Source organism: Homarus americanus, unplaced genomic scaffold (assembly GCF_018991925.1).
Source record: "Homarus americanus isolate GMGI-L3 unplaced genomic scaffold, GMGI_Hamer_2.0 scaffold25827, whole genome shotgun sequence".
Lineage (NCBI taxonomy): Eukaryota > Metazoa > Arthropoda > Malacostraca > Decapoda > Nephropidae > Homarus > Homarus americanus.
Window position 1 is genome coordinate 5991064 of NW_024738300.1, and position 72089 is coordinate 6063152.

The window sequence follows — 72089 nt, forward strand, 5'->3', positions numbered from 1 at the left end:
TCAAATTGATTGGACGGAAGAGGTAACTTTGGAAGATTAGTCTCCTCCCCCGATTCTAGAGCAAAAATGACTGTAGACCACACTGGATCGAGTCGTTGTTCATCCCTTATTTGCGAGTGGGAAAACGATGATAGAGGCATCACTGGTGCTATGTTTCTGGACAAAGCGTCTGCGACCACATTCGCTCATCCCGGTAAATACTTGAACTCGGGTTCAAACTCTTGAATGGTCAGACACCAGCGTGATAGTCTACCAGAAAGATTTTTACCGTGGAACAGCTCTGTCACTGCCACGTGATCTGTATAGGCGGTTATTTTATAACCAAAAATTATGTCTTTAAACTTCTTCAGTGCCCAAACAACAGTTAATGTTTCTAGATGCGTTACTGACTAACGTGTTTCGGCATCATCAAGTTTATGACTTGCAAAAGCAATCGCTCTATATTTTCCTTGTGCGTCCAGCTGCATAAGTACATTGCCGATTCCCTGTATTGAGGCGTCGGTACACAGAGTAAATTCTTGAGAATAGTCAGGAAATGCTAAAACATGGGCATTGGTAAGTGTTGTCCTCAATGCACTAAAACTATCTTCTTGCTCAGCATTCCATAAAAAAGTTGAATTCTTCTTAAGTAGCTTAGTCAAGGGTGAAGCTAAAGTCGCAAAAGAACGATGATATCCAGATAACCCAAGAAAACTACGTGCTTTATCAACAGTTGTTGGACGTGGGAACTGGGCAACATCCTTAACTTTGCCATCAACTGTATGAATGTCATCACCGTCAACTACATGACCAAGGATCTGGATTCTGAATTTTAAAAATTCACATTTAGAAAGTTTGACTTTGAGTCGTGCTGTAGAAAGTTTTTGGAAAACTTTACAGAGTTTAGCAATATGCGTATCTACATCCTTGCTGACTACGATGAAATCATCTAAGTAGACACATGCTGTGGTCCCTATCAACCCTGAAAGCAAGGTGTTGATCATCCATTGAAAAGTCAGTGGAGGATTTCTGAGACCGAAAGTCATCTGCAGAAATTCAAAATGACCCAAAGGAGTACTAAAAGCAGTAATCTCTCGTGATTTTTCATCCAGAGGTATTTGCCAATAACCGCTAAGCAAATCAAGGTTGCTAAATACAGCATTATCCTTGCCTAAGGATTGTAAAATATCACTCAAGACAGGCATTGGGTACCTATCTGGGATAGTATTTTCATTGACGTGCCTAAAATCAATTACTGGGCGCCAACCTCCATCCTTCTTAAGGACTAAAAGTAGTGGACTATTGAAAGGGAATTTTGAATGTGTGATAACCTCTTGATCCAACATATCCTGAACCATGTCCTGGACTGCAGCGCGCTGGCGATGTGGTAGTCGGTAAGCTGGTATGTAAATTGGGTTTGTGCCTTGTTTTAGGGGTATGTGATGTGAGGTTAAATTTGTGTGACTTAGCTGTTCTCCTAGAAAAGCTACAATGTTTCGGTAGTCGGCAAGTAACTCTTGGAGCCTAGTCTTGCCTTGAGGGTGATCAATCACCTTAACAGGTGGTGTTATTTGATCTATCCTCTCCTGTTTGGTTTGTTTCATTGAAGGTGAAACACTACCAATTGGGAATTGCGTAGGCTGTTGGGCAACATGGTTATGATAAACTAGAAAATCACACATATCACATCCTTCTTACAATATTCGTAATGTTAAACCACCAGGACGAATCGTGCTCAATGTAGATTCGCACAATAAGCCTTTAACCTTGCATGTTTCCGTAATACAGACTACATTCGTCCCCGTGTACACGTCAGGTAAAACAACAGTGGCTCTGGTCATTTCCTCATTCTGAAAATGGAGAGTACCCGTTAAACCCGCAGATACGATCGTCCAGCTATTGCTGCTATAGTAACGCTAGAGAAGTGAGTTTGTGGGGTCTTGGACTCGCTTTGACTCAGAATCCATCATCCTCGCAGTAGGAGCGTTGGACAACACATTCACCCTTGCGGAGAGCAATGGTACAGACGTGTGCATAGCACTGTAGGAAATACCATTAACAGTGATAGTATGTTTGCTTGACTGAACATCTATCAAATTAGTTTTAAGAGTTGGAAGACCCATTAAACCGTCAGCTTGTAAATTAAAGTCTGGGACCAAATAAAAATCTGCAGAAAAGGATATACCACGTCTAGAAAAACTTAGAGGTAATGTTACCATTCCTGTTATGTCCAGCTGAGTACCGGAAACTCCTGAGAGATCGGTGTCAGTAGGAAATATAAAAAATTCTCGGTGAGGGGATCTACGTTGTAACTCTTGATAGGATGCCAAAGAAAGTAGGTTTGCACAAGCACCCGTACAATGTCTAACGCTAACTTGACTGACCCAACCCTCGCCGGAATTGATAACACTTCCGCTTTGGTTAGCGGTGCTATTAACGAGACTGTAACAGAAGCGTTGTCGCGTGCTGGTAGTGGTGTAAATACCCAATGTCGGTCTTGGACTGACGTTGGTCTTCCCCCAACTTCTTGTGAAAGCGACTACGCGACTTACCGTGGTGGGATACCTGGGGTAACTCCATCCCTATTTCTCTACATCGTCAGACTGCAAGACAATCCTCCGTAGTATGGGTGGGAGAATCATGGTATAAACACCACACGTCAGCTGTCTGGTCTGAAGCAGACTTGGTTTGAGCAGCTGTTGCATAAGTCTTAGTTGGGCCTAGTCGCTGTGGTGGTTGAGGGGTTGGTTTGTTTTTAGGCTTAGCACCACTTCGTTGGAGTTGGTAACAAAAGTTAACTGTATGACCATTTTTCTTGCAATGTGAGCATACTAAATGTTGCTCTTTGATTCTGAGTTCTTGGGAACTCGATTCTGAATTGACGCTACAGGTGTTACTGTCCTTGCTAGGGGAGTAGGTGATGATTTAATATCGATCTTGGCTGAATAATCCAAAATTTCGTCATGTGTCTTTGCATGAATATATGCCGGGTCACGGATTGTTAGAATGAAACCAAGGAACTCCATTAATTGTGCAAAACCGTCTAGAGACATATTATTGTGCTCGTCCACCCAGGGTGAACCACCCAAATTGGTTAATATATCTTGACAGACCTCTCCAGCAAGGGAAACACTTCTCATCGTGTCTTCTGCACGTAGCGTCCGTAGCAGATGATCAACCCACCTAAACATCCAGTTTAGGTGACCCTGCTCTGTGCCTAATTCAAATAGACCAATTAAAGTCTTCTTAAACTTCGCATAGGTAGGATGTGCAAGACCACTATCATCCAAATGTTGGCTAGCATAGCTTCCTTCTTTGATGTGACCGCGCACAAACGCCTTGCGTTCATCCGCACCTGTTATTGGATTTTTTTTTCATTACATCTTCACATGACCTTAAAAATGTGTTATACGATAGTCATCCTCTGCCGTAAACTCGCGAATACGATCACTGCGTGGCAATACTTGAACAATGTGGGTTGGCTAGATAACATGCTGGTATTAGATGTAGCCATGGTTAGTGAGTTGCTAGACAACTTAGATCTAACTGAAAGATGCGTGAATGCAGGAGAGAAAGTAAAAATCTCTGACACACTGTGAGATTCTGTAGACTGAGAGGTATCCTACCCGTAATCAGGTGTTGTATTGTATGTATTACCTGACCTTAGGGTTCCACGACATAAATCGTCATGTGATTGACCACTTAAGTGTTCACTACTCTCAACAGAAATGTCTCACAGTAAGGGCTCTTGCGTTTCTTGCGAATCTATTAATTCTATGTTCAGTATTGACACTAGTACCAGTGGCTTGTACAGTGTCAGACTTGAGTGTGTCGTCAGAATTATCTGAAACGTTATCATAAATCTCCTTCAAATCGGTAATATCTGAACTCATTATATTAAAAAAATCATCCATCAGTGTTATATAGAAATGAAAAGTCAGTCTACACAAAAACCATGTCTAGTCATTTGCAGTAAATGTTCGAAAAATATCGTAATAATTGGCAAGAAAAAAATTATTACTGGTTCTAGAGAACTTCAGTGTATTTATATAAATCAAATAATAATAAGTAAGACACTTATAAATTAAACAGTATACAAACATGATGAATAACGTGTGATGATGTGCTGTAGCATATGTTAATGTGTGTTTAATAAAGTGTGACCTTGTCCAACCTATTACTGTTGGCTTGATTGTATAATTCTGAGAATTTCTTGAAAATCTGGCCTTTAATCCCGTAGACTTCAGCAGCTAGGATGACAGTCAGCTGGTCGAGATTAACGGTCAGGGTTGTTGGTGTGTAGTTTAAAGATGACGTCCTTGAAGAAGTCGTGATGGCGTCTGGTGTTGACGAGAGTAACCTCGGTCAACCGCTAGAGGGGTGATAAATGGCGATCCTAATGAGCTTGGAGTTCACTAGTGTCGTCAGGCGATCCTGTGAGGTCACATAGGTTAATGCACCTTGGAGCTGGTAGACCTCTTGGAGTTGATTGAGTATGACAGGTCAAATAGTTGGCCTGTACCAGATGTAGCTGGTTCTAAAAATAATTTACAACACTCTGTTTGTGCAAACCACAGAAACACTTACTTAAACAACTTGGGATGTCTAACAGGTATTTCTCTCAACTGTGCCTTGACAACAGAGTTATACTGTAGCTGTATGGGTTCCTTGAGAAGGGAAAAAATGAACAGACAGCATCTCCACAACACTTGAGAGTTAGGGACAGTGGGGTGTCTGAGACGTTGGAGTCTTTGTAGTGATGGACACTCCACATGGCAGGCTAAAGGAATGACCCAAACTTTCGGTTGGCGGATTATCAGGGGTTAAGAAGGTACCTAGGTGAGGTCACCTGGGAACAGTCACGTCAGTCACCAGTAGGAAGGGGTGAGGTCATAGACGACACAACAATTGATCATGACTATAATATATTCACTAGTATACTACATAAAGCACAAGAACAAAATATACCATACAGAAAAATTAGGTCAAATAAGAATGAGCCAAGGTGGTTGACCAGAAAACTTAAACATGACATAGGAATAAAGAAAGGAATATATAAGAAATAAAAGGGAGGGGAGGAGCAGCTCAGAAATAGGTATAATGAACTATCTAGGAATGTTAAGAAAAATGTAAGGAAAGCAAAGAGAAAGTATTAAATCAAAATAGCAAGAGAATCCAAGGCGAATCCCAAGGGATTTTTCCAGGTATATAGAACAAAGGTCAAGGACAAAGTTGGGCCTGTAAAGTCAGGGAGGGGAGTGAAGGTTCCAAGTGTTCCCTGAAGAATGCAGTGATGGGTAGGGAAACACCAAGTAACACTGAAGTCCGTTTATTAAAGGATAGGAGAAATACAAGTGGTGACTAGCGTGTGCCATGCATGGCCCACGAAGTCGGACTGAGACTGCCATGCCATATGGCAGCCTCGGGGCAATGTTGCCACATAACACGTGCAGTGTTGCCACGTAATTATATATATAAATGCTACTCGGCACAGTAGCTTATTTACAGGGTTGCTACTTGGCACAGTAGCTTAGATACATAACCTACATCTCCCTCCCCCCTCACGCTCATAGTCTTTGTCTTGAGCGGACTTCTTAGTCCTAAGTCGTTCCGAGCGTCGAGGTGCACTGTGGGGCGGATCCTCGTGATGTGTAGGGGCTCGTGAGGTGTAGGGACTCGTCCTCGGTCAGGGGGCCAGCAGCAGGGGGTCGGACTGGCCGGACGAAGCGGCGGTTCCTCCACCAGACGCGGCCGCTCGGCATCCTGACCTTGTAGACCCGCAACCAGCCGACGCCCATCACTATGGCCACCTTGTCCCAACGTGTCGTCGTCGGGTCCTGGACGCGGACAAGGGCACCAATCTCCAGTGGCTGAAGAGGGCGGGTACTGTGGTCATACCGAGCCTTGGCGTCCTGGGCACGTGTAGCGGCGCGGAGGTCCCAGCTTTCGGCTCTGGTCTGCCAGTCCTTCGCAAAGGCCTTGGCGTGTGCAGGAATGCAAGAGCGGAGAGGGTGACCATACAGGATCTGGGCAGGGGAGCGTCCTGTGTGGGTGGGAGTGGACTCGGGTTCTGGGCAGCTCTGTGGGGCAGCGCCAGGCGAGTCGCTCGTTGATTCACGCACCCTGCTGGCGGTGTACCGAGCAGCTGGGATCTGCTCAGGAAAGTCTCTGGGCACCACGCCTAACTCCTTGCAGTGCTCCCACGACAACAAGGGTGTAGTGAGAGTAGGCTGCACGTCGATCCATCCGTGACACGACCTGTCGCCGTAGGTGATCTCTGCTTGAAAGGAGCCCACAGCGTCCGGCATCTGGGAACCGTCCGCATTGTAGTTCTACAGCTGCGGCGGTGGTCCCAGGTCGCGTTTGGTGAGGCCCAGTTTCTGGAGGGGCTTCAGACCTATCACCGTAGTATCAGCGCCGGTGTCCGGTATCACCTCGATGTGACCCGACACATCACCGTGTGTGACGGCGACGCGGATGGTAGGGGAAGGGGTAGCCCTGGGGCGTGTGGTCGAGTCCACCCTTCTGATGTGACTCAGCTGCTGCTTGGGGCTGCGTGGGCCATCTGAAGGAGGCTGCGTGCGAACCACCCCGAGGGAAGTGCGCTGCTTTCCTCCTCGTCTCGGGCTTTTGGGTTTGGGTTGGCGGCAGCACTTGTCGTAGTGTCCATAGCGACCACAGGCCTGACACTTGTGGCCTCGCGCAGGGCACCTGTCTGTGTTAGACCAGTGGCCCTTACGGTCACATCCACGTCACAGTGCTTCGGCGGCCGTGCATGTCTTGGGGCCATGCTGCTTTCCACAGCTGCCACAGGAAGCACTAGGCGGAGGCGTGGAAGAACGTGCGGCAGCCTTCACGTTGTTGGCCGCCTTCTTACACTTCTTGTATTGTGAGATAGCTCTCACAGCAGGTGGGGCCTGTAAGGCAAAGGTGGCGGACTTGGTGGCCTCGTATGACCGACATTCAGTCACTACCACCTGGAGTGTGGAGGAAGCGTCCTGGGGGATGAGTAGCTGCACCAACTCTTCTTGCCTGACACCTGTCAAGATCCCGTGCTTGATCCAGGCTTCCTCACATTCCCGGCTGTGCGCCTTGCAGACGTCGATCTCCTCCGACAAACTCTTCAAGCATACAAAAAAGTCGTCAAAGGATTCATTCTCCGCCTGCTTGCAGCTGGTGAAGGCGCGGCGACGCAAGGCCTCGTTATTCCGACCTTTAACGTGCTCCTGTAAAAGGTCGAGCACATCGGTCACTGAAGAGGTAGAATCGGGAGGCACTTGCAACGTGTGCTCCAAAATTCTCTGGGTCTCCAGCGACAAACACATCCGCAGTTGGATGAGCTGTTTGTTTGGAGGCAAGCTGTTAAGGTCCACCATCGTGGAGTAATCTTTCCAACGCCGCCTCCACTCACGAAAAAGCTGAAACGTGACGTCTGGTGAGAGGGCGGGTGGGGGTTGAACAGATGCCTTGGGAGCTGTTGGAGTAACAAGAGTACCTGGAGGACGCTGGTGTGGTGGAGGAGGGATGGTACTGGCGCCTTGGTGTGCGAGTGTGGGAGGGTGGGTTAGCGCCAGGGTCGCCACTATTTGCATCAAAGCGCGCCTTTTCCTCCTCTCTTCGTGTCTCCTCCCTTTGAAGTTCCATCTCTCTGCGTCTCTGGTCCCTGTGATCCATCCACCTCAGAATTGTTGCAATGTCCTTCGCTGTAGGTGAAGGATGAGGGACGGTGGGCGCAGAAGTCCATCTGTGCCCGGTAGAGGAGAAGATGGTGGGGAGTCGTGTCTCCGATGTTGTCCCTTCTTACCGCCCATCTTACTATGCTTGAACTGCGCTATTTAGTATATAAAGTGGCGCCTCATCAGCTCGAACCACATATATATGACGTAAACAGCGCAGAAATAATGCATAGAGTCCACTGTTCTGTCCGTGAGTGTGCGCGTGTGTGTGTGTGTCTCAGAGAGCAGAGCGTGGTGGCTCGTGGAGGCAAGACCGTCAGTGTCTCCCCGGATGTCACGCGAGAAGGGTGTACGCCTGCGTGCTCCGTGGGTACCACAAAAAAGAGGCCAATGCTCAACTCTCAGCTCTAGACACACTGATACACTGACACTAACACTGCCACCGTCACTAAAACGCACTGTAACGGAGGAACGCTGCACGTCACAGCGAAACACAACACAACACAACATAGCACACACTAAGAGTCACGTGCACATCGCCGGCAGTCGCACATCGCCGGCTAACTGTCCATTGTTCACACACTTGTAAGTCCACAGATCCTACTCACTGTGCCATGAAGGTTCCAAGTGTTCCCTGAAGAATGCAGTGATGGGTAGGGAAACACCGGGTAACACTGAAGTCCGTTTATTAAAGGAGAGGAGATATACAAGTGGTGACTAGCGTGTGCCATGCACAGCCCACGAAGTCAGACTGAGACTGCCTTGCCATATGGCAGCCTCGGGGCAATGTTGCCACATAACACGTGCAGTGTTGCCATGAAATTTTATATATAAATACTACTCGGCACAGTAGCTTATTTACAAGGTTGCTACTTGGCACAGTAGCATAGATACATAACCTACAGGGAGAAGTGATAAATGGCAGTGAGGAAATAAGCAAAGCATTGAACAGCTACTTCTTATAAGTTTTCACAGAAGAAATTTGAGATGAAATTCCAGAGGTGGAACTGATATGTAAGGGAAAGGAAGAAGAGAAATTAAAGAATATCACTATAAGAAAAGAGGATGTTCTTAAGAAGATAAATAAACTAAAGAAGACAAAATCCCCAGGGCCGGATGAAATTTTCCCTCGAGTCTTGAAAGAGTGTAGGGAATAGATTAGCGGACCCCTCGTAAACTTATTTACAAAATCACTAGACACCGGTGTTGTGCCAGACTTGTGGAAACAGGCAAATGTAGTACCCATATTCTAAAAGGGAGACAGAGCATCAGCGTCAAATTACCGGCCGATCAGTTTGACGTCAGTAGTGGGGAAATTTCTTGAATCAATTATAGCAGATAATATCCTATGGCATTTAGAGAAAAGCAAATTAATCTACGACTCTCAAACATGGGTTTACAACGGGAAAATCTTGTCTCACAAATCTGCTGACTTTTTAGGAAAGACTTCGAGGTAGTAGATAATGACGAAAATTACGATGTTATTTACTTAGACTTTAGCAAAGCATTTGACAGAGTACCGCATCAGAGGCTTCTAAAACTAAGGCTCATGGTATCGAGGGGAAAGTTTTAAATTGGATAAAATCATGGTTCACCGATAGAACGCAGAGGGTCAGCGTAGATGGTGTTAAATCTGAGTGGGGTCGTGTAACCAGTGGGGTTCCCCAGGGGTCAGTACTAGGCCCACTCTTGTTCATAATCTACATAAACAATCTAGATACTGGGATCAGCAGTGACATAAGCAAGTTTGCGGATGACACCAAAATAGGGCGGCAAATTAATTCAGAGCAGGATGCAAATGCATTACAGGAGGATCTAAATAAACTGCAGGGGTGGTCTGAAAAATGGAAAATGAAATTCAACACCAGCAAGTGCAGCGTACTTAATATTGGAAGAACAAATAATGTCAATGTATACACTATACAGCCTTAACAACATTAACCTAGAGAAGTCGACTTGTGAAAGAGACCTAGGGGTACTTGTAAGCCCGGACCTGCGGCCTAAAAAACAGTGCGTTAATGTTCGAAATAAGGCAAACAGAGAAATTGGATTTTATATCTAGAAGTGTAAGTAACAAGAGTGCAGAGGTCTTATTGCAACTACGTCTTGAGCTAGTCAGGCCGCACCTCGATTATGCGGTTCAGTTCTGATGTCCTTATTATAGAATGGATATAAATTCACTAGAGTCGGTGCAGCGAAGAATGACGAAAATGATTCCGGGACTTAGAAACCTTCCATGTTAAAAGTTAAAGAAACTAAACTTGCATTCCCTAGAAAGATGAAGAGTGCGGGGAGATATGATAGAAGTATTCAAGTGGGTGAAGGGAACCAATAAAGGTGATATAGATAAAGTTCTTATAATATCCGAGCAGGATAGGACTCGGAACAACGGATTTAAGTTGGATAAGTTTAGGTTTAGGAGGGAGATAGGAAGAAACTGGTTCACAAATAGGGTGGTGGACGAGTGGAACAAGCTTAGCAACTTTGTAGTAAGTGCTGGAATGCTGGAAAGTTTCGAAAGGAGGCTGGATAGATTCATGGATGATAGGGAGTGGTAGTAACTCTCGACAATAGCTGCTATGCACAGGCCAACCGGCCTATTGCAGACTCCTTAGTTTCTTATGTTCTTATGTACTGGGTCACGTCCACTTGAGATGGGGGATTCAGTCATAGGCCTTTTTATCGATACAGGGTGTTGCCACCCTACCCTGAATTGTCGTTAACTCACTTATTACACGTTATTGAGAAAAAAAATGTATGTCGACCTGGGATGACAGTTAAATATATCACTTGACATATAACGTTGCTCACGAGAATATATACTGTATATAGTCTGTTGCCTTGGAGAATGCATTACCTGGTAGTACCACCAGCATGGGTTACAGACGTCAGTTCAAAATAAAAGTTAGTTACACTGCTTCTCACCGTTTAGTTTAATGGATCTATCGTTTTGTTGCCACCTTTATATATATATATATATATATATATATATATAGTTAGTATATATATATATATATATGTTGTTATATATATATATATATATATATATATATATATATATGTATATACAGTTGTTGCTACATAAGCAAGCATATAAGGATAAGCAAGCATATGGCAAGCATATGCATACATACATACATACAAGGTGTGCTTTGGGCAGAGTTCCCCAATCCTGGCTTATGGCAACAAGTTGAGGGGTTGAAAGTTACAAACCCAATATGGTTCTTTTACTCATTTATTTGTAAAACAATATTGGTCACAATGTATTAGTAGATGCACCCGTAATTCACACTCAAGCTGTGAGTGTTAGTTATGATGGGGGTTCAGCTGGACTGAGTTTAGGATTCACCCGCCGGATTCTCGTGGAGGCTCAAGTCAAGGCTGGTGCCTGTGAGGGATGCTCTGAAGGAGAGACTGGGCTGACCCTACACTTCCTCAAGGTCGGTGTACTGATAGGAGGAATTTCCCTCAAATGAACATCACATGGCACCTCACAGCTTATGGAAAATTATAGGGTGATTGATTTGTTACGAAGTTGGGATTTAGGAATATAGTTAAAAGTCTACCCGGATCCCAACAGGCAACAAATAAATAAAACAAAGACAATCGGACTATAAAAGGTAGACAAAAGATGGCTTTTTGTTTCGTATAATAAAGTACCATAAATTCCTTTAACAAAATATTCAGCTTATAATTGACCCTTAACCATACTTAACCTAAAACAATATTTAACATTGGCTTAACAGTATATACATATTTATACAACCTACAACAATTTGAAGCAAGTGGACGGGGAGGCAATATAGATAACAAATATTTAAGTGCGAGCTGAGATGGCTGACGAGTAAGGCTGAGTATTGAAGAAGATGGTAGGTAGTCACTGTGTCAGAGGTTTCCAGGATAGGTGGTGATCCTAGTGTGTGGTCACTTCCCATAGACTGAACTGAACTCTCTCGATCTGGAGCTGATGAGAAGACTTGGAAGAGGTGACGCTAACAAATCCAGGATATGGAGAAGGGAAACCCTGAGTGGTAACTACAAGACTAGTCATACACGGGTTTCGTAACAGATGGCGTTGCTCTCGTGGTGCTGCAGGTACATCATGACAATAGAAGGCGTGGTTCGTACTGATTATATAAACTAAAATGTATTAACCTCAAATTTATATAACTGTTACGCTACTAGACAGAGCTAATATAAGTATCATTTTGCCAATGTAACTATACTTTCTTTAATAATAAAAACTCAAATACTATTTACAACTTTGCCCCAGACACAGTGAGGTAGTAAAAGGAAAATTACTCAAATACATTGGTTCTATGTTTATGGAAATAATATATCTGCATTAAATTTTCCATGGTATATACGAGTATGTTCGCTTGAACTCCCTTTATGCTATGCAAGTTAATCAATGTAGGTGCGCATGATGCTTAGAGTTACTAGCATATATATATATATATATATATATATATATATATATATATATATATATATATATATATATATATATATAAAACAACGAAGTCTGTCTGTCTTGTTTGTTTATTTGTTTGTGTAAGTCTGCACGAGAATCTCGGAAACTACTTTTACCGATCTGTGTGATGATGGATGGTGTTATATGTAGTGATGATGGATGGTGTTATATGCAGTGATGATGGATGATGATATATGTAGTGATGTGATGGATATTGTTATATGTAGTGATGATGGTGGTGTTATATGTAGTGATGATGGATGGTGATATATGTAGTGATGATGGATGGTGTTATATGTAGTGATGGGTGGAGTATATGTAGTGATGATTAGATAATAAAATAATAACAGTTTAATGCTAAAAAATATACTTATTAAAAAATTGCTGTAGTGAAAAATATGGTGGAACTTACATACACCGTTAATGAACTATTGATGGAAGAAGAAGTTTGGGGACTGAACAGTGAGACAGTTTCACAAGTAACTGCTACATTCCCGGTAACAGTCACCTCAACAGATATACGGTTGGTAAATGTATAGTGATATGTTCTCCCCATTACTGTGTTACATACTGTTACTTTGTTACTAAAAAGCAATTCGTTACAAAACTCATACAAACATGAACTGTGTCAATACTCGTGGTGGTGGTGGCTATGTTTATAGTGGTTCCTTTTGTTTTATTTGGAGATTCTGCAGGTTCCAGTACGTGTTCATCATATCAATATACCCAAACCTGGATCAAGGGGCCCATTTAACCCAGGAACAATGAGGTGGATGTTATGCACTTGTGCCAATCTGGCGATGCGATGAAAGGAAGCACTTGTGCAATGCTCCAGAACAGATTCCAGCCTGCTACCCGTTGGAGAGAAGTTCAAAGAGAGCCAGTTTGTTTGATGGAACTATTTTCAAAATGCAAAATCGACTACAAAACTGAACGAAAGAAATACTTCCCATAGAGAAAGCTGTATGACATATTTAGTCACGACAACCCATTTACAACTGAAGGGATAGCTGCACAATCCGATCACCATGTCTATATCCTAGATGATTCTGTACCACAGATACTGAACATTGATGCTACTAGTCAGAAGCTCACGCAAATACCATGTGTCACAGTGAATCATACGTCAGCCTATGGGCATCAATGTAGATAGAGATTAACAAAAATAACATGTTGGAAACAAGAAAAACCACTTGTGAAAACTGCGAGACATATTGTGATGTGAAGGAGACCAAAGATCTGTATTGGACAGTAGGGTGGTTCAAAACAGGGTTTAAAAATGAAACAATGAAAATTAGATTAGGCACCCGCAAAATGTTATATTTGACATAATAATACAATGTAAATTCGCATGACATTAGAATACCTATTATTAGAGTGTACAATGAAGATATTTCACAATAATACACACGCATAGCAAAGTCAGATCTGATGGGAGGACAAACAGACAGATTATTTGTCTGTTTCTAGGGGCAAGGCTCAAGTAAATACTAGACCAATGCAGACCTCTCTTTGGTGTAGGAAATTGCTTCCTCTGGTCTGCCACGACCCGGGAGGAGGTATTGTTTTTGTTCCTCATCAGCAGTAATGCCGAGCTTGCTTATACTTGTCATGAGTGCAACTCCTCTTCTGCCAGATCATTAACAACTTTTCAGGTGCATGAGGACTTCATTGGGCCCTTCTGAATGCATAATCTGCTTCCAGTCCTCTGGGGTCTTTAGAAGGAAACTATTATCTAGCCCCCAAAATTCGAAAGAATGCCTTTGGATCGTCCAAGTTAAAGAAAGAACTGACCTTTTTCTCTTGAATGGCAGATATGTCTCGACATCCTCATCATTGGATCCATCTCATCTGCTGTACGGAGCATCCTCTGTGCCATATCGCCCTTATTCCAGAGTGATTGATCCTGAGTCATCGAATAGTGCCAAAAGAACAAGGCGCTCACTGAAGTACCAGAGATGGCCTTGAAATTTTTGAGAGTCACTGCTGAAATCTTTTGATGGATACTGTGGTATGATGGAGCTCTTCAACAGCCAGAGGTCTTGTGCAGGGAGCGAACTGGGGCACAGGAGCGAGATACCAAGCCTTAAGATATACCTTGATGATGAAATCACAAACCGCTTTTAGAATCTGTCTCCTCCCGGAGTCAGCTTGAACTGCTTCCGAACATCCAGAGTTTCATAGGAATATGCTTTAGCCATCCACCTAGCGCGATGGAGGCCTTACTGCCAAGTTCGAAACTGATACCAATGAGGAGGAACCTCACCAAGGAAGATGATCGATAGCTCCAGGAGCGTTAGTCGTCCCCGCCGGTGAATTTCGTTGTTCTTGTCGCAAACTTGATGACCCTGGGTTCGCAAATTTCTAGTAACCAGGATCTGACATGTGTCCATCACCGCAAAGGATGCTTTTGTCAATTAAACCCCATTTCGGAAACGTTTAAACATTAGAACATGAACCTGTCGATATACCCACGACTGCCGTGAAAGCTGCTTCCAAAACAATTTTAAGTATGTGATGTCGACAGGCAATATGTAAGAGTTCCTTCTCCATTTTCTGCTCGAACAAAAGTACAGGCTCCATTCATTCCACCTGTATTTGTGGATGTCGTGTCAAAACACTTCGGCCCCAACAACATTATTGTTTTTCACCGACCATTCTTCAATAGCCTTATTGACAATATTCGCCATAGACTTTCCGGTGCGAGACAGTAGTTTCGGGATGCCGAGTTGGGTGGCATTGCTTCCTGAAACCAGGTGGATTGGGGAGATGGTCTACGACATCCTGCCTGTGCATGTCAGTCATCACTTTTGCCATCCCAATGGATGACAAGTGGCGCCATAGGAGAACTTCTGATGATGGCTGAGATGTTCTCACGGTGCTGGATTCGAAGATTGGCGAATTGAGAATCACTGATAGTTAAATTCGAGACTCTGGCTCACATTCCGAGCCGTAGCTGCCAGGATATATGAGCTTCGTCAGAGACTTCGGTCCGATCGAGGGCTGCACAGACCTGTTGGTTGACTACTACCTGAGAAGTTGTAAACACCTTAAAACATCCCAGGAAGATCAGCAATAGATCCAAGTTGCAAGTCTCCAGCAACAGGATGCAATGGACAATGAAACCATCGTTTTCTTACATCCAATGAAGATACCAACTAAGACAGAAATCGCACCTGTGGATGGTATAGTGTTGTAGAAACTGATAAAGAAGCCTCCAGTGAAAGATTTGCGGATGCTTCAATAATAGTCTGGTGTCTCTAACGAGAGACTGTGTGAGATCATTCTTGTGCTTGATACCCGCAAGGCTGGATTCTCTGAAGAGTACCACAAGAGAGAAAGGAGACAAGGAAAGGACCCAGTCTAGTATCAACAAGAGATGACACAAACATCAAACACATCCCTATGAGCTTCTTCTGCTCTCTATGACAAAACAACAAAAGGCTGATCTCACCGTATATCTAGCAGCAAAACTATAGAATGCACAAGGACTCTCCCAAACTGATCATCACCTCTGCTGGAGGACAGGACTAGAGCAATAGGGAAACTAAGTTCTTGAGGACAAACGACCACAAAGGTGTTTAATATGGCCAGTTGATCCAACAGGCAGTACTGGTATCACATCGAAACCCACCTGATGCACAGCTGGTGTGTTGTTCTCCAGATCGAGGTATGGTGTCAGTCATAGCAAACTATGACCTCCCTGCTAAGAAACGCGTGTTTTGATGGAGTTGTTCAAGCAAGCCAAAATGGACAGCTTTTAGGTGTAGAAAGAGCAAAATGCTTTGCCTGGGCAGAAAGAGCAAAGGATTTGCCTGCCTCCCACGCATTCGCCAGGGTAGACACCCTACTCGGGAGCATCTCTCGAATCGGTTTGTAATTCTTGAAAGCAGGTGGATATGTCATCAAGGCTTTGCAGATGCTAACAGAGACCACTGAAGTGACTGGAGAGATGCTGTTCACATTAGCTTCATTCAAGTATGCTGCATACTCATCAAAGGCATCCATATAGAGAGCATCCTGAATTGCGATGGCATCTTTCTGCAAATACTTGGATGAAATCACAAACTTTCTCCTACCATTGGTGCTCTTCAGCAACACATCCTGAGACCACATATCTTGGCAAGAGTATGGGGTCAGGCAAATGTTAATCGTCTGGAAATAAGTCAATCCTTGAGCCTGGCTTGGAGAGTTGGGAGAGAGGTCAAGCTAGCAGGACCATCTCTGCTCTGTAACCAGGAGGGACGTCCATGTGAACTGGTTTCCTTCGTTTATTCAATATCAGTATTAACAAGTAAGTTTTATTCAATTTCTCAGAGCTTAGATAGGGCGGTAGGAACAAACAATGAGTGAGTACAATAGCTAACAGAGGGTTTTTACAGGGACTCTATAGACCTCACACGAGCGTGAAGCGGGCGGTATCAGCCTAGCGGTGGAGAAGGCGGTATGAAGCGTCCCCAAACTAGTTGTATGAACGTCCACTGACCTGAGTTTGAGCCACGCTGTTGAGTATGGTGAGAGTTGGAGTGAAACCAGCTGTCTGGGTGCCCAACTAACGACGTGACGATCGTTTGGAGTCATCAGCTTTCCTCTACCTCGGCTCACAATATCACATATCTTCAAGCAGTTTAGTGAAAATCTTTTACTAATGAGAAGCTAAAGCTTCTCTCAACTGTACAAGGTCGTAGTTGCTCACTCCCTTCCATTCATGGATGTACTGGGGGTAAAGTGAAGCCAGCTGATTGAATACAGGGCCACACAATGGGGCCAGAAGTCTAGTGGAACTTAGAGGTACATTTTCCAAGGTTGAGAAAGACTGGTTTGGGCCTTAAACTACGGGTGCCTGTTGGTTGTGCCTTAAAAAACTACGAAGTGCAGGTGGAATCTATGTGTTAGGTTAGGAAGCATGGTTCACGGGTATTGGTGGACTCGGTAACTTCTTAATAATAGTGATAATATTTTTATGTGTAGTTAATACTATTTTTTCAGTTACTGATGTTGTCTTGCTGTGTGTAGTTAATTTTTCTTAAATAATTTTGATAGTATTGTTTTTTAATGTTTGTGTCACTAATTGAAACCAGAGAATGAGGGAACTGTTTTTCAGAAGAGGTTTCTCCTCTCTGTTGTAAGTGATACTGAGATTTAGTTCCTTTAATGCATTTAAGATTTCCTTATACTTCCAATCTCAGGTATAACCTTTGTTCCCTAGAGTAGTGTTTAAGTTAGGTTAGGAGGTGTGCATCTGTTGGGGTAATATAAATTTATTGAGTGCCCTTAAGGCCTATTCATTGTAGAGTTATTAATTTCTTATTTTATTAATACCATTTTCTCAGTGATTGATATTATTTTGTTGAGAACCCCTAGGGCCTGCATCTGTTAGTGTAACATAATTCTATTGAGCGCCCTTCAGGCCTATTCTTGGTGGAGTTAATAATCTCTTATTTTGTATATCATTACCTCATTGGTTGATATTATTTTGTTGAAAGCCTTAAGGCCTGTTTCACGTGTGCAAGCAACACTTCTTAATACTTTAAATCTATTGTTGTCTAATGAGGCATTGTCTGAGTTTCTAATAATTTCATAATCATGTATTACTTTTATTCCCCATAGTAGTGTTTTAAGTTCAGGTTAAGAGGTGCGCATATCTTGGTGTACCATTATTTGATTGTGTCTGTAGTGTTGGAGGGAATATAAGTGTCTAAATTTTACAGTGTGTCTCATTCATCCCAGTCACAGATGCTATCCTTCCACGGGTCACGGAGAATTCATTTTGTTAGTAAATTTAAGTGTTCTTGTGCTGGTTCTGGTTTTTCTCCAAGGGGCGCTTCCACTGCAAATACCATCTAATAATAATTAATAAACCCCAAGTCAAGTGAGAAATTAATTTCCATCAATTCCGACCGGTTACATATATATATATATATATATATATATATATATATATATATATATATATATATATATATATATATATATATATATATATATATATATATATATATATATATATATATATATATATATATATATAATGAAATGTGATGGAATCCATGATGACTTAAGGATGATATTCACATCCATATTCCATATGATTACACCGTTACGGGACTCCTGATTTCCTTGCAATATGTTCTGCATGAATCTAATATGATGAAATAACAGACTCAGAGATATATGCACCAACATTAACTCCAGCAGAGTTTTCTCATAAAACGCATACTTCTTAATTATTTTTTACTCACAGCCTCGTCAACTTGGGCAATGAAATACTGAGATTTACATGTACACTTTTTATGTCTCATAAGAGATTGAATTTATTATATACTGCTGTCAGTAACTCACTTATAAGTGAAGTGACCATGAGACATATTATGCTCTTGTTGTTTGTTTATTTTTTTGGTGCTGAAAATACTACTCCAGTGAGCATATTATGACCGGACGCCAGTAATGTAGGTCTGGTCTCGGTCACGGAAAAGTCTTGGTTTCGGCCTCGAACAACTGTGGTCTCGGAATTTTGCTCAAGACCTTCTTAGACCACTAATTAATTTATTAATTTTCAAGTCAGATGGAAAGGAGCTTACAACTTGTTAGGCTTGTGCTCAGGTTGGGAGACATACCTCACCCTAAGTCATTGCCAATAATGAATTAAGCCCCCTGTCAGAGCGGAGCCAATCTGAAACCTGACAAGGGTCTGGCAAAAGTTGACTATCAGTAATTAGCACGGTTCACTACGGTTCACTATGTACAGAGCCTCGCTGTCGTTCTGTTGTTGTTGTTTGTTAGATCTTCGAACTCATACCTTTTATTGGAAGCTTCAGAGTATAACCAATCTGAAAACCAATGTCTCCAATTTCCCTGAAGTATGTCTGGCGGCCATCTTGAATTAAAAAAAATGACCACCCCGTGAAGGCGTTTTTCTCAATATTTCAGTTTCTTAGCCGCCTGGGGTCTTGATTATAATGACTAATCCTACATTTTCAGGGCTGTGAATCCAATCGTACCAGGTACCATGTTTTATACTCAGGCAACATCTTTGAATAATTACATCTAAATGGCCTTAAAGGAAAGATTACCAAGGGCAATATCATAGCATAATAGAACGCATTGCTTAGACAAAATCGTTTACTTTGAAACATCAATCATCATCATCATCATCAATCTCGTCAATCAATTTAGGGTCCCGAGAATCTTCATCATTCTGGAACTTTCTGCTGTACATATTAAGTCCTTTGGTCTTCAAGAGCATCTGGAAGAGGAACAATCTCCTTTGCACTCACATCTGTTCATCTAGAAATTCTAGATGATGGCCTTGGGGTCTGGGAGGACCTCTGCTCTCCTCGGTTTCACTTGTCCCGGTGTCCTTGTATAAGCCATTCTAAAGTGGATCCAGGATCTCCTGCTGAGCGATGCTTGCCTGACCCCATACTCTTGCCAAGATATGTGATCTCAGGATGTGTTGCTGAAGAGCACCAATGGTAGGAGGAAGTTTGTGATTTCATCCTAGTATTTGCAGAAAAGATGCCATCGCAATTCAGGGATGCTCTCTATATGGATGCCTTTTGATGAGTATGCAGCATACTTGAATGAAGCTAATGTGAACAGCATCTCTCCAGTCACTTCAGTGGCCTCTGTTAGCATCTGCAAAGCCTTGATGACATATCCACCTGCTTTCAAGAATACCGCAACCGATTCGAGAGATGCTCCCAGTGGTGTCTACCCCTGTGAATACATGGGAGGCAGGCAAATCCTTTGCTCTTTCTGCAGGCAAAGCATTTGCTCTTTCTACACCTAAAGCTGTCCATTTGGCTTTACTTGAACAACTCCATCAAAATGTACGCGTTTCTTAGCAGGAGGTCATAGTTTGCTATGACCGACACCAGTACCTCGAAGTCTGGAGAGAACAACACCAGCTGTGCATCAGGTGGGTTTCGATGTGATGCCAGTACTGCCTGTTGGATCAGCAATATGTCAGCTTCTTTGTGGTCGTTGTCCTCAAAGAACGGTTTCCTGTTGCTCCTAGTCTGTCCTGCAGCAGAGGTGATGATCAGTTTGGGAGAGTCCTTGTTGCATTCTTTGGTTTTTGCTGTAGATACTCGGTGAGATCAGCCTTTGTTTTGTCATGGGACAGGAAGAAGCTCATAGGGATGTGTTTGATGTTTGTGTCATCTCTTATTTGATACTAGACTGGGTCCTTTCCTTGTCTCCCTTTCTCTCTTGTGGTACTCTTCAGAGAATCAGCCTTGCGGGTATCAAGCACAAGAATGATCTCACACAGTCTCTCGTTAGAGACACCAGACTGTTATTGAAGCATCCACCAAAATCTTTCACTGAAGGCTTCTTTATTAGTTTCTACACAAGCACTATACCATCCACGAGTGCAGTTTTCTGTCTGGGATTGGTATCTTCATTGGATGTAGAAAACGATGGTTTCATTGTCCATTGCATCCTGTTGCTGGAGACTTGCAACTTGGATCTATTGCTGATCTTCCTGGGATGTTTCAGGTGTTCCCAACTTCTCAAGGTAGTAGTCAACCAACAGGTCTGTGCAGCCCTCGATCGGACCGAAGTCTCTGACCGAAACTCCATGTATATCCTGGCAGCTACGGCTCGGAATGTGAGCCAAGAAGTCGCTAATTTAACTATCAGTCGATTCTCAATTCGCCGTCTTCGAATCCAGCACCGTGAGAACATCTCAGCCATCATCAAAGAGAAGTTCTCCCCTATGGCGCCACTTGTCATCCATTGGGATGGCAAAATGATGACTGACATCATTGGCAGGGATGTCGTAGACCGTCTCCCAATCCTGGTTTCAGGAGGCAATGCCACCCAACTCCTCGGCATCCCGAAACTACTGTCTCGCACCGGAAAGTCTATGGCAGATATTGTCAATAAGGCTATTGAAGAATGGTCGGTGAAAAACAATGTTGTTGGGGCCGAAGTGTTTTGACACGACATCCACAAATACAGGTGGAATGAATGGAGCCTGTACTTTGTTGGAGCAGAAAATGGAGAAGGAACTCTTACATATTGCCTGTCGACATCCCATACTTAAAATTGTTTTGGAAGCAGCTTTCACGGCAGTCGTGGGTATATCGACAGGTCCACATATTCTAATGTTTAAACGTTTCCAGCAGAAATGGGGTTTAATTGACAAAAGCATCCCCCTTTACGGTGATGGACACACGTCCAGATCCCTGGTTACTAGAAATTGCAGACGAGGTCATCAAGTTTGCGACAGAACAGCTTGAAATTCACCAGCCCAGGGACGACTAACGAGAGCTCCTGGAGCTATCGATCATCTTCCTTGGTGAGGTTCCTCCTCGTGGTATCAGTTTCAAGGCACCAGTAGGCCTCCATCGCGTTAGGTGGATGGCTAAAGCCATCTATTCTATGAAACTCTGGATGTTCCGGGCTCAGTTCAAGCTGACTCCACGGGAGGAGACAGGTCTAAAAGCGGTTTGTGATTTCATCATCAAGGTATATCTTAAGGCTTGGTATCTCGCTCCTGTGCCCCAGTTAGTGCCTGCACAAGACCTCTGGCTGTTGAAAGAGCTCCATCTATACCACAGTATCCATCCAAAGATTCGGCAGTGACTCTCAAGAAATTTCAAGGCCATCTCTGGTACTTATGTGAGCGCCTTGTTCTTTTGGCACTATTCGATGACTCGGGATCAATCACTCTGGAATAAAAAAAGGGCGATGGCACAGAGGATGCTCCGTACAACATATGAGATGGATCCAATGATGAGGGATGTCGAGGACATATCTGCCATTCAAGAGAAAAAGGTCAGTTCTTTCTTTAACGGACGATCCAAGGCATTCTTTCGAATTTTGGGGCTAGATAATAGTTTCCTTCTAAAGACCCCAGAGGACTGGGAAGCAGATTATGCATTCCAGAGGGCCAATGAGGTCCTCATGCACCTGAAAGTTGTTAATGATCTGGCAGAAAGAGGAGTTGCACTCATGACAGAGTATAACAAGCTCATTACTGCTGATGAGGAACAAAAACAATACCTCCTCCAGGTCGTGGCAGACCAGAGGAAGCAATTTCCTACACCAAAGAAAACTGCATTGGTCTAGTATTTACTTGAGCCTTGCCCCTAGAAACAGACAAATAATCTGTCTGTTTGTCCTCCCATCAGATCTGACTTTGCTACGCATTATTATTATTGTGAAATGTCTTCATTGATAGCGACCTCTAAATATTATTCTAATGTCATGCATTTTTTACATTATTATTATTATGTCAAATATAACATTTTTGCGGGGTGCCCTAATCAATTTTCATTGTTTCATTTTTAAACCCTGTTTTTGAACCACCCTACTGTCAATACAGATCTTTGGTCTCCTTCACATCTGCAATATCGTCTCGCAGTTTCACAGTGGTTTTCTTGTTTCCAAACATGTTATTTTGTTAATCTCTATCTACATTGATGCCCATAGGCTGACAGCCCCCTTGATTCACTGTGACACGTAGTATTTATTGAGCTTCTGACTAGTGGCATCAATGTTCAGTATCTGTGGTACAGAATCATCTAGGATATAGACATGAGTGATCGGATTGTGCAGCCTGTCCCCTTCAGTTGTAAATGGGTTGTCGTGACTAAATATGTCATACAGCTTTCTCTATGGGAAGTATTTCTTTCGTTCAGTTTTGTAGTCGATTTTGCATTTGAAAATAGTTCCATCAAACAAACTGGCTCTCTTTTGAACTGTCTCCAACAGATGCTGATATGAATCTGTTCTGGGCTGTTGCACAAGTGCTCCTTTCATCGCATCGCCAGATTGGCACAGGGTACGCAACATCCACCTCGTGGATTCCTGGGTTTAATGAGCCCCTTGATCAAGTTTGGGTATGTCAATCATGATGAACACGTACTGGAACCTGCAGAATCTCCAAATAAAACAAAGGGAACCACTATAAACATAGCCACCACCACCACAGTATTGACACAGTTCATGTTTGTATGAGTTTGTAACGAATTGCTTTCTTAGTAACAAAGTAACAGTATGTAACACAGTAATGGGGAGAACATAATATCACTATACATTTACCAACCGTATATCTGTTGAGGTGACTGTTACCGGGAATATAGCAGTTACTTGTGAAACTGTCTCACTGTCCAGTCCCCTAAACTTCTTCTTCCATCAATAGTTCATTAACGGTGTATGTAAGTTCCACCATATTTTTCACTACAACGGTACAGCAAAGTATATTTTTTTAGCATTAAACTGTGCTCCTTTCATCGCATCGCCAGATTGGCACAGGATGCAATACAGTACAATACCATACAATACCATACCATACAATGCAATACACAACGAACTATAAATATTTGTAAGAATAAAAAATAATTATGTAGACATGTAAGACTCACAAATTGATAAAATATCCGTAAGACATTAGCTATTAGAAATGTGATTAAATGTTTTGTTATTAATCTAGTGTGAAATATATCGGTATTGGTGGTACAATCCTAATGGTCTCTAATCCTGTTGATTAGGTGAGGTTAATCTGTGTTTATTGAGATTAAAGATTAGGTGTGGGGTTTTTTCTAACCGAATGAGGGTGCGACAAGTCCGTAGACTTTCATTTTTGATAAGGGTGTTCCAAGTTCGCAGACTTGCATCGTTTTCCATCGTAAATATAATGGTTAATTAATGCCTTCCTAAAGAAACCATAGACATGGGACCAGGTTTGTTCCACTGTACGAATTTATTGAGATTTTTCCACCAAGTTTGATGAACAACGAGTGTGCTGTTTCGTCTGCCCAGAACAGACAAGCAGACAGACAGAGAGACAGACAGCTAGTCCTATAGTATATTAGATAGAGACATTCATCTCCCCAGTGTTGTGTGTATGTTATTAAAATAGGCAGTCCAGGTGTGAAATCGGCGTCCTCATGATTGATTGCACACGTGTGACGTAGGAGTTCCTTTTCAAGAATTGGTGGATGCTGTAGCACTTTAAAGCACGGGTGTATTCTGAACTTTTGTGTGAAGCATGTTACGGGTGTTGGTGGAGAAATGTACTCATGATTCTTGAACCTAGAAAGAGTAAAGAAAAAACAGCGGAGCATCCGCCTGCCTGACGGGTCATGAGTGATTTTCTCCGTGTCTTGTAAATGCCTACCACTTGGCAGGTTAGTAGTTACAATCTTCGGGTTCTGTGTAGTTAGGACAGATAGGATTATAGTATTTTGTGGATCATCTCAGACAGGCTATGAGTGATCCATGTTCTTGTGTAGTATGACTAAATCAGGATTTCTGTTCCTCAGGGATTGCTAAATAATTTTGTCGGATGCACTTAAGGCATTTTCACCAGGTAAATCAAGCAAATCATCTTCCTCCATTATAGTACTAGGTATTACGGAGGCAGCGGCTACAACTTTACTGGGTCTAGACTCATACTTCTTCAATAAGTTAGTGTGGAAGACTTTAGATCTGACATCATTTAACATGATCCGACAATCAAGATACCCTACTTTCTCTAAGACTGTATATGAACCCTTCCAACTCAAAAGCAACTTATTAGAACTTGTGGGCAACAATATCAGAACTTTATCTCCAACATCAAACTCCTTATTTAGGGATTTCTTTTCATAATGATGTTTATACCTCTCGCCTAACGATTGTAAACTTGTCTGAGCTCTTCTAGACGGTTTCTCAATTCCATGACATACTGATAGGTGTTGTGCACCTGTGGATCCTCACCAACTCCAGACCAGACCTCTCTCAAGAGACGCAGCGGGCCCTTAACTGTGCGGCCGTAGAGTAGTTCAAACGGTGAAAATCCTGTACTCGGCTGTGGTACCTCTCTATAAGCAAAGAGCACTGCTGAAAGATATCTGTCCCAATTTAAGGGGAGCTCTTGACAAGTCTTCTTCAACATTGACTTAAAAGTGTCGTTAAGCTTTTCACATAAGCCATTGGACATAGGATGGTAAGGCGAGGTAATTGACTGCTTAATACTTATGAGTCTACATATCTCTTGCATTAAATTTGAGGTGAATTATGAGCCCCGATCACGAAGAATTTCTTGGGGAACACAATTCGACTGAATATGCCTAGCAAAGCCTCTGCAACCCTTTCTGTCTCAATCCCTGGAATAGCTACGGCCTCTGGCCACCTTGTTGAATAATCCACCAAAGTCAGAATCCACCTATTCCCCTGGGAAGAGGGTGGACTGATCGGGCCGACCAGATCAACAGCAACTTTCTAAAAAGGGATAAACACTAAGGGCATTTTCCCTAGGGGTACCTTAGGTACCTTCCCCTTTAGGTATTGTCCTTTGACACCTATCACAGCTACGGCATCATCTTTTAATATGTCTAACAACTCCTGGCCGGTAAAATTAACTCAAAACTCTATCCTCAGTCTTTTTCATCCCTAAATGACCACCCATTAATGCGTCGTGGGCCAAGGTTAGTACATAGTCTCGTATGTCCTTAGGTAATAAAAGTTGCTAAAAATTCCTCCCCATATTTGCAGGCCTGAAGTTTATACCACAATCCCTTAAGTTTCACTAGCCTTATTTTCCCATTAACAGAATTGCTAATTAATCTTTGTAGGGATTCATCCCTCTCCTGTTCTTCTATTGTGATGGCAGAATCGTTAATAACTGTATTTTTTACTTTACTAACACATAATGGTTTAAACTCTTTCCTGTTTCGCTGTTGTGCCCTTGTCTGAATTGCTCCGGTGACAAGCAGAGACGCTGAAGCCCTCTCTTCTGTGAACGTCGTCTGTAGATTGGTTTCTAATTATCGAGTCCAGGCTCTGGGTTGTGTGCCTTGATAAATGTATGGGTGTTGTTCCTCGACTGGAAGCAATAGTCTCATCCACTCCAAGCAATGCGGAAACAGACTGTTCCACTCTCGCTATTGGTACCGCCTCCGTAGATGGAACCACACTGCGCTGCACGATACTCACACCAGAAGATGACCATGATGTAGAGATGTCTCCGGGTTCAGGACTCTCAATCTTCCCCCATAATGACTATTTTGTGGCCGGCACTACACAAGGACTAGGAAGCACTTTCTCTGTCACTGCTGGTGACGAAGAGGGAGAAATATCCTCAAACCTGGTTGAACCAGTGTTTACCAATGATGGTGTAGGGGCCTCAGCAACCTTCACAAGTCCTGGTAGAGCTCCAGGAATGTTCCCAATGATTATGTCACATATGGCATCATTTATACACGTAGCCTCCACAGTACCAGAAAAATAAGGCGTGTCAAGATAAACTTCTGTCAACTGATGATCTTGAACGTAGCGCCTGACCACCACACCTGTACAGCCGGTGTCGCGGAGTACCTCTACTTCATGGGCGTTGACATACCCCCGAGTAGTCCCCAGGTCTTTTTCCATCGATCCCACACCAACAATCAGGGGTACCACCTCAACAGATGGCAGAGTCACAGTCTGATCCCGGGGTGACTGTGTCAGGCAAGCCGCCGCTCTTTCTTCCTTGGCTCGACCTTGACTGTCTTGACCCTCCTGACGATCCTGGCGAGGTCCTCGCGTAGCTACCCTGCAGTCCCTTGCTATATGACCCTTCTTATGACACAGGAAACAAACCTTTTCCCGTAGTGTCGGAAAAGCTGGCGATGGCTTCTTATCTGGAGTTGCTTCAGTTGTAGTAGGGCAAGGTGTTATTCCCTCCTTTTGATGTCTAGGCTGATAAGTCTTCCACATAGGACCACCGTGTGCTTCTAAGTAGATCTCAGTCAGTTCCCTCATGGCTTTGATTGTTGGTGGTTTTCTCTCTTTCAAAAATAGTCGCAACTCTAAGTGACACCGTCTCTGGAACTGTTCACGGAGAATCAAGTCTTTAAGTCCTTTAAAAGACTTTTCGATTCCCGATAAGTCTATCCACCGTTATAGAAACCGAACCATGCGAGACGTAAACTGACTATCACTTTCTCATTTGTCCGGCACGGAGTCACGAAACTTTGAACGATAACCTTCGTCCGTGAGCATGCATCTTTCTAAGATAGTCTTTTTCACCGATTCATAATCCACTGCTTCAGTTGGCGACAAGGCAACATAAGCTTCATGAACTTTACCAGTAAGAAGAGAGCATAAATTAACTGCCCACTGATCTTTCGGCCACTCACTATTAGTTGCATACCTTTCATACCTCTCAATATATGTCGTGAACTTGTTCCTCAAACTCAGGAACTTTAGCTTTGAATAATAAGGGAGATTTGGCCTAGGTTCGGGGATATCCTGACAAAGCTGAAGCACATCAAGTTCATGTTATCGTTCTCTCTCCTTTTCGGCTCGTTCCTTCTCTCTTTCCACTGCTTCCTTTTCTCTAGCTTTGCTTCCTTCTCTTTAATTTTGATCTCGCATTCCAATTCCTGTTCTGCTTTCCTTAACTCATACTCTCTTTCTTTTTCTCTTCTTTCTTCTTATTTTCTTCTTTCCCCTCTCTCTTGCTGTCTTTCGATTCTTAGAATTGATTGTTGTTGAGTCACAAACTTTTTCAATTCAATTCCACCATACCCCAAGTCTCGACCAGTTTGAATCAATTCTCCGAGATCCATTGTTAGTCGATTTGAAATGCGTCACTCCTTATGTTCCTTTCTCTACTGTTACTCAGTCCTCACCTTGCACTTCCAATGCCTTCACTCAGTCTGAGTCCCGGGTCTGGGGACCATTGTCAGTTGTCACGGGACTTTCAGGCAGAGAGGAAAGGTTTAAGGAAACTCGTCGTGAAAAAATGACATATATTACACTATTTACATTCACAGAACAAGTTTTCATGTCCAAATATGTCCAATTACTTCACGCACAACTCGGCGGCTATCTTGTACTCCACGCCGACGTGTGTATACCAGGCATGGAGTTCCTTTTTCTCCATGCTGTCCGGTTCAGTCGGTGGTTCACGCTGCTCAGCCGTGACCATCACACCACCGCAAAAATATGGCTCGGTTGCCAACTAATCCTAATACAATACATCAAAAGTTTTACACCTTATACCCTATAAAACATAATGTGGCTCTCACATAATGTTTTAACAACCAAAACTAAATAACACTGATATAAAAAAACCCATCGTAAATGAAAACATTAGAAAACTTGGTCGTTCTCGGGTATCACCTAATTAGTCAATCATAGACAGCCGTGTCGGCCGACATATGACAATATATATATATATATATATATATATATATATATATATATATATATATATATATATATATATATATATATATAATTATGAAAGATAAATTTATATTATTTGAGTTTAACTAAGTGTGGCAGCAAAGGGTAACCTAATACAGCAAAACACACTTGGTTCAGTGTCGTTCTCCTCACACCTATTACTGTAATTGTTAAATTGTCCAATTCAAAAGCCTCTCCTCTATGGAAGATCACACCACCGGCCAGCATCACCTCTTCGTTCATCCTCAATTGGGGCGCCTGCTGTCAGTCAGGGGACTGGCAAACAGGTTGCAGCAGGTTATAGAGGAGGCTGACCCTGGGAAGGCCCCACGTCCCTGCGACGCACTGGGTGTATCGGCTTCACTGGCCTTCCTGAGGACCCACTCATTCTCACAGGTCCGGGAAGGGGGTCAGTGGAAATCGTCCTCCTGCTTCATAGCAAGATACCTGTCTCACCAAGGGTCAGACACACCCTGCATGGCAATGGGTCTCACCCCTTGACCCACAGACAAATTAATGTTGCTTAATCTAAGAATAAATAAAATTTAAATGGTCCTGCATGTGCTCACTGCTCCGCTAATATCCTAGCACCCTCCTTCCTCTGGAGTATAGCAAGTGCACTAGCAATTTCATCTCACAAAAATATGAGCTTGGAAAGGAATGGCCCCTTATTTAAAACTCAGGTATGCCTAACATGGCGCACGCAATAGGAGCTCTTATGCTCGGATTCCCATTGTCTCAAGTTTTCCGTTTTCTTCAACTGCTAGTAGCAGACTAGACCTGTCTGGATGTGTTAAAATTTGGCCCTGTCACCTCCTAAAAGTGATATCTTATGAGGTCTAATAGCAAGTGCACTAGCTTTGCTCACTCACCAAAAATAGGCTTTTCAGTAAGCTTCAAAGCCCCTATTTTCGTTTGTGATCACTGTTATAACGAACAGTAATACACCAAACGGATAATACAATAGACCTTATAAGAAATGAAAACATGGATGCTATTAGTACTGGGTAAATATTTGCATATCAGTTTCTCAGGCAAAATCTGCAAGATGTAATGTGTATGAAGAAGTTAATCCGAGGATGGAAGTGCACGATCTCTATAAAGACAAACACTTCATAAACGAGTTTCAGAAATTCGTTCACTAATTTCAGAGTGTCAGATAACTCGTTGACAATCGAGATGTAAACCGTGTTCAATAGAATATAGTATCTATCTGTCTGTTTCTATCGTCTATCGGCCGCAGCATATGCTGTGACGAAATTATCCATTTGTGTGTGTGGTATTAGTCATGTATTTGTATATTATATATTGAATACAAATAATGGGGATAATTCTATTATGATAAACCGTTTAAATATATTATATTATAGTCATCATCACCCGTTAACTATTCCTTACAGGACTATTTATATTCCATATTCAAAATTATTATATCAAACGCAAAACGACTTAAAGTAAATATATCAACATTGCATCACACAGGAGCACCAACAGAGTGGACACATTACATATCTTTATTATCTTGTCAATCTTCTTTTAAATGACCAAACTTGTTAATAACATCACATATATTCTGTATTTACCTGTAACACTTGGTTTCTAGTGTCAAAAACTCCTTGTGAATCGTATCATCAAAGATGCTTCGACATTATAATTAATCACTAGATCGTACATTAAGATGAGCCTGTTAGCCCGGATGATCGAATCCTCCCAGCGATCACCTAACTGTCGAGGACGAACTGATCTATAACTTACGTCTTTAAATTTCGAGTTATTATTAGTTTAAAGTAATATTTTTCATCGGTCTATTTCATTACGTAAAGATAATAATTTCTTACAAACTCTCTCTGAATTAATTTCTTATTAATAATATACGTGACGGCACAAATATATCTCTGCCCCCTTGTCCATATCCCGTATATTTGGCTGTCGTGGGGTCCTGGATGTACTATGTTAGATAATGGTAGATGATTGTGAGTTTCTCAATTTTGTGTTTTAATTTTATCAGAGAACCTCGCTGTCACTTTCTCTATCACAAAGATGACTCCAGCAGCAATAAGTCCCAGAAGGAGAAGCAGTAGAGGCCCTTGCATGTGTACGAGGGTGAGGGCTTTGATGCTGCTATCGCCAGACTCTCCTATAATGGGATCTTTAATTTGTTGATTTTTTTTCAGTTCCTTTCGCTGTCTTATACGACTCTCACGTTGAACGTCTAACAACTGTTCTTTCCTCCACTGCTCATACAGACCAGCCTGGAAGAGAACATTTAAAAAGAAGACAAATTCTCTTGATAGAATGTATATATTATAAAATATTGAGAAAACTATATTAAGCGAGAGAGAGAGAGAAAGGGGTAAAGTATGAGAAGTTTACACACTGATTATATAAACAGCACAACAAGGGTAAGATTACTTCCCAAGCTCACTCACTTCAGTGATAGCCATGATGTACCAGTCGAGAGTTGGCTTGTAAGGGGCGTCGTGGGGGATAGGCCAGGCCGTGGCTGAAGGAATAATCATCTCCCGTCCAATATAAAGTGGTGAGTATCCGTCTATTCTTGTAAAATGTTGTGCAATATTAAGTGAAAGGTACTGACGACCACCTACGTGTGCTCTCCTGGGAAATTAATTAATACCTTAGTAAAATAAATAAATAAACACACACACACACACACACACACATATATATATATATATATATATATATATATATATATATATATATATATATATATATATATATATATATATATATATAATATATATATATATATATATATATATATATATATATATATATATATATATATATATATATATATATAGTTCCTCCTCAAATTTTAGCTCACATATATGATTTTCTATTTTTCTTTAATATATTACTTCAATAATCACAGTATTAGATCTAACTACTATCATTTTATGCTAAAACATTCTCACTTTCGTTATATATTTATAGCCAAATCTTTCTATCTTATAGATTTTATTCAAAATCATTCAGTAGGTTATAACTTCGTCAATTTTATTTATTATTTTAATAAAAAATGGGAAACTCGCTTCATTTTCAGAGCGTCGTTGTATCCGTCAATGATATTAACCCCAACAGCCATCAGCTTCCCCAAGGCACTGAAGACTTTCGACTCTGATTTCGTGAAGAATTGCTTGTAGGAAATCCCATAAGGTTCTATTGTTGCCCTAAATGTGTTTTAGAATGAAACAAAATTAGTATATCACAATCTTTTATGTATTACTGTATATTGATTTAGAATTGTTGACTTGAACTTAACAATATATATAGAGTATATTTGAACATAGATACAAAGGATATAAGGGTGTCCCAGAAAAATGTCCCAATATAACTATGCAGGGAAAATTACACTGCACAAATGTTTTCATTTTTGTTTGCTTTATCTGAATGCCAAAGCCTGCAAATTTATTATCACACCACATGTTCAATGTAAACCCCCTTGCTCACAAATCATTGCTTTTATTCTAACAGCTAGGTTGTTCATCACTCATGGCATTAAAATATAGCAAACAGAAATTTAAAAAAAAACTGTGTTGTGTACTTATCCGAGCAAAGTTATTTTAGGAATTTTTTTCTGGGACACCTTATATACATTAATTTTCCACAGACCCATTTTATAATGTGGTATATACTGTACATAAACTAAGATAATGTTTCTCTGAAAATTCAATTTGGTGTTTTATCCTACCTGTCTATATGCTTTACGAGTTCTTCCACAGTTTCAGGTCGGGGAGGGTATTTGGGCAGTGTGAGAGAGGCAGTGAGGTTGCCGCGGTAAGCTGTACCCAAGATGAAGGCGAACACCAACCAGAGTGCAACAAGTAAGCGATTGGAGCGACTTGTGGATAGTTTCCCAGTGAAACCTTGGCCAAGCAAGGTGCCTATAACCTCCTGAATCACAGCCCCAAAATCCAGGCCTCCATGGCGGTTCTTCCATGCTAGACCAACTCGGATTATCTGAAGACCGTGTATGATTATAGTGATTCCCTCATTTGAGACATAAAACTCTGATATACAATCATAACTGTTAAGCAGCTCACTGCTTTAATACGAATGTAATGCATCATTGTAAAACAGTTCAGAATTAATTATCCTATGCCTCACCATGAGGAGAGCCACACACTCCACGACGGCAGTGGCAATGACAGCGGCCCACACCTCGTTAGCCAGCGGGTAGTACAAACTCTGCCACTGAGGCTTCAGTGTGGGCTTGGCCATACCGAAGCAGAAGGGTGAGTAATCGAATGTGTGAGTGAAGTCATATTTTTCCAAGCGGTTAGGAAGCACAACGTACACAATACTCGCTATGAATGATTTTCTGGCTTCCACTTGGTCGGTTACCTGTGGATGAGTGTTATGATGAATTAAAAGAAATTGGTTTTATCATTATGAAAAAAATACCGTTTAATAATAGTAAATCTAAAGAGTGATTATATAATTAAGTGAAATAATGAGGACAGGTTCAAATAGCATTAGCGGTGAAGAATATTACTTAATATATTCATGTGGTGAAATACATGAGAGAGGTGTTGGTATTCTTGTAAACTAGAAGTTGAGTTGTAGTGCCAGATGAAGTTTTGTTAGTCAAGTTTAATGTTAAACCCCTTGGACTATGTTAAACCCCTTGGACTTGATAATAATACAGGTCTCTGCACCAACAAATGGTAGTGAAGATGAAATCTTAGAAAAATTTTATGAAGATTTAAAGAAAGCAAAAGACACCGTAAAATTTAATGATAGTCTGATTACTATAGCAGATTTTAACCCAAAAGTAGGGAAAGGGAAAGTAACAGCAGAAATAGGACGATATGGGTTGGGTAGTAGAAATGAGAGGGGATAAATGTTAATTGACTCTTGTAAGGAACACAAGATGATAAATGCAAATAGACTGAACAAGACCCAAGGCATCTCTATACATGGGTCTCACCCCAGGACAATGTAAACAATACAGTCAGGGAGCAAATAGATTGCATTTTAATTCTGGAAAGATACATAAATTCAATAACGTGAACTAAGATCTCTCCAGGGGCAAATTTTTGATGAGATCACGTCCCAGTAATGAGTTTAGTGAGGCTAAAACTTCTAAAATTAATAAGAAAAATTATGGACAATACCAAATGCTATTTAGGCAAACTCAAAACAGGGGCAGGGATAGAATATGAAACTAAAATCGAAAATAGATTTTCAGTTTTGCTAGAGGGTGACTTTGATGAGCAAAGACCAGGACAACAATTTAATCGTTACAAAGAAGTATTATTAGAGACTGGGGAAACTTATAGTTTATAGAAGGAACGAGACTATATGTAATTGGATGACGAATGCAATTTTAAAGAAAATTGACTGACGATGAAATACGAGGAAACGAAGTGAGATTTAGATAAAAATTAACAAAATAATTGAAAAGGAATATAGACAGGTCAAGAAAGTTTATCTGGAAAGGAAATGCAAGGTGACTAAAGATGATGACAGAAGACATAATTAAAGGTTTCAGATTTGCCCCCGAGGGGGCTAGTTTATTGGGCACCCCCTTACATCCTGTATAATTAAAGGGAAATGTACAGAAATATTTAACAAATGAACTGGCAAAAAGGAAATAAATGGGGTGGGACTTTTAAAAGCAAAACAATAATATCCAGTTTGAGACAGAAGTAAAACAGAGATGGCAGAGTATGTAGAAGAACTATGATAGGGATAGAGTGTAGGTAAGAAATGAAAATAAAATATAGGTCGGAATGGAAATTCTGGAAACACAAGTTGGGGCAGCTGTTTAGGCTTGTGGGGTTGATCAGCTTCCAGCAGAATTTACAAAACAAATGGGCAAGGATGAGATGAAATGTTTGATTAAAATATGTAATTCTATAGACTTCAAAGGAGACCTTCCCAGTGATTTAAAAAAAATCAACATTTGCATAATTACCTAAAAAGCCAGGAGCCATATAGTGCACCCAGTTTAAAACAATAAGTTTAAAAAGTTATGGCTGTAAAATTTTATTAAACATATTTTTATGTAGAATAAAATTTAGAATAGAGAGGCTGTTTTTGAACAGAAATATGGATCTAGAAAAGGAAAAGGAACTAGAGAAGCTATATTTTGTATGAGAATTTTGAGTGAAAGGTCTAGAGAGGTCCAAAGAAATTTGTACATCTGCTTTGTTGATTTAAAAAAAATGGCATTAATGAGGGAGGTATTAGAATTTTAAGGAATCTTTACTGGCAACAGACGACTGCAGTGTAAGTCAATAATGAGCATACTAATTGGTTCATAGTTAGACAGGGAGTAAGACAAGGCTGTGTTCTATCACCAACATTGTATAAAATATATTCAGGGATCTTAAAGAGAGAATATACAAGTGATAATGAAGGACTAAAAGTTAACGGTAAGATAATAACAAATATACGTTATGCATATGGTAAACTACTGCTCTCACAGATAGTGAAGAAGCAATACAAAAAATAGTTAACAGATTAGTGGAAAATGTGAAAAATATGGTTTAAAAGTTTTAAATTATAAGTCAACGGGGAACTTAAATAAGTGGAAATTTTTAGTATTTTGAAAGTAATATTAGCTATGATGGTAGATGTGTGGAAGAAATTAAAAAAGGGCAAGCACAAACAGAATTTAATGATCCAAAAGTCATAATGAAAGGGGATATCAACTTCAATTTGAGAAAAAAGGCTGCTGAAAGGCTTCATATGGCATCGACTGACGTATGGGTCAGAAGCGTAAACGTTTTCAGCAGACACCAGAAAGAGGTTGGAGGCCTTTGAAATGTGGTTTTATAGGCGAATGCTAAGAATAAGCTACACTGAAAGAAAAACAAATGAAGATGTACTAATATTAGTAAAAACTTCAGGAAGAATACTTGAAATATACAGAAAAAAATTGAGAGTCTTGTGTCATATAATTAGGGATGCGGGATAACAACAAAAAATATTAATGGGCAAAGTTGAAGGTAGGAAAGCAAAGGGAAAGGCAGAGACTGGGATGGATGAATGAAATTAATAACTGGGTCCCCAGAGATATACAAAACCGTAGAGAATTGGTAAAACCAGCTCGAGAACGTTTAGAGTGGAGGACTGTGGTAGCCAACCCCTACACATGAGGACGGTACTCGCATTGAGAGTAGGCAAAGTATACATGGCAGTGTGTCTTCTGAAGAGCGATGTGAATATAACCGTGTTTCACCCATTTTCCAATGATCCTTGATTAAATTATCCTGAGAGGTTATATCAAGCTTCAAAACCCTTTCACCGATTCCGTCTACATTTCCTTAACTCCACAGTTACTTAAATTTCTTGGGAAATTATGGTGTGACTGGATGCAACTTTGTAAGCAGAAAGAGCCCATAACAAGAAGGGCGCCTCACCTCATCCCAGTTCGCTGATGGCAAAACAAAGAATTTGAAGTTCAGGGCTTGTGCTAAAGTTGTGATCTGGTTGTAGTCAATCCCGTAGTGCTTGGTGTTGTTGCCTTCACCGGAAGTCATCCAGTAAGGAGCGTACGGCAGAGCAGTGACGTTCACCGTACTACCGTAAAAACTGGTGAACACAGGCTTAAAATAGCTCAAGGCAGCACAGTTTATCGAATTTGTAAATTTTTCATAACTTTAACATCACACAGTAAATTTTTTTTAAATTATTGCATGTATGGCGCTAGAACGACAGATGTATTAGGATAGGATATCGGGAATTGAAATAAATTTTCAATATAAATAAATATCAAAATGTCTTTAATTTATAAAATAATGTAAAAAAAATGTTGAACATAATTGTATTCTACTTGGAAAACTTCTCGGGAAAGAGTGGTAAGGAGGCAATATAGACGAGGCCTTGAGGGAAGGTCCAGTATGCTACCTCCACCACCTTGGCTCCTCTTGGGCTGTAAGGAAGGTACACGTACACCCCACACCTGCAGAAGAGGTGGAGAAAAAAGTCTCATATTCTAAGTGTGCTTTATCTGATTTCCAAATGTGAAGTCATATTTAGTATGAACTCTCGCCAATAAGTTAGGTTTGACTATCAAATTTATAAATATTTCGTCGATCAAACTGCAAGCTTCTTGACGTTACGCTTATACAAGGAAACATTAAGTATAAGCAATACTGTATACAGATTTTACAATTTGGCAAACTTTTTCAACTTTCACTTTTCTCTCGAATATGCAATCCTGTCTGTGCTAATAAAATACACAAGCCCACAGTACACTTTCTTATGAGAGAGATAAGAAAGAAGCCGAATAATCTTTGTTGAGTTTCTCTTCATTGGAAAATATTTGTAAATGTGTAATTCTTACTGTACTGCTTTACCTTAACATATGGAACCCATATTCGACATTCATCAGCATCGTGTTAGTCATGGAAAAGGTCCAGTGAGAAGTCAACGCAGCTCTTAGCTCTCGTGATGTGTAGCTGGTAACGAGCAGTTGCCTTGTCTCCCAAACTAAGAGGCGACCCTTAAGGGACTTCTGAGCGTAGGCGGTGAGGAAGGTTGGGTCGTTGCTCGCCACTACTACCATCACGCACCATGACAGCCGCCGCAGCTGGGAAGAACACCATAATAGAGACACTATGACGTGGGAATCTGAGTTCTAACGAGGAAAAAGTCTATCAGCCTTTGTTGTAATGTGATATTACTTTGAGTCCCTAGTTATGTGGGAGGGATGTAGTAATGTGAATGACCTAACCGCCTTAGTAGTTATATGAGTGACCTATCATAAGAACATAAGAACATAAGAATGGAGGAAACTGCAGCGGGCCTATTGACCCATACTGGGCAGTCCCGTTTACACACAACCCCTATTGCTCATATAAGCATCTAACCTATGTTTAAAGCTATCCAGCGTATTCGAGTTAATGATGATATTTGGTAACTTGTTCCATTCATCAACTACTCTGCTTCCAAACCAGTGTTTACCTATTTCACACCGAAATATAAATTTGTCTAATTTAAAACCATTGTTACGAGTTCACTCCTGTATGGATAGTTTGAGTACCTTTGTAATGTCCCCCTTGTTTAACCCTGACTTCCATTTATACACCTTTATCATGTCGCCCCTCACTCTACGTCTCTCGAGGGAGTGCAAATTAAGATGCTTTAACCTGTCTCTGTACTCAAGGTTCCTGATGCCCGGGATTAGTCTTGTCATTCTCCTCTGGATTCCTTCCAAGGATTCTATATCCATTCTGTAATACTGTGACCAGAACTGAACTGCGTAATCCAGGTGAGGTCTCACAAGAGCTAAATATAATTTTAAGATGACCTCGCTAGTCTTGTAACTAATAATAATCATAATAATACTAATAATAATTAACGGTTTATTGAAAGAGCTTGGCCGCCAGAAGGCTGAAAATATACAGTAACATAATTGGGGAATGGGTTTCGAATTACAAATAATATACAAATAACATAAGTGATACAAATAAGATATATAATAATTAGATGGGGAAAAGCTCAAACTACAGGGCATTTTAACACTGTGACAGTGCAAGAAGTAGTATTTACTGGGAGTGAATTCACTGGTTTATTACAAGTTATTGATAATTTTTACAATGATTGGGACCTGGCTGTAATTATTGCGATCAGTTCGTGCACATATGGGCTTGATGCGGTTGTGGTGTCGAACAGCAATACTCGGGCTGGGGATCTCAGGTGGTAGTAGGAGCCGGTAGTACGAGCCGGTGTTACGAGCAAAAACACATTGTTTACTTGGCTTAAGATTCCTACTTATCATTACTCCTAAATCACTCTCGCAGTCGGATTCCACAATGGCATCGTTGTTCATCTGGTAACTGGTTTCCCTGTTAGCATCTCCTATACTGAGTACTTTACATTTGTCCACATTGAATTTCATCTGCCATTTCTCCGACCATTCGAAAAATTTGTTTAGATCTTCCTTTAGTTTTGCCGAGTCCTCATCAGATTTAATTACACCTCCTATTTTAGCTTCATCAGCAAATTTACTTATAATGCTGTCTATGCCGATATCTATGTCGTTTATGTATATAATAAATAACAATGGTCCAAGTACTGAGTCTTGGGGAACTCCACTAGTGATGTTGCTCCAATGAGATTTATGCTCACTCGCTGTTTCCGGTCCCGTAACCACACCCTAATCCATTTAAGGATATTACCTTTGATGCCATGCGCTTCTACCTTTCTAATTAGTCTTTCGTGGGGGACTCTGTCGAAGGCTTTGCTAAAGTCGAGATATGCCACATCATAAATGTGCCCCTCGTCCACCGATTCGAAAACTGATGAAAAGAATGTTAATAAATTAGTTAGACATGAACGCCCGCTTGTGAAGCCATGTTGGGAATCATTGATCAACTTGTGCTTCTCTAGGTGGTTTCAAATAGAGTTTGAAATGATTGATTCTAGTAATTTGCCTACTATTGATGTTAGACTGATTGGGCGGTAGTTAGAGGATAGTGATCTATCCCCCTTCTTGAAAATCGGTATTACATTCCCTTTCCTCCAGGATTCTGGTACTGCATCTGTTTTTAATGACATGTTAAACAACTTAGCTAAGGGCATACTAAACTCTTCTTTACATTCCTTTAATACTCTGGCAAATATCTCATCGGGACCAGGTGACTTAAAAGGCTTCAGTTTGCCTATTTGCTTATTAACATCATTACTAGTCATTACTATCTCGCTTAATTTGTTTTCTTCACTATCTCTGAATAGAGTTGGTGCCTCGGGTATCATATTTAAATTTTCGGTGGTGAAAACTGTTGAAAAATATTTATTCAGATTATTGCTCATTTCTCCGTCGTTATCAGTTCGCTCGCCGGTATCTGAACATATTGGTCCAATCTTATTTCGTGTTTTAGTTTGATACATTTGGTAGAATCCTTTGGGGTTTGTCTTCGCCTCCCTTGCTATCTTCAGTTCATTATTTCTCTTTGCTTTTCTAATCTCGGTCTTAACCCTACAGGCCAATGCCTTATAATACTCCCGGAGGTAAATTTCACCTCGATTTACCCTTCTACCTATAGCCTTCCTTTGGCCAATAATGTTCTTTAAATAATTATTTATCCATTTAGGTTCATTGTTGTCTGATCTGAGTTTTTTGTATGGTATGTTCTGCCTTTGTGCATTAAGTAACTCATTATATAAATTGTCGTGGAACTCGGCAATCTCAGATCTCGTTATCAGGTCGGTGTCATCTGTCAGGTTCACGCCCAAGCGCAACACCCCCTCTCTCAGCTGGCTCTTTAAACTGTCAAAGTTTGCCCTTCTGAAATCAGGGACTTTAATGGAATTTTCCTTACGTCTGACCTGAAAATCTAACTGGAATCTAATTTCTTTGTGATCGCTGTTTGCAAGTTCGTCCCTACTTCGACATTGCTAATGAGGTTTTCTCTGTTCGACAGAACTAAATCGAGTATAGTATTACCCAGGGTGGGTTCGGTTATGTGTTGACTTAGGAAACAGTCCTGGGTCGTTTCGAGGAAATCCTCTGATTCTGAGTTACCCGTAAGGTCAGTGCAATCTATTTGGCCAAGGTTAAAGTCGCCTACTATACAGACTTTGTTGTGTATGGAAGCCCTGCGCATTTCATCCCAGATAAGTCGCTCATTAACTCTATCAAGATTGGGAGGTCTATATATTACTCCTATGATTAATTTTTCCCTACCGTCGATTAATTCTATCCAAATTGTTTCTGTATTCCGCTCAGTTTTTATTTCCTTATTTATTTCACACTTCAGGTTATCCCCGATATAGATTGCTACTCCGCCTCCTTTCCTGGATGGCCTATCTGTATGGAACAATTTGTAATCCGCAATTTGGTATTCGACAGGCCCTAATATCATTCCTTTTGTTTCTCATACTTCTACTGTTCGCATAGTAAACATTTAGCTTAGTCGTGTTCTGAGTCCTCCCTTTACCGCGTTTAGGTCTTAAATCGCTATCTAATTCAGCTTTGTCATCTTTCCTAACACTATTTCCCTGTAACCTTTTACTTTGTTTACCCGCTCCCACGGTAGTCTCCTCCACCCCCGTGCCCATATGTTCCCCAAGTAGAATAAAGACTTCAATATCTTTTGAACTGCCCCCTCTAGAGACCCGGCCAGGGTTGCCACCCTATCCCGAGACAGGTGCACCCCATCCCTAGCATAAAGGTCCCTTCTGCCGTAGAAGTTGTCCCAGTTGTCAATGAATGGGACTGATACTGACTTGCAATATCCGTCAAGACGGCAGTTGACACCAACTGTCCTTGACAACCATTCATTGCTAACTCTCGTTCTAGGCAAGACACAACATTTGATAGGGATCCCTCCCTTAGTCCTAATACGATCTATAGCTGTCTTGAACTTATCAAGAAGCTCTTCATTCCTACACCGGCCAATATCATTGCCTCCTGCACTGAGGTAGATAATGGGTTTGTTCCCATTACCAAACAAGATATTGTCCATCCTGTCAACTATATCCCCCACCCCAGCCCCTGGCAAACACACCCTCATCCTATTTTTATTTTTACCACAAAAGGGTCTGTCCAAGTACCTTACTTGTAAGTCACCAACAATTAAAGTTTTTATACCTTCCTTGTCAGCCCTGTCCCTGACTGTACTAACGTCCATTTCGTCTATCAAGGGACTAAACGAGTTGGTATACTTAGCTGTTGATATCGCTGTTGCCGTATCCTTGGTGTGTTTTTTCATCACCAGTTTGGTCTTCCCTCTCCTCACAACCTTCCACTCGCCTGAGTTTTCGTCAGACACTGGCTTTCCTTGTCCCGCTTCTTCCTTCATCCTCGCCATCTCTTCCTTTAATTTCAGGTTCTCCAACGTGTCCCTCTCTAATTCTTCCTTTGCCCTCTCCAATTCTTCCTTGGCCCTCTCCAACTTGGCCAACAAACTCGTACACCCCAGACCACACATAGCACTGGCTATATCTGATAATTATCCCTCGGGAGCTAACACTGCCGTGACCTTTCCCCTAGTGAGGTCAGAACACAAGTGTGAGTGAGATAACCTACCCACCTCAGTAGTAATATGAGGGTGACCTTCCCGCCTCAGTAGTCATAAGAGAGTGACCTACCCGCCTCAGTATTTATATGAGAGTGATCTACCCTGCTAGGTAGTAATTTGAGAGTGACCTACCCGCCGAGCCTCGTCGACCACCCGGGAGAGCTGCGCCTGTGTCACGTTAGCATCCTGGCCGTCCACTGCCACCTCGAACACCCCCACACCCCAGGGGTTCCGCGTACTCTGACCTAGTTCCTGTTCAAGAAAATTAGGATATTAGATTGACATTGACTGTATTATTTCAATTATAAACAGTCTTATATGAAAGAAATTCCCTCCATAAACATTACAGAATATTCTTAACACCTTCATAACGGTGACATGAGAGGTAGTGCCATCTATGAAGAATATAGGAATGCATTTTGAATCTGGAATGCCCTCCAGGATAGCCGCCACTGCCTGGCCCAGACCTGAGAGAACCTCTCGCTCCGCTGTGGAATAATGGAATATAAATATAAAATCACTTATTTACATATTAGTTAGTTTAACAGTTTTACTAACAAAATTTAATTCCATTTATGATTAATCTACTGTAAGTAATTATTTCAGGCTTTGGCGATGAGGATGCCACAAAGAGTTGAAGTTCATATATAATGGGAGATAATAAAATTGGTCATATTTATTTGTGTCATATTACCAGAGGTGTCCACATGTAAATTTTTGTCGAGTCACAAATAAGTCGTGACTCAGTATTATGTTCAAAAGCTCTGAAAATTAATGTAGAATACCTAGTTCAAGTAAATTAAATCTGCTTCTGCCTCGCCCTCATCCTACAACACTGGAATCTCCTTGTTATCACATACTTTTTTCTTCTCATGGAAGGCGTGTCTGCCCATGCCTATTCATTTTTTTTTAAACAACCTTTTAAATTTTTTTTTTTCTAAAGATATGATATACCAATACAAATTAAAATTTCATGATTTTAATGAGCACCTTTACATTTTATGTCCTTAAAAATGTTTCTTTACTCTTAGGGACTAACTTATCTGCTGGGATCAGCAGTGACATTAGCAAGTTTGTGGATGACACCAAAATAGGGCGGCAGATTAATTCAGGGCAGGATGCAAATGCACTACAGGAGGATTTAAATAAACTGCAGGGTTGGTCTGAAAAATGGCAAATGAAATTCAACACCAGCAAGTGCAGCGTACTTAATATTGGAAGAACAAATACTGTCAATGTATACAGCCTTAACAACATCAACCTAGAGAAGTCGACTTGTGAAAAAGACTTAGGGGTATTTGTAAGCCCGGACCTACGGCCTAGAAAACAGTGCGTTAATGTTCGAAATAAGGCAAACAGAGGATTGGGTTTTATATCTAGAAGTGTAAGTAATAAGAGTGCAGAGGTCTTCTTGCAACTATGTCTTGCACTAGTCAGGCCGCACCCTAATTATGCGGTTCAGTTCTGGTGCCCTTATTATAGAATGGATATCAATTCATTGGAGTCGTTGCAGCGAAGAATGACGAAAATGATTCCGGGACTTAGAAACCTTCCATATCAAGATAGGTTAAAGAAACTAAACTTGCATTCCCTAGAAAGACGAAGAGTGCGGGGAGATATGACAGAAATATTTAAGTGGGTGAAAGGAATCAATAAAGGGGATATAGATAAAGTTCTTATAATATCCGAGCAGGATAGGACTCGGAGCAACGGATTTAAGTTGGATAAATTTAAGTTTAGGAGGGAGATAGGAAGGAACTCATTCACAAATAGGGTGGTGGACGAGTGGAAGAAGCTTAGCAATTTTGTAATAAGTGCTGGAACGCTGGAAAATTTTAAAAGGCGGCTAGATAGATTCATGGATGATAGAGAGTGGTAGTAACTCTCGACAGGAGCTGCCATGCACAGGCCAACCGGCCTATTGCAGACCCCTTATTTTCTTATGTTCTTATGTTCTTATTGCATTGACTGGGATAATGTCTCCTCAATATTACCTTGTAATTCAATTGACAGTAGGAACATTATAGAATTCAGTCTCATTAAACATAACGAATCCGTCAACATGAATTTGAGTAATGGTATGTACAAACTGGATAATTTCGTAATTAAGAAGATTTGTAACCAGGTGAGAAGGTTGGGTCATCTTACCCTCTGACCTGACAACGGACTGCTGCTGTGCTTATGAAGATTAGTAAGGTCACTGCCTAGTGACCGGACCATTGTGGACACTCACTGTCTCCTAGGGACTTGATCTTACTCTCCTCTACTGTATATATATATATGCCTTGTTATGTATTTCTCCTCACGCGCACCTACAGTGATTTACTTGCATATATATATATATATATATATATATATATATATATATATATATATATATATTTCATCAGCCCAATAGCACGCGGACTTCTACATACAATCAACACTTCAACCCGCTAGGATTCGAACCCACGGCCCACTAGCCCATGACTGTGACCGGGGAACGCTAACCGCTGGACCACCAGGATACTAAGAGTCCTAGACTTTGTTATATTTCACACAAAGCCTGTTCAACGAGCTTATGGCGCCGTGAACCTCTAATGGGGACTACCCATATCACGTAGGTGGTCAGAGTAACGTTTTACCAAAGTCTAGGACTGCTTTTAGTATCCTGGTGGTCCAGCGGTTAGCGTTCCCGGTCACAGTCAAGGGCTAGTGGGCCGTGGGTTCGAATCCTGGCGGGTTGAGGTGTTGATTATATATATATATATATATATATATATATATTTATAATCACCGGTCATGCCGGGAGGGTAAAGAATAAAATTTGTTTTATTTCATAAGAGGTACTGACCTGAGGGAAGAAGCATCTGAGAAGTACCAATACGGAACATTCCAGCCACCACGACGCACCACAAAACTGCAGCAATTTTCTCCATTTTTCACTTCCTACCTTGAGTGTGGACATATTCACAAATTAATTAGAGCTCAGTTATCGACAGTTTATATTGCAATCCATTGCTAGAAGTTTCATTCAAATTATGGTTGATAATACAGAGGATTATTGATGAACGACTATGTGTTTTTCTCTTTTCTCTTTTACTATGTCTCGCCTCTTCATTTGGCAGTATAAACTAGTGTACTATAATCAGCAATATCATGATTATACTCTTAATCATCACGTAAAATATCTTTAATATACACTTCTTAGGTAACCTGGGATCTGACAGACCCCAGTCCCCTAAACGTTATGTAATCCATATACTTCCCTAAGCCTTAGGCATATGTCCTCCCTTCTACCTTCCCGACTTTATGAATGATTGTGGTAGGTGGTAGAGGCACTCCTCTACATGGTTCTGATTTCATCCTATACTGTAAGGGCATTGGGGTTTGTCAAACTCCAGGTTACCTTTTTGGTGACATTTTTAACAGACTTCATGTTCCTTTCTAAAATGCACGAACAGCCTGGTGTTGCTGACAATGGGAAGCCTGAGATAATCTTATTTTACAATGAAACCAAATGAGCAGCTAACACCTCCGATCCAAAGTACTCACTAACTGATTGTAGTCGAATGTCAAAACGGTTAACTCTGTGTGTGTTCTATACAATGACTGCCTGTAGATCCAGGTAAGTGCACTAATATCATGTATTAACATTTATTCTTACTTCTAAATATGCTATAAGGATGTATATGGATGGACTATGACGTCCGCTATATGAAAGTTACGAAAAATTACCAAAATACTATTATATTTAAGTAATTTTTACTCCCCCTCTCCTCCAGATATTTTTCACCATAACTGTGGGATCGTCCTTCTGGCTGCAAGGTGATGGACCCATTACCTCATCACAGAAAGATGGAGCAGAAGAAGATAGGTAGTTAATTTCGTTCTTTTGGTTAAGCTTAATTTTGTTACTGTTATTTTTTTTTAATTATTAAACGTAAAATGTGACTATCAATTATTACAGTTTTTCCTTAAATAGAAGAATATTATTCCAGTAATTTGTATGCCAATATATTACTCAATATTTTTTTCCCTTTTGTGTGTGATAAATTCCAGGTTATCTTGGGTTTAATGCCCAAAAATGTTACCAAAGAAGGGTTGACCAATGCCAGGCTACATGGCCAACATTCTTTATTGGCAGTTCGACGTCAAAATCACAGCCAAACTCTTCTCCAACAATAGTATAGAAGTAAAAACACATTTCTCTCTATATTTTATCAAGCAACGCCCAATTTGAACGTAACGTCCTTGCTGCATAGTTAACCTTTGTGTAAGTTACCGAATCTTTCTTCCTCCCTCAAAATATTTGTCTAAATTTGTGTTTAGTTTCATACTGTCTACAATTACTCTATTCTTTATTGTTTTTCCTAAATTGGTAAACAACTAAACATCAAAACAAGTAGGATAAAATTCACTTTTCAAGTATATTGATTCTTAAGTCCGTAGAATTACAATTACTATACAATGGCACGTGTGATATATGAAATGCGTAAAACTGAGAGGCAGCTCAAATCCTGCCTCCACAATCACGTGTCTCCTTTCATAGAACGCACTGTACTTAAAACCACATCAACTGTCAGGCAACATGACTCTAAACCAGTCACCAGCGCTTGTGTGAATATTTTCCTTTGCCCTCAAGCAAAGTTATTACTAATCTGGTGTTAGTTCATTTATTACCACAAACCCAATATTGCTTAATGAGTAGCTTCTGGCAAGCTCCAATGTTAACATGGGTTACATAAAGCTCCTAATATATTTCTCATTTCTTTTTTATTGTAAACCTGTTGTGTTGTGGCTCATCTTGGTACTATTTTGGGTTTTATTATTCCTACAGTGTAAAGTAAAACGAATTTGATTTTATCTTTTTTTTATTATTTTTTTGTGTGTGTTTAAAGCATGTGAAGCACAAAAACTTGCAGATCAGCACAAGATGCGCGAATTTTTCATATCCACTAAAACATTTTATGGGCCAGTCACTCGTGGCGAAGTCCCCCTCTACTCATCTGACTGTAACTACATAATTAAAGACTACGAAGGCCTCTTTCAGCGCTGGAAAGACCGCTACCATTCATTGCTCAACCGAAACACCGATGTGGATGTCCTGACTACCCAGCAGGTCCCTCAGCATCCAGAGCTGACCCACCTCAGCTATCCTCCATCCCTGGATGAGGTAGCGACTGCCATCAAACAGATAAAAAATAACAAAGCCTCAGGGCCTGATGGAACCCATAGCCGAGGTGAATAAAGCAGGAGGACCTCTGCTTACCAGCTGTCTCCACTCTCTCCTGGAGAATATATGGAAAATGGAGGTAATCCCCCAAGCTCTTAAAGACGCTATCATTGTCAATATTTATAAGAACAAGGGAGACCGATGAGACTGTGGCAATTACCGCGGAATCTCGCTGCTCTCCGTAGCTGGCAAGATTATCGCCCGAGTCCTTCTAAACAGACTTTTTCCTGAGGCGGAAAACTTCCTCCCAGAATCTCAATGTGGTTTTAGACCATCACGTGGCACCATTGACATGATCTTTGTTGCCCGCTAGATACAGGAAAAAGTGCAGAGAACAGCGCCGTGACCTGTACATGACTTTCATCGACCTAACTATGGCCTTCGACTCGGTCAACAACAGGGAAGCCATCTGGTGGGCCCTCAGACGTTTTGGCTGCCCACCAAAATTCATCGCCATTGTGATGCAACTCCACGATGGCATGAACGGCTGTGTCCTGCACAATGGCACCCAGTCAGAGTTCTTCCCCATCCAAACAGGGGTTAATCAAGGGTGTGTACTGGCACCAACTCTCATTTTCATCTTCTTGTCTGCGTTCCTTACTCGTGCCAGTGCCAATTTAGCCATTGGGGTGAACTTCGAGTACCGGGTGAAGGGGGTTCTTTTCAACATAAGACGATTCCAGGCAGGAACAAAGGTGTCGACAGCTTCCATTACTGAATTTCAGTATGCAGACGACCTCACCCTCGTTGCTCACACTGAATACGACCAACAGGAGGTCCTGAACACCAAGAGGTGAATGAACGTAAGACTCAGATTCTCTTTCAACCTGCCCCTGGTTCAGACACACATCCACCATCCATCCAGCTTAACGGTACTACCCTCTGTAATGTTGCCCACTTTCGGTATAACGGCTCCCGCCTGTCCACCACAGCAGAGATTCAGCATCGGATCAGATGATGCATGTCAAGCCTTTGCCGGACTCCGAAATCGTGTCTTCAGCTGAAGGGAGATGAAATTATCCACAAAGCTGCACGTATATCGAGCAGTGATCCTGCCCACCCTATTATATGGCAGTTTGAGACATGGATCACATACAGGAGGTACCTCAGGGCACTTGAAAACTTTCACCAACGTAGTCTACGTTCCATCCTCCGATTTCGCTGGAAAGACAAGAGAACAAATGCCAGTATTCTTGCTGACACCAAATGTAGGAGCTTCGAGGCTACTATTATCATTGAAAAACTATGTTGGACTGGCCATGTTACCCGCATGGACGACAGTACACTGCCAAAGCAGGTACTTTACAGTCGCCTAACGCCGGCGGGCAATTGAAAAGGCAGGGATAGTCTTAAGACAAACCTGAAAAGGTGCCAAATCGACCCCCTCACCTGATAGTCGATTACTCCACATCGTGACGCTTGGGGGAGCACCACACGAGGTTTCAATACTTTCGAGTTAGCCCGACTGCAAACCGAGGCAGACAAACGCCAGCGTCGCAAAGACTCTGCCACCGCCTCTCCCACAGTAGATGGAGCCTTCTACTTTATGACGACCTTGTCCTATTTTTCTAATTTTTTTATATAACATGCTTCCATGTTCCATATTATTCCTGTAATGATGTGTTATATTTACTATTATATAATCTAGTCACCTTACCCTGTGCTGTTAAGATTTTAACTGTTATTATTTGTTCAAGCCCATCTTATTTCTTCATTTAGTATTGTAACAAGCATTCTTTGTTTCTCTAACGACCATCTGCATCGTTAAACGACCCATGTTTCACAGGCTGGTCTCATTGGCGGGAAACGACCCTATATATAGTACTCCACCTGTAGACAGAGTTCAGTCCAGTCCTCTCGTCATTCAGTTCACGTTCTTTTGAGTGACACCTGTCACCTGTTACTTATACTTATTTTATTTGTGTTGTTCCTGTCGCCACCAGTGTGGTATATCTATGTGAGTACCTATTTATGTCTCTTATGTGTCCATCAGTGCTTGCTTAGTTACATTTAAGTAATTCACTGTTGTTTCACGTTAGTTAATTTCAGTGTTAGATATTTTATATGTTTATGTAGTGTTAACGTAATCCAGCGCTTTATTTTTATTTTATATGTTTAAGCCGTTCTTTTGATGTTCCGATTTTTAGTATCATTTGTGTCTTAAAAGTTTCGATAATGAATCAATTTGTTGTGACAGCCTTCGAGGCTCTTTATTGTGTTAATATTTAATTTAATTAAATTCGTAAAGGTTTACTTTAATTATTTTTATTCCCTTTTGATTTACTTCACTTGTTTTTTATGGGTGCGCCTAGAACCTGGATATTAAAGTAAATTAAGAGACGGCGTAACAACATGTGCAATAAATGTGGACGACGCTGCGGGTCCCATATCAGCCTCTTTAGTCACCTCAGAATTCACTCGCCTAGGTGACATCCCTAATAACTCATATCATTGTATCATAGCTGGATGATCGTCATACTCGATTCCGAGTGACAGCAAAGTAGTAGTAGTAGTATATATAACTGATATTACACCAGTGAGACCATATAAATAGTGGTTATTTGTGCCAAGGATATATATAAACAAGTGCTTGGTGTGACAAATTCTTGTCCATAGTGTATCATTCTGACGTATGGATGGTCGTCCTTGGGGGGGGGGGGGTAGCCTACACACCCACGCGCGCACGTATGCCCCTACTACCTGGACACAGCAGTCCAGCCTGTCACCTCTCCGCCCTTCCCTCATAAGAACCAGAATTATCTTGTGCCTGAGACTAAATCAGATGCTCGGAGGTGGATGTAACTGTCGCGCAAGGTGCTTTTCACTATGCCTGGTAACAATTATTGCTGCGTCTGTGCTAACCCGAACCAAAACTGCACAAATTGAGTTTGTGCGAGAAACAACCGACCATGTGTGGATTGCAAGAAGCGAGACCAGTGTCGGAACCCACGTCGCAGGGGGCCGACACAGGTGGCCACAGTGGATATCGCCGGGACCCAACCACCCGATGATATCCGAAATGATAGTAGTGAGTCTACTCAACCCGAAAATGTAGTACTAATAAATGCTGCTCCCTTAGTAGCAGATTTCCACGAGGAGAATGAGAGACAGCCACTTCAGTGGAATGGCATGTCGATGGAAAACGGAGACATATGGGTCAAAGAAACCTATTCAGAAATTGTCAAGTGGTCGCCAGCCAACTTATTTTTAACCACCCAAGTGTGCGGCCACCAAAGAAATGATTTGGGATATGACTCGCCTCATGACTGATTATACTCTGGACCGCTTCCTCGCCCCCTTAGATCTTCAAATACTGGCAATAATACCACATCTATTTTGTCAGAGGACTCACACAAAGACTAAGCACAAAGAAAATGTGGCAGCAATGAAGAGAAGATTTGCAATGTGGCCGACTGGGGCCCTTGATGATCTCCTATGTAAGGCAAGAACACTGCAGGAGAGACAAAAAATGACGGGTGACTGAAAGCAAAACACCGATGACGTGGCAAGAAAATTTGGAAATAAAATGGGCGTGGGAAAAGTGTCTCTGGCGGTAAGATCTCTCACAGAGGAATCCTCCGGTGGGGTGATGCCAATAAACAGAGAGACATTAAAACTACTGAAAGAGAAACATCCCCCCTGCAAGCGACGAAGAAGGCATCAGGTTCGAGGGTGTCTATACCCCACCAAACGCTGTCCTGTTCGAGAAAATAACAGGAGAGATGGTGTGGAAAAAGGCACTGAAGACTCGAGGAGGAGCTGGCCCTTCAGGTCTGGATGCAAACGGTTGGAGAGTCATCCTCAGCAGAAACAAGTTTGGCCTTGTAGCAAGTGATCTCTGCACTGCCATTGCCGCCCTTGCAAGAAAGCTTGCATCTTCTTGCTGCCATCACCTCCAGGCCCTGACGGCCTGCCGCCTTATTCCTCTGGAAAAGAAACCAGGATATAGGCCTATAGGGGTGGGGGAAGTGCTGAGGCGGATCAACGGAAAATACATAATGGAGGTGGTAAAGGATGATGTCAGGGCAGCAGCAGGGAACCTACAAGTGTGTGCTGGCCACCAGGCTGGCCGGAGAGGCAGCCATTCACGCCATAAGATTGATATTTGAGTAGCGTGATTGTGATGTCGTTCTCCTGGTGGATGCTTCAAATGCATTCAACATACTTAACCGCAAGGCTGCACTGCACAACATCAAGATCAAGTGTCCAACTTTGCAATGTATGTTGAAAATTCGTATAGGAATCCATCAGACCTCTATATAGTAAACAACAAGGCTCTAAGAGGTGATACCATCTTACAGTCAACCGAGGGAACAACACAGGGGGACCCTGTTGCAATGGCAATATATGCAATTGGCCTATCAGTGCTCCAACAAGAAATAAAATTTGAAACAACGGGGGTCAAACAAGTGGCATATGCTGATGACCTCACAGGAGCAAGAAAAGTGGAGGGCATCAAAAAGTGGTGGGACTTGGTAACAGCGCGAGGTCTACAAATAGGGTACCACCCAAACGCCAGCAAGTCCTTCCTCATCGTGAAGCCAGAACATTACGAACGGGCATTGGAGGTTTTTGGCGGAAGTGAGGACAAAATAACTAAGGACTGCCAAAGACATCTAGGCGCAGTAATTAGCACTGCGGACTTCAAGACCAAGTACGTAGCGGGAAAGGTGAATGAGTGGGTTAGTGAAATCCAAGCTCTGTCTGAGATTGCTAACACAGAGCCACATGCGGCCTTTGCTGCATTCACCCATGGAGTTTAGCATCGTTGGAACTACCTGATGCATACTATCCCTGATATCGGACCCCTCCTCCACCCTCTGGAAGAAGTTATCAGTGTCAATTTCATTCCTAAATTAGTGAAACACCCTGACTTAACCCCAGCAGAAAGAGCACTTCTTGCACTTCCATCAAGACTGGGAGGGATGGGACTAACAAATCCAGAGGAGATTGCTGCCACTGAACATCAAAATTCACTTAAGCTCACGGCAGCCCTCACAGACCACATAATAGCCCAGAATGCAACAGGGGAAGTGGATACCAGTGAAGTAAATAAGATTCGTAGGTCCATTACGACAGATCGACATCACTGCCAAAATGATAAGTTGCAGCAACTGTTGCTGCAGGTACCAGAAAATTTGAAAAAAAGTAGCTATAGCGCAGGAGGTGGCGCCTCGAACTGGTTAACTATGTTACCGATAAGGGCAAATGGTTTCAGTCTTAATAAACAAGAATTTACAGATGCCATTGCTCTAAGGTACGGTTGGCTAGTAGAAGGTTTGCCCTCCCAATGCGTGTGTGGCTCTTCCTATGATGGCGATCACACCATGGTGTGCAAGAAGGGGGGCTTCATATGCATGATGCATGACGAGGTAAGGGACCTCACAGCAAATATGTTGAAGGAAATCTGCCGGGATGTCATGGTAGAACCGACCCTCCTTCCATTGGATGGTGAGATCTTCCAACACAGGACTTCAAACACATCTAACGAAGCCCGTGTGGACGTCAGTACTCGAGGATTCTGGACGCGGGGACAGCGAGCTTTCTTCGACATTAGGATTTTTGATCCCATGGCCGCATGTCACCGTAACCTAGCTCTCGATGCTGCACATAGGAGGAACGAGAACGACAAGAGAAGGGCATATGGGGAGAGAATTCAAAACGTTGATCTAGGCAGCGTCACTCCTCTAGTGTTCACAACCTCTGGTGGGATGAGACCAAGTGCAAGATGTTTCTACGCCAGACTCGCGGAGGTGATCTCCGAACAGAAGCAGCAGCCCAGAAATTTATTACAGCCTGGATGAGATGTCGACTGTCCTTCTCTCTCCTTCGGTCGGCATTGCTCTGCCTCAGGGGAACGAGAGCTTCTATCCCAACTCTGACAACTGCTGCAGATATTGACTATGAGGCTACTATCACTGAATGCCGCATAGATCTGCGGCTCAACTAATTTAACACATATAGGATAGCTACTTATGTATTAGGATATTTAATATTAAGGTAATTAAATGGTGGCAAAGGTGTGGCTATTGTGGGAGGCTGGAGGCCACGTTTAAAAAAAAAAAGTAGTAGTAGTAGTAGTAATAGTGTTTGTGTGTGTGAAATAAATTTGCGAAATGTACAAAACTGCCTGATGGAAAATTGGTTGTCTTGTTATTTATTATTGGTTCACACTGAAGTCTGCCAAACAGATGCTTTCTATAAATAAATGTCAGTATTTTAGGTTAGAATTAATATTATTTAAAAAAAATTGCACTCAAGGAAATTTATTATCAGATTTACAATGCGCACTGTGCATAATTATATAGGGTGTCCCAGACAAATGTCCCTGCCTCCCTCCCTCCCTGTTCCCTGAGACACTGTGAGTTGGAGAGAGGCAGGGTGCAGGCAGAGAGGGAGAGAGGCGGGGAGGGAGTGAGGCAGGGAGCAGGCAGGGAGGGAGGGACTGAGCAGGTAGGGAGGGAGGGAGGCAAGGACATATTTCTCGGACACCCTATATATAAAGTTTATATGTATATATCACTCTGAAAGACAGTATGGTCTTAATTACAATTTCAAACCAGGTCCTTTGATGTTCGAGTTACTCTTTTGTAATAATATTAATATTGATAATAATAAGTACTCAGTAGAAACAATGCACATTTTTGGAGTACTGTACAAAGTAATGATTACCCCTGGCGATGACAGATGAAAGGAACTTGAAGTCGTCGTACAGGCAACACCCACATCCTCCGTTGCGGTGTTTTATGTCAAGAAATAGCCAAGGAAGGCCAAACAATAGAGCAAACACATCAACTAAGAGCTTGATCTTCTGAGGCAACTCTTTTTTCAAGTGAAGAGTTAAAGTTGAGGTTTAATATTCGTTTTGGGGTAATTAAATTTTGCCCGTAGACTTTAAAGGGTACCTTTAAAATAGGATAACTAATTGTTTGATGTAATTTTCAGTGATATTTATCTCAAATATACCCTCCCTTGTATGGTATATGACAATAAGTGTAAGTGTATTCCCTCTGTATGGGTAAATTATTTCTTTTCGGGTCTGTAAGAGATGAAAGGCAAAACTTAGTTCATGCAAAGAAGTATCTTACATTACAAGTATTCCATATCTTCAGAGAACATAATGTTATGACCTTATTTATTTTTCATTTAATCTCCCTTAAATTTATCTTAACATTAGACTCAAAATATCCAGAGGCTCCCTGAGCTCATTCAGTTTGTTTTTTATGATATAATATGAAGCACTGCATCCCTATATATGGATTAACGCAGTTACTTCATTTATCTTTTCCACGCCATACAGTCATTCTCAGATTTTCAGCCCAACTTCACAGATTTTTTTATATATTCAATAAATATCGAAATTTTCTTCATATAGGCATACTACTGCTTGGCTGTACTCTCCTAAATATTTCCAGTGCTTTAGATGCCTGGGAAATATTTCATCTGTTTCTCCCTGTCAACCTGAGTCATGTGACCAATTTGAAAAGTAGTTAATTTGCGATTCACATTCTCAGAGACGAGATGGTCTATATTTGGCGGGTCACAGTAATGCTGGAAACTGCGAGAAACGTTTACTGATCCTGATGCCCTTGGTTCTGACTGTGTATGTGTTAGATTAGACCTGTTCTCTCCCCAGGTCAAGCGAGGCCTTCCACAGTGTGGTTTCGTTGCCAGTGTTCCTTCCTTTTGCCACCGACGGATCCACCTGTACACTGTCGAGACGCTGATGCCACTCTCATGGGATATGTCCCGTGCTGACATACCACTCAGCCACATCCAAACGATTTTTGCGCGGTCAGCCAACACCACCCTATGTTTTATTATGCGCCTCTCCATTGGGCAGCTTCTGTCAAACAAGAATATTATATGCATGGCATCGTCTGCCTCAAATTATTGCGACATTTTATTTTACAAATAAAATAATTGTATTTAGAATGAATATCAATTCACGTGTCACATCCTAAGAGCCAGCCTTGTTAACTTACAGGGAAACACTAACGCTCTTGATCTTTAAGAAGATATTTATTTTTAAATGAAGGAGCAAAATAATATTTTGTAGCTAACTATACATTAATACATCAAATATATATTTTAATTAAATTGATCTGCTACAGCATTTCGTCCGTACACCTGACCCATACCGACCCCAGACTCCATCATATTATTTTCATGTCCATTCACACAAGTATTCTCCTTATTCTCCTTCATATAAATATTATGACCATCCTACAACCTCACAGACCTGACCATATAGAGTATATCTGTGTACGAGTGTGTGATCAAAATACATTACCTTAACAGCTACATAACCAGATAATATAATTTACAAATTAAAACAAGTACCCCAAGAAAATATAATCTCAGAAAATAGAAATCGACCAGAAGCAAAAGTGAAAGTAATTTTAAAATTGTTATTGTCAAAATAAAAAAATATATCAAATGAAAGCGGCAAAGGGAACCGGTATGACAGGTATTATTGCGCAATACCAGGATCAAGCTGCGTGCGTGGTATTAATTTCCTCACTTGAACCTGGCAGACAAGTAGCCTATTAAGTGTAGTTAGCCCCAAGTTACGTTTTTCTCTCTACTAAACCTCTCTCTTCGCTCTACCTGTACACCTATTACTATAATTTCCACTTACTTGAATAGCAGTGACTATAATATTTCTTCCGTCTACCTGAATAACTGATATATCTTCTACCAACTTCAACATCTGTAACTATATCTTCTCTCAACTTCAACATCTGTGACTATATCTACTCTCAACTTCAACATCTGTGACTATACCCCCTCTCAACTTCAACATCTGTGACTATATCTTCTCTCAACTTCAACATATGTGACTATATTTTCCCTCAACTTCAACATCTGTGACTATATCTTCTCTCAACTTCAACATCTGTGACTATGTCTTCTCTCAACTTCAACATCTGTGACTATATCTTCTCTCAACTTCAACATCTGTGACTATATCTTCTCTCAACTTCAAATTCTGTAACTATATCTTCTCTCAACTTCAACATCTGTGACTATATCTACTCTCAACTTCAACATCTGTGACTATACCCCCTCTCAACTTCAACATCTGTGACTATATCTTCTCTCAACTTCAACATATGTGACTATATTTTCCCTCAACTTCAACATCTGTGACTATATCTTCTCTCAACTTCAACATCTGTGACTATGTCTTCTCTCAACTTCAACATCTGTGACTATATCTTCTCTCAACTTCAACATCTGTGACTATATCTTCTCTCAACTTCAAATTCTGTAACTATATCTTCTCTCAACTTCAACATCTGTGACTATATCTACTCTCAACTTCAACATCTGTGACTATACCCCCTCTCAACTTCAACATCTGTGACTATATCTTCTCTCAACTTCAACATCTGTGGCTGTACCCTCTCTGCTTCAACATCTGTGAGCTATATCTTCTTTCACTTCAACATCTGTGACTATATCCTCTCTCACTTCAACATCTGTGACTATATCTTCTCTCAACTTCAACATCTGCTTGACTATATCTTCTCTCAATTTCCAACATCTGGCAATATACCTCTCTCCAACTTCCAGCATCTGTGACTATATCTTCTCTCAACTTCAACATCTGTGACTACTTCTCTCCAACTTCAACATCTGTGGCTACCCCTCTCACTTCAGCATCTGTGACTTAATATTTTCTCTCAAATTCAACATCCTGACTATAGCTTCTCTCCTTCAACATCTGTGACCATATCTTCTCTCAACTTCAACATCTGCTGACAATATCTTTCTCCTTCAACATCTGTATATTTTCTCTCAAATTCAACATCTGTGACTATAGCTTCTCTCAACTTCAACATCTGTGACCATATCCTCTCTCAACTTCAGCATCTGTGACTATATCTTCTCTCAACTTCAACATCTGTGACTATATCGTCTTTCAACTTCAACCTCTGTGACTATAGCTTCTCTCAACTTCAACATCTGTGACTATATCTTCTTTCAACTTCAACCTCTGTGACTATAGCTTCTCTCAACTTCAACATCTGTGACTATATCTTCTCTCAACTTCAACATCTGTGACTATATCTTCTCTCAATTTCAACATCTTTGACTATACCCTCTCTCAACTTCAACGTCTGTGGCTATACCCTCTCTCAACTTCAACATCTGTGACTATATCTTCTCTCAATTTCAACATCTTTGACTATACCCTCTCTCAACTTCAACATCTGTGACTATATCTTCTTTCAACTTCAACATCTGTGACTATATCCTCTCTCAACTTCAACATCTGTGACTATATCTTCTCTCAACTTCAACATCTGTGACTATATCTTCTCTCAATTTCAACATCTGTGACTATACCCTCTCTCAACTTCAACATCTGTGGCTATACCCTCTCTCAACTTCAGCATCTGTGACAATATTTTCTCTCAAATTCAACATCTGTGACTATAGCTTCTCTCAACTTCAACATCTGTGACCATATCTTCTCTCAACTTCAACATCTGTGACAATATCTTTTCTCAACTTCAACATCTGTGACAATATTTTCTCTCAAATTCAACATCTGTGACTATAGCTTCTCTCAACTTCAACATCTGTGACCATATCTTCTCTCAACTTCAACATCTGTGGCTATACCCTCTCTCAACTTCAGCATCTGTGACAATATTTTCTCTCAAATTCAACATCTGTGACTATAGCTTCTCTCAACTTCAACATCTGTGACTATAGCTTCTCTCAACTTCAACATCTGTGACTATAGCTTCTTTCAACTTCAACATCTGTGTCTATATCTTCTTTCAACTTCAACATCTGTGACCATATCCTCTCTCAACTTCAGCATCTGTGACTATATCGTCTTTGAACTTCAACCTCTGTGACTATATCTTCTTTCAACTTCAACATCTGTGTCTATAGCTTCTCTCAACTTCAACATCTGTGACTATATCTTCTCTCAACTTCAACATCTGTGACTATATCTTCTTTCAACTTCAACCTCTGTGACTATAGCTTCTCTCAACTTCAACATCTGTGACTATATCTTCTTTCAACTTCAACATCTGTGACTATAGCTTCTCTCAACTTCAACCTCTGTGACTATATCTTCTCTCAACTTCAACATCTATGACTATATCCTCCTGCTTCATGAGCATCTGTGATTAATTTTTATCCCTTTCTTCCGGTTACAATAATACAAATACCACAGTTTTTCCTTTAACATGTCTTAAACTTATGTGTTATCAAGGTAATGTAGCATGATTAGTCGTTTACTGATTTTTTTTGCACTGACCAAGAGAGATTTTCGTGCTTGAAAAATTTATGTATAAGAAAATGCCGTTGTGTAAAAAGACCATAAAAATAATTTGTAATAGGTAATACTAATTCCTATTGCGCAAAGATTTTGTTCGTTACCCAACATATTGTAATCTTTCGTAATTCTGCATCTGAAGGTAAAAGGGAAGTCATATGTTTCAGGAATTATAAAGGGTGCCATTGGAAACAGAAATCAGGCGAGTGGTCGTCTTAAAAAAACCTTCGTAAATGTGTAAGTTAGTGGACAGAAGTGAAAGGAGGGTAATTTATAAAACATAATATATCACACAACCTGGAACAAATAGTCTCAGCAGAGTAAAGTACTTAAGTAACCGAGCAGCCCTTGGTAGTCGAGATAATTTGATCATAAAAACTACATCATCCTTTCCGTCGTTTACGCTTACCCAATACACTAAAACTGAGGTCACTGGTCCAAACGTATAAATATTCATACATTAAAGCAGGTGGAAAACGGACCCCCCCGCTCCCCATACATACACAATCACACGAGGGGAAAATTAGTGTCTCTCACTCTTTGCCTCCCTGTTTGTTTTTCTCTTTCTCTTTCTCTACCTGCACGTTTCTCTCACTCAGTCTCTGATTCATGATAGAACAGGTGAGGTGTACGATGTAATTTGTGAATGTGTGACTCCCAGTATTCTCAAAATTGTCAGTTAAATACAGACTCAGCGTAAATGGTTGTAAATGACAGGCCACACATTCTTGGTGAAATAGTAGCAAGAACTTTACTATCAGTAATGTGCAACTGAGATGGAACAGATCATGAATGTATGGTTGTGTGTTCGTCTTTTATATAAAGCTTAAGAAATTAAATGGCTTCATTGAGGATGCTCCATATAATTCTTACTGATTACTTTTAGAGATTATAGTATGGAAAAATAGGTAACAGAAGTACAATATAAGGAAAGAAGATATACTGAAGGAAAATCGAATGTGGAAAAGAGGTAAATACAACAAATGATAATCGACAGATGTGATGATATTTGTTATGATAGTAAAACATATTTTATTACTTTACCAAAATTAAATTAACTCACATTTTCTAAACGTCATAACAAATTTCATATAAAACGGTGTAACGTGTTCTGGTTATAAGGACAACGAAAAACTAAAATGAATGCTGAAAATTTTAACCCTCAATATTTTCATGATAACTTTCACTTGATTTTTATAGTGTTTACGAAATGAGATTTACAGGCAACTTACGTTCTGAACTGAAGCAGGGATGAAGTAAGCGTTGCGTTGGCTCAAGGTGAAATGTTCTCCAAGAGAGTCAGTCGGGCTTATTTATACCTGGTAGCGGGATGAGTGCGCATGTGCTATCGCTGAGTTCATGACGCCATAGTAAACAGAGCTCTAGTTGCTTGTTCAAAGTCTTGTTCTTGTGATTAGGAACAAAGGTAGTGTTTCAGGTATGTGTTATTTTTGTGTAAGTCCTAGTTGATCCCTAAAGTAAATACAAATTAACGATATATATACAATCAACACCTCAACCCACCAGGATTCGAACCCACGGCCCACGAGCGTGACCGGGGAACGCTACCTACTGAACCACCAGGGATAATAAAACATATATATATATATATATATATATATATATATATATATATATATATATATACTATAATATATATATATATATATATATATTGATAAAATCACACAGGAAAAGGGGAAACGATGGGACACCTTAGCTTTCGTCTTTAATCAAGACATCTTCAGTTGCCTCTGAAGATGTCTTGAATAAAGACGAAAGCTAAGGTGCTGCATCGTTTCCCCTTTTCCTGTGTGATTTTATCAAAATTTATCTTATCCACGTTTCCATTGTGGATGATTTTATTATATCTGTATTATTATTACTATAACCATTAATTGCAAATACATTATTATTACAATTTATACTGTTAATGTTACCTTCTTTTCATTAATGTTGTCTTTATGACTTAATTGTGTATATATTATCATTATTATTGTCGAAGATATTGTTAAATTTCGTTTATCGTCGTAGTCATGTTTCTGGGGTACTCTTTTATCTAATGAAATAGCGTGGTGACGTCAGCAGAAAAATAATGTGGCGAAGGTAATTTACTTATTTATTTTCCCGCTTCCTGGTCCCTCGTTAATTTACTTGGCACTGTTAACATTTATAATACAGGGTATATGTTTTTGCCTATGACTGTACTGTATATCCTCTATTACTGGACCTTACATTGTGGGTGTACAATGAATAAAGGAAGAAGCAAAGAACATCCAGTCTATCACCTTTATTAAAATCAGGAATACCTACCTGTTACCACCAGCTGAATATACACAACAGGAAGATATACATACAAAAGAAAGTACACTTGAGTTATTTTACAGAAATCGTCTTTTGATAACATATCTTACATCATATTATTAAGATGAATGAAAAAACATATATCAGAACGCCTGGTACTTATAGTTCATATAATACAGTAGATGTCAAATACACTTTTGAAACCAAACAAAAATGCAAACTGAGATCACTAAAGTGGCGCTATCAGATTTCTTCACCGATGCCTCGTCTCAAACCAGAGATAGCAGAATCATAAATACTTGAAGCAGATTATTGTATTTTAAACTAGTGTTATTATATAACCCAGGAGATACATTCTAGAACGGAATATTCCACAAACACAACTTTCGGCAAATGTTTCTTATTCGAATATATCACCCTACACAGAGTATAAAAGCTCTTCCACCAACAGACAAGATACATTTAAAGATTATACTAACTTTAATTACACTCTCTAGTAAGACATATCGTATACATTTTCTTCTATTTATATCTTCCTAATATAACTGGAATAATAATTCGGCCATTAAACGCCTAGTGTAAAATTTTCACTAAGTTTGTCCGTCCTCTTAAACATGACATAGAAAGGGAGTATATCATCAGAATATCTTTGATAATACAAAAAAAAAGCGTTTCCATTCATTACAGATGGTTCAGCAGTGTTGATGAGTAGTAACTTTACTGAGGCAAGAGCGGAAGTGAGCAACCTTCTCCCACAGCAGGGTGAGGAAAGCGACGATAAAGCCCAGGAAGAGCGCGTAAAATGCTCCCTGCACGTGGTTCAGCCACAGCACAGCTTCTCTGGATTCATCCTGGTGAATTTATATGTGCATGACAATATATATATATATATATATATATATATATATATATATATATTTATATATATATATATAGCCTCGATCTCACTTGTTTTCAAAAAATTTAAATTATGTAGCTTAAAACTAAGCCTATTGTCCAATAAAGCTTTTATTATGACTTAAGACTGATATACTCCAAACGCATCATGTGTCTATTGGCCTACATCACTGAGTAGTTACCTAATGGCCCTTGCATCAATATTTATGATGAAGCCAAATTACCTCTGCTGAACGTTTTCTGAGATATTAGAAAAATTCACATTTCTTCCAGATGTCATGAAGGGACTTTTCATAGCTCTATATAAAAAAAAAAGCCTTATTTTGGCACTAAGATGTACAGCCCAGAAACCAAAATTGTGTCTTCATAATGCTGATATACAGCAACGTCTCATAGAATGCAACTCCCTGATCTACAGCTATAGACATGATATAACCAATATACTATTGGTTGACAATCCATAGAAACACATTTATAAATACAGATATAAAAGAGCGTAATTTACCTGAGTTGTGTCTCCTTGGGGTGCCTGCGAGTCTAGTGCTGCAGTTGCCCGAGTCTCTCTCACGCGTCTGGCTATCACGTCGTCAGTCCAGTAGCTCGTGAGCCCAGTAGCTTCCAACCGCAACTATTAACTTGCTAAAAGGAGGGTAGAATGGTGCGCCTTTCCTGAAGTATAAATAGGTAATTTATATTAACAATGGTAGGTAAATATTTGTAGTTATGTTGACTTTATTATCCATATGACCTGAATGCTGGTATGGTCAGTTTACATTTCTGTAGCTTAACTTATAGTGAAACTCATAAGTGGTAAAAAGATCACATAAGTACTTACAACAAACGTTAGTGCCAACAATTTCCTTGCTGTAAACATTGATCCATAACTCACAACTGAAAGAATGGAATATGACAACTACAGGAAATTTGTCAGTGAACCAGTAGGTGATCAAAGGGAGATTATGAGCTTCGAGGCTGCAACCGCCACTCTGTACTCACCTGAAGCTCCAGCCTAGGTTAGCCAATACAGAGATGCCTTTATTACTGATGAAGAAGGGGGTCTGGCCTCGAGAGTCTGTGTAGCGAGAAGCGACGATGACACTGATGTAGTTCTTAAAGACAATTAAAGAGAAACCCCCGTCCAACACCTTCTGCAGTGCCTTCTCCAAGTCAAGAATCTAATGCAAATATATATATATAACATGTATATAAAAGCAGCGTTTTCATTATGTATAATACGTATTAGAATCAAACGAAAGGTTTTCAACAGTTTAGGTGAGTTATATAGCTCTACGAATGACAATCTTAACTGACGGACCGACTCACTCACACTTAGCGAAATGCCTGTTGTATGATAATTGCTGCAACGATGTGTGTCACATCTTCCAACAACAGTAATAGTGTGTACGACGAACGGGCAATAGATTTACAAATTGGATATATAATAAAAACGAAGAACTATTAATACTATGTAATTTTTCGTAGTAATCTATCCAGGATTTTTTTTTTTGTAATTGTTGTCCAGGAATTCAGTACACTTACTTTACTTGTTCTCCAACTCAATATGATAGTAGTATAGAAGTCTTCCGACTGTTCCTCTAATAACACCTCAGCAGTCTCGCCATACGAAAGCCTCACCCTTGCTGGAGGTACAATGCTTAAGATTTCAAAACATATTGCATGAGAGTCGCTTTTGGATAGATCTAGGCTGTAGGGAGGTTTATGAGTTTATCGAAACACTTCCTCAATAGGCATCGATGTAACATGATTTGTGGACTGGTGTGTTGTCTCATATCAGGAGCATAGCTCTAGTCACCCCCGATTTTCTTCTTCTGGTGGACGTCGTTTAGTTTTCCTTTTAGACCATCGAAACAGAAATTGTTCATTGGAATTTTATGCGGCAAGTAGTCGATCAACAGAATCCCTTTGGCATCCCAGAAAATCAAATCATATTCTAGGCGATACAAGGTTGACTCCTGAAGTGTTTCAAGGTCAGATGATTCGAAAATTTCTCCTACATACATTCCATATGGAGTCGTATATTAATCAAAATAGATATTTCTTACTTAATTTATAGTAGTTGTTATCTATTGTATAAATTGACTAAACGTACCTGCTTAAAAAACCTTAAATGCAAGAAACACAGTAATTCCTATAAACATCAACAAATATATTTACCGCACTGTTAGAAGACATTTACATCTTATTTCTTTTATTCGAGAAAAATTTGTAATTATCAACTCATAGTTCTGTACATGTATGAATTCATTGTACTATGGTAGGCTAGTTTCCATCATTCAAATATGAAAAACAGTCAGACAAATAATGAAATAACATGGTCTTCCTTTAACGTCTACTTTTTTATTTATTTTTTTTGTCACATTACCTGATTCCGGGTTCGATTCCCGGGCCGGTGGAAGTTGTTTGGACTTACTTCCTAGCCCCCATTAGTCCCTGTTCACCTAGCAGTAAAGTAGGTACCTGGTGTAGGTCGAAAGTTGCGAATTCGTATTCAGGGACAAGTTGTTGGAGCTTCCAATAATTTGAGGACATAAACCACTGACTCTTCAGGCTCCTACGCCCTTAACTCATGAGACATAAAGGCAAGCATGAACTTAGCATGCTTCCCTGTTGGGCGCTGTAAACTCTTATGCGCTTCACCTTACACAATGATGTAGGGGAGTGCCCAATAAAAAAAAATTACCTGATTCACACATTCAGACATTCCATTAGTTATTTAAAATAATGAAGTCTCTATCTGAGTCCATGTTCATCAGAAATGAAAGTGTCTGATATTCTGTGTGTGTGTGTGTGTGTGTGTGTGTGTGTGTGTGTGTGTGTGTGTGTGTGGAGCCCCACATCAGGCAGACATGCTTACAGAGCTCCAGTAAGACCCCAGCCACTAATTAGGCGAAAGAGGTGGACAAGCATGGGAACCCAACGACTACACCGGCGGATGAACGCAATGCATGATGAACAGCCTACATAGGCGAAACTCAACAAACTGGGCCATCAGCAGTCCATTGCAACTCTCCTTCTCCCCAGCCGTCGCAACTACTTGCACCGCTGGATCAGGAAAAGGGAGAGCCAAGATGTGTGTTTACAGTCTGTGTTCCCGCCTCACCACATAAATCAACTCGGCCGCTTTCATTACTGAACTTGAGTATGCAGACAACCTCACCCTCGTTTCTCACATTAAACGCGACCTACAGATCCTGAACACCTACACAGATGCGTATGCACACATCGGTCTTAAGGTGAGTGTAGGTAAAGGTACGTGTACACTGTAGATTAAAATCTAGCTAGACTGGCTTTCTCTAGCGAGACTAATCTAATGTGTGTGTACACTACACCAAAATTTGCTCTCTCTAGAGTTTCGATAGAGTGGTGCTAGATTAAATCTAGCGAAATTGCTCTACCGTTTGTATACACTGGAGTGCGTTTGAAGAGGAAGTCTCAGTCAGACTTGAGACTTGTGTGTGGTGAGATGTCACAATCAAGGCGCCTAGGCGCTGCAGCTGCGACATTTGTTATAATGAAGGATTTGAAGAAAAAGAAGAGAAAGAAAAGTGTGTGGGTCAGAAAATGGATAGCCAGAAGAAATGAAGAGGGATCACATGCAAAACTGTTAAGAGAATTGTTTGATGAGGATGCAGTATCCTATAAGAACTTTCTACGTATGTGTCGTGAAGATTATGATTATTTGCTGAAAAAGGTGACCCCTAAAATTAAAAGACAAGATACTCATCTCAGAAAAGTAATCACCCCTACAGAAAGGCTAACGCTTACACTTCGATTTCTAGCATCTGGTAAGTAGTATGAATGAATAAAACCCTTGAATATATTTGTAAATTTATTACAAGGCATACATGTACATGAAAGGAAAAAAATATTTTAGTAAATAATGTCAAACATGAGTTTATCAGACCTGTAATATTTCTTTCGGGGGACAGTTACCACTCACTGATGTACACGTTCCGCATACCAGTAACAACTATTTTGAAAATAATCCCCGAGGTTTGTAAGGCACTATACGAAGTTCTAAAAGAAAATTATCTTAAGGTAAGAAATAATTATAAATCGGTAAAATAGCATTGCAACCCGATATTACTGTCATAACTTTGGGTAGTTGTTCCATAGCCTACATTAGCACCATAATTGCTATGAGAGAGATTCAGGAGATGAACATGGGGGAATAGGGGGTCGATGTAGATGTTGATGAATATTCGAGGTCTTTCTTTTCTCCCATTTCAATGACAGCTTTCATAATGGTGCGTTTCAGTATTTTCCTATTTTCATCGGAACGTAATTGGCGTAATTCCGAAGCAACATAGTCTCCAAACACTGAGTAGTCATCTTGTGGTTTATTCAATACATCGATTGCTTTTTTCAATGCAGCCTGTTCTTCCAAATGTTCATTTTTTTTCTTTTTACCACTACATTTCTTTTTGTCGTGTTCTATACCAGAAGTAGGTGGTGTGACAAAATCCTGACATTGCTCTGAAGGTTGTGTGAAGTCTTAGTTAACTACGTTTTGTGAGAAAGACAGATCCTGAAAAACAGAACGATAAAATATTGTACAAAACTATATGACAATTAATGGTTAATTAATTAAGTTCCTTAAGATTAAATTGAAATTTAATGCTTTTAAAAACCACACCTCCTGAGCTAAAAGCAAGTACAGTACAGGTGACTCCCTCGTATCCGGCACCTTTGGGACTTAGGCCATATCGGATATCTGAAAATTCCGGTGAAATGAGAGGTGTACATACATCACACTCCCTCGCTTATGGCAGTTCTTTTTTCTGAATGAAAGTTGCCAAACCAAAATCCTTGTAAAACCCTCTTTCAAATGAGTATAAACATCTATGAAAACAGAGAATCTATAAAGATTTTACTGCCTCAGTTGATGTACAATGTTACAAATAGTACAATATTAATACCCCAATAAAAGAGAAAATTATTAAAAGATTCAAAGTAGAAATTGATTCTTTGAATATTTTAATAATTATCTTTGAATACCGGATACGAGGGAGTATATTGTAACAATATTTTTTTTCTGATTCACATCCAGGATAATATTTGTGAACACGTAATGTTTTTGTTTTTGCAGATTCGGAGTTCGAATGAAGAATGGAACAAAGTGGCCCAAGATTTTGAATTGAAATGGCAGTTTCCTAATTGCATAGGCGCACTCGATGGCAAACATGTCGTCATGAAACAGCCACAAAACAGCGGAAGTTTATACTTCAATTATAAGGGTACCAACATCATTGTGCTATTGGTATTGGTTGATGTAAATTATAAATTCATATACATTGATGTCGGTTGCAATGGGCGAATATCTGACGGAGGAGTATTTACAAATTGCTCATTATCAACAGCTTTAGAGGACAATCTTTTGAATATACCAATTGGACGACGGCTAGATTGTACGGATAACGATGACCCTGTACCATTCGTTGTTGTTGCTGACGATGCGTTTGCATTGAAATCATACCTCATGAAACCGTTTCCTTTCACAAATCAACCTGCTCCAAATCGCATTTATAACTATAGATTATCCAGAGCACGCCGAGTACTGGAAAACGCATTTGGATTGATATCTGCCCGATTCCGCATCATAAGACGGCTGATGGAGGTGGCCCCAGAAAGCGTGAAGCAAATTGTATTATGCATATGTGCTCTACACAATTTTTTACTCTCTCGAAATAATTCAGCCCGTGTTCATGCTCCCCCTTGAATGTTCGATACGGAAGATGATGGAATTTGTACTGCAGGAAGTTGGAGACAAAATGGTTTGCCTGCCAGCACTTTGCATTCCTTGCAACGTTCAGTTACTACTAAAAATTTTACTAGGATGGCTTAAGATATTCGTGGTCAGTTTAAACAGTATTTCATGACAGAAAAGGGTGAGGTTCCGTGGTAATATTAATATTTTTGAATAAATAGGCTGTATGTGAAATATAAGTAAGTGTTTTTGGTCGTACATTTGATATGTATGATTAAAATATATGATCATATAATTAAAAAACATAGTTTGTTTTACTTACCATACTTGCACTGGTGCTTCCTTGCGGTTTATTACATCCAATCATGAAGTGGAGAGCGTCGAAGAATTCCCATGTACTTTTCAAAATCACATCATCAGCCCCGATGCCACTTTTCTTCTTTTTTAATTTTCTCATTTCGTTGTTCATTTGGCAACGCAAATTGTGCCACTTTCGTGTGATTTCTGATTCGGGAATATTTAATATCTCTGCTATTTCTTTTATAGCATTTGCCTGCTTGTCTTTATTGCGGTACTCCATCAACGACACATTCCACAGTTCCGGGAACCTTTCATATTGTTGTATTAATAACATTGTCTTCTCACTATCCCACTTCCATCTTTCATTGGACGACATTTTACTCGCCTGGTAAAACAGTTCTCTAGATAGAACAAAGAAATCTATTTAAATCAACAAATAGACCTAGAGCAGTCTCGGCTCGTGCTCTCCACCTCGTGTCCACTACAACACTAGCTAGACTACAACAACCCTACCGAGAACGGAGACTAAGTCTAGCTAGAGTGCTCTCACTTCTGTTTACACTATTTAGAGAGCTCTAGCTAGAGCAAATCTAGCTGAAATGTCTACAGTGTACAGGTATCTTAAGACTCAGATTATCTCTCAGCTTGTCCCTGGTTCAGCCACATCACCATCCATTCAAGTTAACGGTACTACCCTCTCGAATGTTACCTACTTTCAGTATCTAGGCTCCCACCTGTCCACCACCGCAGACATCGATGAAGAGATTCAAAATCTGATCAGATGTGCATCTCAAGCTTTTGGCAGACTCTGTACCCGTGTCTTGAGCTGCAGGGAACTGAAATTATCTACAAAGCTGCACGTATATCAACCGGTGATCCTCCCCACCATGCTGTATAGCGGCACAACATGGATCACATACAGGTGGCACCTCAAGGCAATTGAAAATTTTCTTCATCGTTTTCTACATTCCAACCTTCGAGTTCGCTGGGAGACAAGAAAGCAAATGTCAGTAATCTCGCTGACACCAAATGTAGGAGCATCGAGGTTATCGTCCATGCTGGTTCCAGTAACCATAAGGACGACAGTAGACTGCCAAAACAGCTACTTCACAGTCACCTAACGATAGCATATGTAACGCTAGCGGGCAACAGAAAAGGTAGAAGGATAATCTTAAGACAAAACTGAAATAGTGCTAATCGATCCCCTTATCTGGGAGACGATCTCTCCACGCCGTAACGCTTGGAGGATCACCACACAAGAGGGTGTCAAAACTGTTATGACGAGGCATAATTTAGTATTATAATTTTTTTGAACTAGGTGTTCTGATTATTTTCTATTCCAAGCAGTAGATATTTTGGCAAGTATTGGGAGATTTTTCTTGTGTATATTGATGTATTACCTGTGTAAGAATTTCTTCGAGTGTATTGAATCTTTTTTGTTATGATTTACTTACATATTGTAAGTCTATACCATTATAGAACTCCCCAGGCGTGATTCGTTTCGACCTGCAACGCCTGGATGTCGCTAGAATGCTCTAGGCGTCTGACGAGACATACAGTATACAGAGTACAGTAAACACTTACGAGCTGCCGAGAGGTGGAGGTGCCTGTTTCTTTTCAGTGTGAAGTACTGTACAGGCCTAGTGACAGCTGAAGATAACTGGCGATATAAAGTGAAAAGACTGAGGAATTATACTGGTACTGTGATGACTGTATTTATATTCGAAGTGAAAAACCCAGTTGTGAAGACTTACCCACTGAGCAGATTTGTGAAGATCTAGTGATTATTAAAGACGGCTACAGTTCACAAGTGTGTTTCTGTGACCTGGTGGAAATATACCTGCTTGTTTTTTGTCTGTACACTGATATCGATCGTTGGGAAATTACCGGAGACTGGCTGGACAGCCAGTGGTAATTCGAAGACACTTGCGTTATATCTACTTCTGTATATACGACCTGACCGCTGGGAAGTTGAGTAAGTGGCGAAAGGGGGTTCGTAACAATACTTTCGAATTAGTCCGACTGATTCTGAGGCAGACAGGCAACAGCGCCGGAAAGATGCTGCCGTCACCCCTCCTGCACTAGATGTAGCCCTCCACATGCGCAACATCTGTAGATGACCACCAACAAAGGTGATATCTTTAATAGCTTATATTATAGATTCATAGCTGAACAATCGTCATACTCGATTCCGAGTAACGGCAAAGTAGTAGTAGTAAAAGTAGTAGTAATAGTAGTAGTAAAGTAGTAGAAGTGGGCCAGCGCGGCATAGGTGTGGTGGAGTGTCCTCCCTAAGCTAAAGTGTTATTGGAGGGGACATATTCGGAGAGTAGGAGCGGGAATTTTACAGTGTATCGGTAAATATTGGATGTCACCCTAAGCATTGTCACCGAAGGTTCTTCTCATCCCCAACGGCATTAATCGCAAATATTCTGTGTTCACCGGCGATCACCAAGCGAGTTTGTGAGGATTTGGCTGGACGGCTACTGCAGGTGCCAGGTGCCAGTGCCAGTGTCGATAGGCCTACTTTGGCAAGGGTGGCATCGAGACTCTCGCCCTTATGGGGCCAAGTGCTCTACGCTTGCGGTCGGCCCCCCCCCCCCAAGTAACGGTCACTTCATGTAGTGTCGGCCGACCAAGTGAGTATATATAAATAATATTACATCAGTGCGACCATAGAATTAGTGGTAATTTTTGCCAAGGATTTATAAATAAGTGTTAGGTGTGACAATTCTTGCTCCCAGTGTATCACTCTGATGTGTGGATTGTCGCCCACAGGGGGGTGGCCTACACACCCACGCGCGCACGTATGCCCCTACTACCCGGACACAGGAGTCCAGCCTGTCACCTCTCTGCCCTTTACTCATAAGAACTAGTTTCTTCTTCTGTATTGGACCAAAGCAGATGTCGGAGGCGGACGTGACTGTAGCCCAAGGTGTGGAACACTATGCCGGGTAACAGACATAGTTGCGTCTGTGCTAGCCAGTAACCAAAATTGCACTAGCTGTGATTGTGCGAGAGACAATCGACCATGTGGGTTTGCATAAAGGGAAACAATTGTCGGAACCCACGTCGCAGGGAGCCGACACAGGAGGTCACAGTGGATATCGCCGGGACCCAACCGCCCGATGATATCCTAAATGATAATAGTGAGTCTACTCAACCTGAAAATGTAGTACAAATAAACGCTGCTCCAATAGTAGCAGATGCCCACGAGGTGAATGAGAGACAGCCACCAAAGAAATGATTAGGGAGATGATTCGCCTCAAAACAGGACTGCTTCTTTGCCCCGTTGGCTCTTCAAATACTGGCAATAATACCACATCTATTCTGTCAGATGACACACACAAAAAGACTAAGCACAAAGAAAATGCGGCAGCAATGAAGAGAAGATTGACAATGTGGCAGAATGGGGCCCGTGATGATCTCCTATTTGAAGCAAGAACACTGCAGGAGAGACTAAAATTTATAGGAGATGGAAAGCAAAACACCGATGACGTTGCAAGAAAGTTTGGAAACAAAATGCGTGTGGGAAAAGTGTCTTTGGCAATAAGATCCCTCACAGAGGAATCCTCCTGTGGAGTTCTGCCAATAAACAGAGAGACATTAAAACAACTGAAAGAGAAACATCCCCTGCAAGTGAAGACGAAGGCATCAGGTTCCAGGGTGACTATATCCCACCAAAAACCGTCCTTCCAAGAATGCTGGCATCCTCGTGCTGCCAACACCTCCATGCTCTGACGGCCTGTCGCCTCATTCCCCTGGATAAGAATCCAGGATGTAGGCCTATAGGGGTGCGGGATGTGCTGAGGCGGATCATCGGAAAATGCATAATGGAGGTGATAAAGGATGATGTCAAGGCAGCAGCAGGAAACCTGCAAGTTTGTGCTGGCCACCAAGCTGGAGGGGAAGCTGCCATTCACGCCATGAGAACGATATTTGAGCAGCGCGATTGTGAGGCCGTTCTCATGGTGGAATCTTCAAACGCATTCAACATGCTTAACCGCAAGGCCGCACTGCACAACATCAAGATCAAGTGTCCAAGCTTTGCAATGTATGTTCAAAACTCCTATAGGAATCCATCAGACCTTTATATAGTAAACAACAAGGCTCTAAGAGGTGATACCATCATACAGTCAACCGAGGGAACAAGGCAGGAGGACCCTGTTGCAATAGGCATATCCGTGCTCTAAAACACCAAAAAAATTGAAACAACTGAGGTCAAGCAAGTGGCGTATCCTGATGACCTCAGAGGAGAAGGAAAAATGGAGGACATCAAAAAGTGGTGTGACCTGGTAACATCACAAGGCCCACAAATAGGGTACCACCCAAGTCCTTCCCCATTGTGAAGCCAGAACATTATGAACGGGCAATGGAAGTTTTCGGTGGAAGTGAGGTCAAAATAACAAAGGATGGCCAAAGACACCTAGGCGCAGTAATCGGCACGACGGACTTCAAGACCGAGTACGTAACGGGAAAGGTGAATGAGTGGGTTAGGGAAATCCAAGCTCTGTCTGAGATTGCTAACACACAGCCGCATGCGGCTTTTGCAGCATTCACACATGGAGTCACACATAGCTGGAACTACCTCGCTCAGTCCGGGACTACAACAAAATTCAGCTCATAAGAGCCCGCACCGATAGATATAAGAATAGCACCGTCCCATCTATTGTTAAAATGATAAACAACTCCTGATTTATGTACTGTACAGCCCTGTAAATATATTCAATGCATATTATATCATTATGTCTAAATCAAATGTATGTCTGTAAATTTTCAACCACCGGCTGCAACTCTATTAATAAACCGTTTATTATTATTATTATTATTATTATTATTATTATTATTATTATTATTATGCCCACTATCCTTAATATCGAACCCCTCCTCCACCCTCTGGAAGAAGCTATCAGCGTCAATTTCATTCCCAAATTAGTGAAACACCCTCACTTAACCCCAGAAGAAAAATCACTCCTTGCACTACCACCGAGACTGGGAGGAATGGGATCGACCAATCCAGAGGAGTTCTCTGCCACCGAA

At 40.9% G+C, this 72089-nt stretch overlaps 2 protein-coding genes across 2 annotated transcripts; both read right to left on the minus strand.

Annotated features, from left to right (window-relative positions):
* Window positions 1–29799: 29799 nt before the first annotated feature.
* LOC121874016 lies at window positions 29800–30909 on the minus strand. Its single transcript, XM_042377895.1, has 2 exons — window positions 30729–30909; window positions 29800–30551 (listed from the first exon to the last, which is right to left on the minus strand). The coding sequence occupies exons 1-2, from the start codon at window positions 30816–30818 to the stop codon at window positions 30282–30284; spliced, it is 360 nt and encodes a 119-aa protein (XP_042233829.1). The 5' UTR covers window positions 30819–30909; the 3' UTR covers window positions 29800–30281.
* A 418-nt stretch (window positions 30910–31327) lies between these two features.
* Window positions 31328–59099, minus strand: LOC121873952 (glutamate receptor 2-like). The gene is made up of 10 exons (XM_042377831.1): window positions 59053–59099; window positions 44134–44232; window positions 41664–41788; window positions 41433–41552; window positions 36633–36865; window positions 36107–36235; window positions 35694–35865; window positions 32431–32667; window positions 32015–32283; window positions 31328–31493 (listed from the first exon to the last, which is right to left on the minus strand). Exons 2-10 carry the CDS (start codon window positions 44216–44218, stop codon window positions 31328–31330), a joined length of 1536 nt encoding a protein of 511 aa, XP_042233765.1. The 5' UTR covers window positions 44219–44232; window positions 59053–59099.
* Window positions 59100–72089: the final 12990 nt, after the last annotated feature.

Bases quoted from the DNA above. Each gene is read 5' to 3' on its own strand.
- LOC121873952 (XM_042377831.1), bottom strand. From the start codon at position 44,218: ATGGAGAAAATTGCTGCAGTTTTGTGGTGCGTCGTGGTGGCTGGAATG. The intron at 36,866-41,432 runs GTAGGTCACTCT...TGTTCTTCCCAG, and splicing joins TGGTCGACGAGGCTCGGCGG to CTGCGGCGGCTGTCATGGTG. The intron at 36,236-36,632 runs GTAAAGCAGTAC...CCTCTTCTGCAG, and splicing joins TATGGGTTCCATATGTTAAG to GTGTGGGGTGTACGTGTACC.
- LOC121874016 (XM_042377895.1), bottom strand. From the start codon at position 30,818: ATGATTATTCCTTCAGCCACGGCCTGGCCTATCCCCCACGACGCCCCT. The intron at 30,552-30,728 runs GTGAGTGAGCTT...GTTCTCTTCCAG, and splicing joins ACATCATGGCTATCACTGAA to GCTGGTCTGTATGAGCAGTG.